Below are 72089 nucleotides of genomic sequence, written 5' to 3' on the forward strand. Positions count from 1 at the left end.
AAAGGATATAGAATTGTTGTGAGAATGATTGGTTTCATCGTGTAAACCTCTTGAAAACAGTACTGATTAATCTTAAATATTTCTGGGCATACGTCTTCCCGTCAATGGTGCTTTTCCTATGTCCTCATAGAGGACTGTCAGATATTCAGCAATTTAAAAGCTTTATCTTATAATTATTTCAGTCAAATGATGCTATCAGAAAAGTCCTGGAAGGTTGGGGTTGTTGGTGTTTGTTTATTGTTTGGCTTGATTTTTTTTTTTTTTTAAAGTCAGATATGCACAGGGTGCCTTGGTTTTAACCCCGTTATTTTACATGAAGTATGATGTTCGTGTTCAGATCGAGTTGTGATACCAAAGGAGCTAGTTACATTTGGACACTTGATCCCCTTCATACAAGACAAGGACATGCCACCTCCTAGACACTAATGATTCCCTAGAAGCAAGCACTTCATGGAAAGAAGGCCTCCAAGAGCTTTCCAGATGGTGAGCTGATCATACCAATCTCCTGAGGTCATAGGTCAGGCCTCTCACCTACACCACTCCAAAAACTTCAGCTCAGACACAAATGAAGTAAATATGGTCTAACTTTAATCAAAAACAAGCAAACAAATATACCTGAAACTAACAAACATTGTAAATCCACTATCCTTCAATAAAAAATTAAATTAAAAAAGAAAACAAACAAGCAAAACAACTAGCAAAATGTGTGAATACCTTAAAACTAAGAGGTTGGAGCAACTTATGGACATGAATCCGTCAAGTCTTACAAAATCGTGTAAAGGTACGTGGCATCACATTTATTTTATCAAAAAGAAGAATAGAAAAAGTAATTGAGAACCAGAAACGGAATGCAGGCCCTGGCTCCTGGATCCCTGGCTGGGGTAACAGCACACCCACCCAAAGTTTCCTATAAGAACCCAATCCCTTGAGGAAATAGTCATTCCCATACCCTACTGCTGAAGAGTGCTATGGCTTGAGACATTGTATTAATAATAATAAATATTTGCACATAGAGAAGTAAGCAGAAATAGTGTGGATTTTGGAGCCTGAAAGACTTAAATGTAAACACCAGCGGTGTGGTCTTTAACAAATCACGTATGCAATCTGAGCAGCAGTTGTGTCCTCTGTAAAGTAAGGTCGAGGGTAGCAACCAGCGGTGTTGTTACAAAAGTGATACACGGTATCAGTAAACTTCCAGCAGATCGCTTGTTTATAAACTGTGCTTAACAAAAGATGGTGATGGAGATGACATGGAGTTGATGATGAGGGTGATAATCTTCCCTGTTCAGAAAACACAGTCTCAAGCTAAACAAACACTTCGCCTTTCCCCGAGCAATGTTAGTACTTAAGAAACCTTGAGGTGCTAAAATTTTACAGCTTATCAGGTCAGCTTTTCAGAGGGACAAATGTACAGAAACTTCATTTGCTGTACTCACTTGACCATACCTTTAAATGGTCCAAACGGAATATTCCCATCTAAAACAGGGCTTTCCTTTCCCACCAGCTTGAGACCACAGACACACACATACACACACACACCCCAGCAATTCATTTCTCATTTTGGTTTGGGACGGAGCCAGTTGGTAAAAGGGTTCGGAGCGTGTTTCTTGCCTCTTCGTTCTCAGGCATTTGCTGGGGCTTCCTGGCAGCTCTTGGGTCTGCAGCAAGGAGCAAAGCCCTCCAGGATTGCAAAACCAAGACAGATCCTGGACTCCGACCATTGCCTGGGGCTGGTGTAGCGCCGCTGAAAGCCTGTCCCCTCCCACCCCAAACTCCTGCCCAGAACTCTGAGCAAACGCAGGGCAGGGGCGGAGCATTTGGCCTCCTAGGGCTTGTTCTTACTGGTGTTGTTTTGTAGACGGCTGTGCTGCCTCTCGCCCCACCCCACACAGGACCTTTCCCCTTGATACTGACTGGGAAAGACTGTGGAGCCTTGGTTGCCTGGTCTCCAACAAGCGGTTCTTTGGGGGAATGCGCTTGTGTGTGTGTGTGTGTGTGTTTGTGTGTGAAGCCCCTCATACTTGGTCTTCAATAATGACACGTCTGATTATAGACACTGCAGATGTCCTGGTTCTGGGAGGCCCATGGGTCTCTTTCCAAATAGATGACCTGAGCACCAGTCCAGCCCCCAGGCCTGATCTACTAAGGAGTTTTACTCTAAGCCTGGAGGTGAAAAAAAATATGTTCAGCGCAGGCTGAGCCACCCTTCCCCAGCCCTGCCCACCCCCTGCCAGCATTGTACCCTTGAACGCATGTGGTGATGGATGTGTTAAAAGGCAATAAATACAACCCAGTGGTCCACAGCTTCACCTTTAGCCTTTAGCCGACAAGGTCCAAATCTGGCTTTGCCATTTTGGGGAGCCCTCATGGGAAACCTCGCTTTGCCCCCGTTTCCTCAAATGTAAAGTAAGGATATGAACGCCTACTTTGCAGTGCTGATATGAAGGTTAAATTAGATGGCAGGTGTAGAACCTGATTGTAGAATGCTGATTCTCTGCTCTCCTTCTGCACACACCCAGTGGCTGGGGTTTGTCTCAGTGAGCTCCCAGCAACTCCCCCAAGAGTTCAGATGTAACAAGAGTGAATTAATATGGGTTTTTCTGTGGGACTTGTGATGCCGCTGGTACATTTCCAGCTTTGAGCATGGTGAGATTGATCCAATAATTAATCAATTAAAAACTGTATCCTAAATGCCAGGCATTGTTGAGGTGTTAGGTCTACAGAAATGAAAGTTGTAGACACAGGACGGGGAGAGAGGGAGATACGTGTCTGGGTGTGGACAGCATTCAGGGTGATTGGAGCTGGAGAGGTAAAGTGGCTGAAGCATCTGAGAAGGGGTGACCTTGGAGAAGGGGCTTGAAGAATGAAGAGGGACTTACCCAGAAGAGCAAATGAGGAAGGGATTCTAGACGGAGTGAATACACAAAGGTGCAAAAAAGAGCCAAGCAGACGCCATGTTTGGAGACGTGTAACTAGTTCTCTGTGTTTGGAACACAATGGGGAGGAATTCTTCTGGAAAGACGGGATGGTGGTTGATCTATTCTGCTGCTGTGGCAGTCTGGCCTCAGCCACTCAGCAAGCTACCAATGAGATGGTCCACTTGGCGTGGCACCCACCCTCAAAGCCTCCCTCACCCCCAGCTCCAGAGGCAAGAAGACAGTCATGGGGCAATGGTCAGGTCTTAACTCGATGTAAATGGTCCTCTCAGCTCCTGTTCTGCTATGTAAACTTCGAGTTCAGTTTCTTTATCTAAAAATGAAATTGAGGTGTGTTGGTGACTACTCTTCCCTTTAAAAGAACTTCATGCAAATCTCAGTTTCTCATCACCCACTGGTGGTGCGAAAAATATTTGTGGGCATTGTTTAGCTAAGCGGCTGTTTAACCTACCCTTCTAGAAGACCATGTAAAGCCATTTGGTAGAAATCAATTCGACTTTTCACACGTGGTAATGAACATCTTGAATGGATTTTTCCCACTTTCCTCGTGGCCCCATGTGATTTTTCCGTGTCACACTCTGCTCCCTCCTGTAGGCTGATGAGCTATCAAATGTGAACGATTGCTTCCGCTTCTGATTCCTCCGAGAAGGGATCTTGCATTACAGCTCAGCCCAGCCCTCGTCCCCCATCCTTCTCTCCCGAACCCCACCAAAAAACAGAAACAAAAAAGAAGAACAGCAGCTGAAATCTATCAGAGCCTTAAGTGAAGAGTTGACGGAGCTATTACATCATCTGACCCATCAACGAGAGTGGCCTGACACAGGTGGCTTCTCTCCATTCTGGTCCTAGAAGGGCATTATCTATATTCGGTGAGCAGTGAAATTCCCTTAGTGCCCAATCTGATCTCTGCACCTTCCGAAATCACATCTCGACTTCCTGAAGTCTTAGTAGCCCAGCAGTGTTTCTTACACAAGCTGGCTGAAAATTGCCCATCAGAAAGTCTTCAGGGCATTGAGGAATCCATGGAATTGAAATGACAATTCCACTCTTCACATAAGGAAACTGAGCCACAGTAAATACGCAGACATGTTTCAGGCCCAAAGACACTCCCCAGCAGAAAAGAAAAAAACATTTAGTGCCCTTATTTATGGCCCAAGATCCTGGAGCTTCTTTCTCCAAGGCAGCCTCAGAAACGCAGCACACGTAGAGTCTGCAAAGAATCCTGGTAAGTGGGTAGGTGGTGGGAAAAGATAAGTTCCAGGAAAGTATTTTGAACGACATATACAAGTATTTTTATCATCAAAGTGCCACTGACACCATGACAGTTTCACACCGAAACCTAGTCCTTCCACCAAGATAACAGTAAGAACATTTTTCACATGAGAACGTGAACGGTGCAAGGAGAAAATGCCTTTTTAAACACTGAGCAGCCGAGAGAGGTTTTTCTGCCTCCGATTCTCCAAACTTTCGCAAAAGTTCTCCTGTATTTGAGTGGTTGCTTCCTGACTCATGACTGCCCTCCCTTTTATTTAAGTAATTTATTAAACACCCACCCTGCTCTGGGAACCCACCATCCCATAAACAATGGCATAGACAGCTCTTTAGAAAACAGACTCAGCCTGTCCTAAAGGGGAAAACGCAATGAAAAGAATTCATTCTGACTAAACTGTTACAGAAACAATGGTGCAACCAGTTCGCTTTCTTCCATGGAATTTTCCTTGGCTTTGATGTCAGTGGACCCGACTCTAAACTCACTTCTGAGTAAAATGCACACACCTGGAGCCTGGGAAGGTTGGTGGAAAGAAAAGAAAGTCTCTGAGATCCACATCTGGGTCAACTGCAGGGAAACGGTGGACAGCGCCCACAGGCAGCGATGTGGTCCTGCCGCTGACACGGAGCTGCAAGCCAGAGGTGACCATGAGAACACACACCTCCTTCTAATACGAAGACATCCTGGAGACAACCTTGGGAGTACCAAGAAACGGAGACTTGAACCAATTCTACCTGGTTCTTAAAAATAAGGAGTAGGAAACTCGATGCTCTGGGTTACACATAAGGCTGAGTCAACGACTGTGTCCCATGTCCCTCCTCCTGGAAATCCAGGGTGGGCCCTGAGGCAGACACTGTGGACGGACCCCCAGGAGCCCTGTCCCCTCCCCTGCCCCCTCGCTGCCTTCCACTGCAGAGGCCACAGCTTACGGTTCCCTCTCCCTTGTAGCTAGGCAGCCAGAGCACGCCGTTCTGGCCCATAGAATGAAGGAGAAGATTCCTGGATGCGGCTTCCAGAATCGGTTTTCCTTTCCTGAGCAGAAGGAACAGTCTTGGCCAGCAGGAGCCCGCCGTTCTGCCTTCTTTCTGCCTTGAACCTGCCTCTTGAAGTGTGGGTGAGGGGAGCAGTCTGGTAAGACAGAGCCCTTGACTTGCGGGGTCTGACGCTCTCTCCAGGTCCATAGTGCCAGGACTGAGTTGAATTGTATGACCCCCAGCTGGTGTCTGAGAACGGCTTGGTATGGGGAAAAAAATCCCACTCTTTGGAACTGGGTAGAGAATTAGATTCTCATTTTCCTCATTTGTGAGAACAAGCCTGGGAAACCTCTGATGTCCCTTCCAGTGTTCAGATCGTTATGAGTCTATAATATGGCCACACTCCTGCCCTCCTGCTAAGCCACACTTATTTCCGAAGCCCTGCTGAACCTATCTGCATCTCCGACCCCATGGAGGTAGCAAGCTGGTGACCCAAAACATCGGCCTCTCCATCCTCCTTTCTGCCGGACAACACCTTCCCGACACACCGGGAGCTTGAGTCCCAGCATCTTAGGGAGGCTTGGGGAGAACTCCCAACCACTAGGGAAACGGCTTGAGGTGGGATTTGTTTCCAAAGACAAGAAGTTTGAGTCCTTCCCCGACGACAAGTCATTTAGCTGCCCCGAGTCCAGGGTTCCTCTGTAAAAACGGGGACAACACTAAAATCTCCCCTATCCTACTTCCGGCCAAGGTGACGGAAATCATTGAGATAGGGTACCAGGAAATCACTTGTAAAATGGTAAACTTCTCATTATCTAGGGCTCAGCAATGCTCAGAGAGGCCTAAGTAAGCAGCTGATTCTATGCCTGGCATGTCAAAAATTCACATGCAACTCATCACATGCAATGCAGAGACTCATTTCAAGGCAGGCCTATGCTACTCCACTATCTAAACTTTCTGGCCCATCCTTGTGCGGGCTCATCCTTTATTCAAACAAGTAAACAAAATCCAAAGTCAACAAAACCACAACCGAGGGGCCAGGGGATGTGCAGGGGAATTTACCTCCTCCAAGTGCAGTTGTTTCAACACCTGCATGTTCCCTACCCACCACCTTCTGGCCAACCTCACAGACTCCGGTGCGATAGCATTTAAAAAAAAAAAAAGAAAGAAAGAAAAATGCTGTGTTCTCATCAATTACCTTTCCAGTGTGGTTTGTGGTTCATCTGTTTCTTTAAATGGAGTGTATATCAATACAGACACTGATGTTTGCATTCCCATCCAAGGATCAAATTGAAATTGCTTAAACTTAGGACTGCCCGCAGAGCCGTGTCCCATTCACTGTCCCATTCTGATCTCCTCTCTCCCTTGTCTGGCTGGGATCTCAGACTAAAAGGTGCTTTAGCTCCTGAGCCCCCCAGGGCACCTACTGTTTGGATGTTGCAGCCTATGTCTGTCGGTTGGAATCGTTCAATGCAACTGAGTAGTCCTTTCAGAAGCCAAAGGAAAGCTGGCCACTTCCTCCTATAAAACACTGCTCTGTCTTCTTTCCATTGGAAAAGCTATGCCCAGGGAGAATATCAAAACGATCTCATGCTGCTGGGTTCCAATACTGAGCTTTTCACCTGGAAAATAGTCTAACAGTTGGAGGCAGGAAACGTGTATCCCACCTCTCCGAGGGCAGGCTCCTCGCGTAGGGAGCCGGGAGCTGTAACCACACTGACGCTGGCTAAGCTTACAGTGGTGGAAGGAAACCCTTCTGTGGGATATAGCTTGACGTGTAGTGTGGGGCGTCACTGCCCCCCACTCCCTCACGTGACCCTGCTCTCCTGTGCCCCCTTCTCAGACAGGACTCAGCCCCTGCCCCACAGAGGAACCCACCGTTCTCCACCCACACGCCTGTGCTTATTCAGGTTGCCCCTTGTTGAATGTCTGTTGCCTAATAGGAAACTTTGGTCCTAGCTGATTATGAACCCATTTCCAGGAGGGGCACATCGTGAGTAGGAGAAAATACACACGGTGGTCAATGCCCAGGCTCTACACCAACTGTCTGGATTCGATCTTAATTCTGCCTCTCACTATCTCTGGAATCTTAGACAAATTTACTTTTCTTGTTCATTGCTTCAGCTCTTAATGCACATGCTGTTAGTACAGACCTCATTGGGCTGTTGTGAGGGTTAGATGAGTTAATTTGTATTAAGCACTTAGAGCTGTGCCAGGCATATAGGAAGCCCTCAGTAAATGTCAGCTATTATTATTTTTTAAATGTGGAGAAAAGAGAAAACTATCATTTTCTGAGCACCTCTCTAGGTCGGGCATAGCGCTAAGCACTTGACATTCGTAATTTAATCCTCATAGCTACTCAAGGAGATACAAATTATTATGTGCATTTTTACTGAGTAAGGAGGTTAAGAAACTCACCCAGGGCACAACTCAAGTGAGTAGTACCCCTGGGATAGGATTTGAACCCAGGTCTGTCTGATGTGAAATCCTATGTGTAGGCCTGTGTGAAGAAGGCAGTATTGTTTCGAGAGGATTGTAGTTGAAGAATTCCTGCGGTGACCAGCAGCAAAGCAAACGGCAGAGGAGGGTACTTACGTGAGGAGCATCGGCTGGGGGTTGTAAGAAGGCAGCTCAGTAACTAATGTAAGACAGGTAGCCCTTTTCTCAAATATACCCGAGGAAAGCATGGCAGACATCATACATTGGCCATCCCAGTTGCCCTTTCAGTCCGCTTCCCCTGTCTCACAGAATCTCAATTTTACTAGAATGACAATGCATCCATCCCTAGGAAATGAATCATGGCCCTCTCATTCTCCTTTGCTAGATACTCACATTCCCGTTCTTCCTTATAGCCAGCTACCCAGTTCAGACCATGGGGATATAAGAAAACTTTTCTTGGGGGCTATAGGAAAAACTTTTCTTTCTAGAGCCTAATAAAGAGAAGGCCTTTTGCCCTCGCTGCTTCCTTTAAGCTTGGGATGCTCATGTGTTATCTGGACTGCGGCAGCCATCTTAAGGCCATGAGGCAGGAGACCAAAAAGCCATAAACACTGAGGATGGCAAAGAAGGATGGAAAAAGCATGGAAGGATAACCAAGTAACTAAACAAAGTCTGAGACCAGCTCTAGACTTCTTAAGTAAATAATAAATGTAATTATGAGTTCATTCACTCATAATATTTAATCGAGTATTCTGTTCCTAAGTGAAACAGACGGTAGCCTTGAAGGAAAGAAGCTAAAGCTTCGTCTGATCAGAATTAAAACGCCTCCATCTGCCCTCTCACGACACGTGGTCTTTACCTCACTCTGCCTGATGTTTTCAAGCCTAGTGGCTTGCATAATCGGCCTCTTCCCCTTTTCATAACCACTCCCACCCCGATATCACCCATGACAAAGCTACCTGAAGGCAAGAAGTTTGAATAATTTTTTTATCCACTGCCTCCTGCCCCCACCCTTACACCACTCTGTCCTGAATTGTCATGTCCATTGCAGGCAGAAAGACCAAAACACACACACACACACACACACACATGCACACACATGTGTACACGCACATACACAGATCCATACACGTTCATTGATCTGAAGCAGGAATCAGTGGGCTACCAGTGCTGAACCCTTATTCAAGGTCTAAACATGCCAGAAAGAAGAGGGAGACATGAAATTAAGTGGAAAGAGACCAAATGAAAGAAACTCAGAAGCAAAAGAAGTGGAAGAGAGAGCAAAGAAACCGACACAGTAGCTCAAGGGCTTGACATCAGTGAGATTTACTACACTAATATGCCAAGCTGCCTGCTGTAATTAGTTTCTGTAAAGCCATAGCTCCTAGCTCAGATTCAATTAAATCATACAGTGTTTATTTGAGAGCTTTCTTATTACGTGATGGGAGGGCTGGCAGGGCCCCAAGCTCAGCTAACCCTCCTGTCCTTTGCCTGGCGCAATTTATGTGCCGGTCAAATGGTTTTCAGGTGGTCAGGCAGTGAGGGGACAAAGGGGTGAGTGTTTGTGCTGACAGAGATACAGAAAGATGCCACAGGAGACAGGTATGGCGCTGAATGATGTCATGCCCTTCATGACTTGAAAGGAAAACACGCACCAGAAATAGTTAACCCAGTGTTTGATCCTAACACTGGTTATTTTTAAATCCTTTTGTGTGGAGGAGGCAAAACCAGAGTGATGGTTTGTTTCTTAAAAATCATTTGTAAGAACAGGCTCTCGGTTTGTTAGAGAAGATGCTAATGGTATTGAAAAGAAAAGCATCCTATTCAGGAAACTCGTCTATTTCCTGGTCACTGTACAGAGGTGCTTTTGATGGAATGCACTTAATATGCCCCTCTCCATAGGCTTCGAATGAATGAACAACCCTTCAAAATGCTCTCAGTGTAAGACACGTGCATGTGGGGAGGCTACTGGGAGGAGCGGAGAGTGTTGGTCAGAATGAGAAAACAGTGACTTCTGCATGACAGCACGCTCAGCTGCAAGGGCAATTTCTTCCTCCCCAAACTGAAATCAATATTAAATTAAATCTGTGTGCTTCATCTCCACGGGTAACTTCCCAACCTCCTTTCTCGGCCAATCACGATCCTTCATCAATCCGCTCGTGTGGCTTTTCTTTTTTCCTGTGTTTTCTGCCAGCAGAGTGCATGTTCCCCTAGGAGAGAAACAGCATCATGCATCAGCTGCTCCCTGTTACTAAAGAATTAGCAAGAAAATCATCTTTGAAAGCTGAGATCTGCGGGGAAGGAGAGTAAATGATAATGTTTTAACTCTTAAACCATCCATCTCCTGCTAGCCAGTTCTGTTGCCTGGGGCAGGACTGTTGAGCGCATCTTGACCTCAGGCAGAATCTGCTCTGAAATATTACTCTGAGCTTGTGAGGATGCTTCTCTCTCCTGTTCTTGTTCTGATGACTATTTGCTATTGTCTTGATCTTCCAATTCCCTAATTTCACTTGCTTGACTCTTTCTAGGAGACAGTGATATTTTGTGGTGCTTGTCTTTGAGACCATGACATAAAATAACAATTTTAAAAGCCCTCCAAGACTTGAAACAATGGAATGAAATTCAGTGCAATTTTCCCCCCAGGATTTTCTTTTTTTTCTTTTTAAATCATTGTTATTTTTCCGCCAATGGGCGATCCTTACATTTCCAAAACTATCCTGAAACCCCAGCTTTGCTTCTTCCTTGGTTTAACTTCTGCTTCTTTACCCAGAAGCACGAATGCATCTCAGTTATAAAAAGGTTCACAGTCAAAGGCAAACAAACAACCCACTGAAGAAATACGACATCACTTACACTCTAGCAGAAGCATTTTGTTAAGTAAAAATGCACAACCTAGAGCACCCGAGGGAAGAACCCTTAACATTATTGAGCCCCAACTAGAAGGCAGACACCTTAAATTAACCCAGACAACAACCTGCAATGCAGCTGTTATACTTTCTAAGTGAAGAAGCTGGGATTTGGGAAGGTGAAGTCATTTGTCCAAAGTGACCCAGTGAGAAGCCAAGACTGAACCCTCGTCAATGTAACTCCCAGATCTGACACATAGACATATTGTGGGCCATCCAACCAGAGCAACAGCTGATGATAAGCCCTGGGAGGGACTGACATGAATCAATGTCGAGATGTAGATTTCAACAGCACAGGACCGCAAGTCTAGGCCGTGGACACCCAGCACAGTGAACATCCTTGATGACTATAGAATGTCACCCAGAAGAAGAAGGGGAGATTACCACCCCTAGGGGATAGACCAGCGCTTACTATTTAACACTAAAACGGCATCTTGCTTCATGTGGTCCTGTCCAATGGCACCGAAAGGTCTCAGGTGGCTTAATAATCCTAGTCTTTTGAGTCTGTGATCCTAGGTCCAGAAACCTTTGGCCTATATCCTCCTAGAAAACAAGAAATTGGGACTATGGCTAGAATAAGTCTGTCTACTTCATTATTTGACTTTGGAAGAAGCAGAAAATTCAAGCCTCTGCCTGGTTCTCGGTTTGAGAAACACCCATATGTCAATTACACTTTGATCTTTCTCCAATTCAGCCTCACGTGTCATTCCAGCGCTGACCAGGGCACAGCCGATGTGTTCCAGCACACTTAGCCCAGGGGAGGGTGACTCTTGCCCATCTCCTGATTATGGTATTCTCTATTCCATCCCAAAGGGTGGTGCCGATTAAGAGCACAGACTCTGGAGCCAGACACCTGGGTTCCATTCCTGACTGTGGTGCCTCTGGCTGTGTGACTTTGCACGATCATGTAATATCTCTGTACTCTGGCTGTGAAATGAAGAAGAGATAAGAATGCCTTATCCTAGGGGCTTCCCTGGGGGCGCAGTGGTTGAGAGTCCGCCTGCCGATGCAGGGGACACGGGTTCGTGCCCCGGTCTGGGAAGATCCCACATGCCGTGGAGCGCCTGGGCCCGTGAGCCATGGCCGCTGAGCCCGTGCGTCCGGAGTCTGTGCTCCGCAACGGGAGAGGCCACAACAGTGAGAGGCCCATGTACCGCAAAAAAAAAAAAAAAAAAAAAAAAAGAATGCCTTATCCTAGGTTGTTGTGAGGGTTCAATTAGGTACTATCTGTGAACTTCTTAGAACAATTAGTCAAGGCCCTATATATGATAGCTATTTCTAATATAATTGTTAACATTGCTCCTGATGAGATTTGGAAAAGGCAGCCTCCAGAAATCCTTCCTTAAACCCACCCAGCCCTTAAAAAGGCAGAAGGGATTGAGGAAGTCAAGACCCTAGGGGCAGTTGCTCTGGAAGTCTAGGCTGTGCAGAAGAAAATGAGGAGCCCTGGACTGGACATCATCACCTGAGAACAATTCCCTCCATCACAGAACCTCCCTAGACCTCTGCTTTCACACCTGCTGTGGGCTAAATTGTGTCCCACTAAAATCCATATGATAAAGCCCTAACCCCCAAAGTGATGGTCTATGGACATAAGACTTTTGGGAGGTAATCAAGGTTAGATGAGGTCATGAGAGTGGGGCCCTCATGATAAGATTAGTGTCCTTGTAACAAGAGGCACTAGAGATCTCTCTGTCTCTCTCCCTTCCATGTGAAAATACAGCCAGAAGATAGCCATCTACAAGCCAGGAAGAGAGTTCTCACTAGAAACCAAACATGCTGGCACCTTGATCTTGGACTTCTAGCCTCCAGAACTGTGAGAAAGTAAATTTCTGTTGTTCAAGACCCCCAGTCTGTGGTATTTTGTTATGGCAGCTGAGCAGACTAAGACAGACACCACCTGAATCTGAAAGCAGCAGATTTACAGCTCAGCTCCTTCCTCACATGCTGGCAGAGAGACAGGTTTCCAGATAAGGTGAGCCCCCTGCATAAGATTCCATTGCAGAAAGGGTTCCAAGGCTGATAATTATTTTCAAGCCACCACAATATATGATTGCAAATATCCCTGCCGCACTAGCCGTGTTTCTGTGAAATCCATATATAAGAACTCTTAATTCCACTGGTCTTATAACAGGAAGTAGTTCTTATCACGTAGAATTACACATAGGAGTTCACATAACTTAATTTTCCACAAAACTGATGTTTTTCCCTTTCTTATTTTATCAATTTGGTAGTAGATCTTCCTGAAACACACTACATACTTCACCTCCTTAAAAAACATATGTGTCGGGCTTCCCTGGTGGCGCAGTGGTTGAGAGTCTGCCTGCCGATGCAGGGGACACGGGTTCGTGCCCCGGTCCGGGAAGATCCCACGTGCCACGGAGCAGCTGGGCCCGTGAGCCATGGCCACTGTGCTCCGCAACGGGAGAGGCCACAGCAGTGAGAGGCCCGCATGCCGCAAAAAAAACAAAACAAAACAAAAAACAAACAAAAAAAACCATATGTGTCTGTATACATATATATTTAGCTTTTCTTGATGATGTACTGGTGTCATTCTGAACACCAATAGAACAAGATCTTTGGTGGCTTCCAAGAGATGCAATATTCTTTGCCTCCAGTATCACTTGGGGATGGTAAATGACCCCAAGCTACGGGTATTTCTCAAACCGAGAACACAGGCACAGACTTGAAGTTTCTGTTTCTTCCAGTTTCCTATTAGATGTTATTCTCTGTGTTGAATGTGATCCGTTGCCCCAGAATCCTGCACATTGCTTTAGTTGACATGGTTTTCAGGGAGAAGCCCTCAGAATGGCTTCATGTCTGTTACACAGAATAAAATGCACAGGCCCTGGGAGACTAGCTGTCTGTCCCCAGTGGCTTTTAAACCTGTCCTTGGCACTAGTCTTGTACCTGGAGGGTTCCCGTCCCTGCCACGATGGGATGCTGGCCGTCTAACTGTAAGCTATGGGCACTACTGCAGATGGACCTGCTCAGAGGGCCCACAGCACTCAGAGATCTCACAACCGATGACACAGTGAGTAAGAAGCAGCTCATCGTCCACACGCTAAACATGAAACACTTGTGATGGACGTGACCGGGGTGAACCCTTGGGAGTGTGATGCCTAAATGTGGGAGCCCAGTGCAAAGGAGGGTCCTGACAATCAGAGCGGTCGGAAACATCTCTGTTGAAGTCACACATCGAGGGCACGTAAAGAGCAATAAACAAATGTATTCTGAGGAGATGGAGAGATGAAGGGATGACCCGAGGAGGCTCTGGGAAGCCTTGTGACAACACGCCGTGGCCGCTACCCAAGCAGTGACGCAGCGCTCCTGACCGGGACCCTTCCCGCACCAAAGAGAATACTGCTGCGAATCCTTTTCGCCCACTTAACAAGGCCCTGTTCAGAAGAACTGGCTAAACGGTGGTCTCCATGACAACGAGCTGACTCGCAGAACGCCAGAGTCAGGAGGCAACAACCACGCCGGAAACAAACCTGTAATTTGTTCCTCATGCACACGAAATGAGGCGCCCCAGGCAGGACAGCAAAGGAGAGGCGGGGGGCAATCCTTCAGCGCAGCTCTGCTCCCCCGCAGCCCTTTGCAGGGAAATCCGTCACCGTATTCCTTCACACACCTCCCGGGGCTGATGGCGTTTCGCAGTTGGCCTTGGAGATGGCTTACACTTAGGGTTCCGACTTGCTGTTTCTTCCCTGCTGTAAACGTCAGAAAAATGGCCCTGCTGTGTCTCCACAGAGTCGAACGCTCATAAAATGTCCGTTGTTTCACCATCTCCTTCTCAGCCTCCAAGAGAACATTATGAATAGGGAAACTACCTTATCTCCTTTTATTTTCATTTTGATTCCTATACTTCTGTTTGGGGGAAAAAAAAAATTTAAGTGACTTTCGGTTCAACAGCGAATTCATTCGGCGAGACTCTGTCTCAATTTCTCTCCTTCTCTCTCTAAAATTATTCACTTTGTTGCCCCGGAGACATAAAATTCACAGCTCTCTCGTGGCAGCGTTTCTTTTTTTCCTCTCTGTGGGCAAAATTGCATGGGGTTTTTAAAACTTTAAACATTGAGAAAATGACCATTTCTTAAATCCAATATTTTGTCATTCATCTTCTGTTTTCTCAGCCTAGAGCCTCAAGGTCAGGTTAAAATTAAAATCACACTAAATTGCTCTGGTTTGTTTTCCCGGTTCCAGGAATATCTTCTTAGTCAGCCCTTCATCAGGATGTGATTTTGAAAATACATTAAAACCAATCATTTATTTATCCGTTCATTTAGTACATCCTATTGAGGGTCTTCCACTTGCAGACAGTGTGCTGGGTGCTACATGCAGAGATGAACAGACACCATCTTTGCCCTTTCGGGGATCAAAATAAGGGGGCTGACCGAGAAAGCGATTATAGTACCTGAAAAATGCTGTGATATTTGCAACAGGTTCTGAGGGAGCAGAGGAGAAGCCCCGAATTCAGGGCTGGGAGGAAAGGGAGAAAGGGATGTAAAAGGGAGAGGGAATAATCCAGGTAGTCCCCCAAGAGATGGAATTGTATGGCAAGCCAAGACGTAAGGGACAAATGGGACTTAGAGCAGTTTGGTACCCGGAGAAGTGCTCGCCTAGTTCAGTGAATGTTATACTGAGTCAAGGACTGTGAGTACAAAGTATTCTAAGAAGGAATAATATACACAGAGGCACAGAGGCATGACAGAGCACAGAACGTTTGAATCCTCGAGCCATAATGATGAGGGAGAACTTAGGCAGAGCTGCCCGCAAGGTCACGGTTAGACCCTCCACCTAAGAGGCCTGGGAGGGGCCGCAGTGCCAGACAAAGGAGCAGGTCATAGCCACAGCCACGGCCGAGAACTGTCCTTGAGGCAGACTCGTCACCCAGACTCCCAAAAAGCTGTCTTTCAGCTGCCGACATTTTGAGAGGGCGCTTGCATCTGATGCCAGTCAAAATCCAAGGAGTGTAAGTTGAGAGACGTCCACTGGAGACACTTCTGTACTTTGCTGGTCTGACAGATGGCGACCCGACCCCCGGGGCTGCTGTTTTTGGACATGGGGCCAAGTTGCCTGAGGGCAGGGGGAAAGGGACGATGTGGTATGACTGCCGAGTGCAGCGCAGAAGCTGTCCGTACACACGGCGGGGGGTGGGGGATGGGGGGCTCCCAGGTAAGGAGCTGCAGTTCAAGTTTGAGCTTCAAGACAGTCACATAAATTAGAACCCAATATAAGGAAGAAGGCGTTTTCTCTATGTTACATGAAAGAGCACCGTCCAGGGCAATGTCAGTAGAAGGTGAGGGCCACTTGAGGGGGGGGGGGGCGGCTCACACTCTTGGTCCACGTGTCCAAGGATGCTTTGAACTATCACCCACTGTATTTTCCCAGTGACTGTTTGTTGCACCCAACTCCACAGCTCATCTGCCATTAAAACTGAACCATGCTGTTCAGACAGACATCCCAGGAAGGGGATACGCCAACTGGAGTAAAGACACCGTTGCTTCTGCTGTGAATTTCAAACTGTATTTCACCCTAAAGGCAACAGAATTTGTAAGACTGTTAAGAAAAAAATGGTTTTATCAGAACTCTCAAAGTTTTTTGTTTTTTTGTGTTTTTTTCTATTGGTTTCTTTTTTTTTTTTTTGCGTTACGCGGGCCTCTCACTGTTGTGGCTTCTCCCGTTGCAGAGCACAGGCTCCGGACGCACAGGCTCAGCGGCCATGGCTCACGGGCCCAGCCGCTCCACGGCATGTGGGATCTTCCCGGACCGGGGCACGAACCCATGTCCCCTGCATCGGCAGGCGGACTCTTAACCACTGCGCCACCAGGGAAGGCCCTCTCTCTTTTTCTTTTTAACATACAAAGAACCAAAAGCTTTGTGAGCTGGCCATACATAGAAAGGCATGAAAGAGGGAAGAGTGTGATGTGAGGGTGATTCCAACCGCACAGGAAGAAGAGGAGTCCAGATGGGACTAAGGCTTCCCTCCCCCAGAACCTCCCATCCTCCCACACGAGACCTGTGGGCTCAGAACCATGTCGGGGGGGTTGGACCGAAACTGCAGACCAGTCAACCTGGCTCAACAGTGGACTCATGCTGCCCACGGAGGGGTCCATGAAGGGGGCCTCCCAGCGCCCTGCATTCCCCTGCAGGGGGCCGCCAAGCCCTCCGAGGAGAGCACAATCATCTGGGGTGCTGAGGGAAGCCCATCCCGGAGAAGGCAGGTAATGGGTAATACTTGAATAGATGAATAAATGGACAGATGGATGGATGGATGAATAAATGGATAGATGGATAGATGGATGGACAGATGGACAGATGGCTTTGCATCAGAGTCAGAAACACAAGTCCAAAGAGAAAGCTGGGTCAGAAATAAAAGGTAATTGTGAGGTACTAAGGAGGAAAAGGTTGTCAGATGACTTTCATTCAATGCTTGGTTCATTGCTGAGACCTAGAGTTATTGAAGCAGAAGACGGCCCTATGGTAGCTCCCCTTGGAGAGGCAGGGGAGTGGGGAAAGGGTGGTCTAAAGGCATCTAACAAAGAAAGCTTCTAGTCACTTGACCGTTATTCTCTCCTAGTGAGGATAAAATTAATAGAGTATAAATGTATCTTTTTTTTTTTTCTTTTTTTTTTGTGGTACGCGGGCCTCTCACTGTTGTGACCTCTCCCGTTGCGGAGCACAGGCTCCGGACGCGCAGGCTCAGCGGCCATGGCTCACGGGCTCAGCCGCTCCGCGGCATGTGGGATCTTCCCGGACCGGGGCACGAACCCGCGTCCCCTGCATCGGCAGGCGGACTCTCAACCACTGCACCATCAGGGAAGCCCAAATGTATCTATTTTTATGTGACCCTCTGCCATAATAACCATGGGTTGAGAAGACCATGAGAGGTATCATCTTCAGACCCAGAAGGCAGTGTTACATGGAAAGGACCCAAACACGAAGTTGTTTTTAAAAACGCTATTGTTGCTGTATCCTCCAAACCCTTACCTGTTATGACCTTTTGGGTGTTTACCTAAAAACAAATACTAAGCTCTATTTACATCCACCCAGGAATTCCCAATTGTAAAGGTTGTAGTAATGCTCTCCAAATCCCTAGTCAGATTTCATTTAAATGGAATGATCCGAATGACACCATCCTCTCTGTGTTTACCCCACACACTCTGCCAACTTTCAGTATTCTCGCCAGGAGGCTAATAGACTGTTTTTGCGATTTCATCCTGAGGTTCTCATGGCATGCCTCATATTCCAGTGTTTCCAAAGGACAGCCCCACACACCAAACCAGGTTTGCTTAAAGAGTAGCACAGGAAAAAATTGGCCTCGTCCACTTCAAGATGGCCTCAGTTACCCAAAGTCATTTACTGAAGTAAAATCCAGAGTCACCAAAATTGTGCTCAGAAGAGAACTGTTTAGTACGGCTGAAATGAGATAAACAAGGCTTGCCCAGACATCCCTTTTTTCTCAGTACGCGTAAAATTTTGTCCTAAAAAAATAAAAATACAAAAATTAAAATAGCTTATCTCTTAATAGCCACCAAGAATATGCACATTTTTTAAAAATACTCCTCCCTTTTCTTTCTTTTTTTTTTCTTTTAAGATGTTGGGGGTAGGAATTTATTTATTTATTTATTTTTGCTGTGTTGGGTCTTCGTTTCTGTGCGAGGGCTTTCTCTACTTGTGGCAAGTGGGGGCCGCTCTTCATCGCGGTGCGCGGGCCTCTCACTATCGCGGCCTCTCCCGTTGCGGAGCACAGGCTCCAGACGCGCAGGCTCAGTAGTTGTGGCTCACGGGCCCAGCTGCTCTGCGGCATGTGGGATCCTCCCAGACCAGGGCTCGAACCTGTGTCCCCTGCACTGGCAGGCGGACTCTCAACCACTGCGCCACCAGGGAAGCTCCAAGAATATACACATTTGACCTTCCCTTGATGATTCAGAGTCTTGCTGGACAAGCACGTTGAGCACCCATGAGCACTGTCCAGTAACAACATCCCATCTGGTCAGTTACGAGTCAAGGTCTACTGACAGAAGAGTGTGGTTGCCAAGAGCATACATTCTGAAGCCAGATAGCTTGGTTCACTCCTGGATTTCCCCCTCACTAGCTATGTGATCATGAGCATCTCTCTACCTCAGTTTTTTTATCTGTAAAATGGAAGATGAAGAGCAGTGCCCACCTCCCAAAGCTGTTACGAGGATTAAATGAGTTGATGTCTGCAACACGCTTAGCACAGTACCTGGTTACCTGGTTTGCCATTGTCACGACCTCTAGGGGTTTCAGGGATTCCCTGTGAGAGGGAGATAAGGGACACTTCCACCCTTGGCGCAGGTGAATCCCAGTCTTCTCCACATCCCTTCACCCTGAGCTCTGAAGCTTGGCTGTCAGCTTTCCTCTTGCTCCACCCCCAGCTCTCCAAGCCCCTACAGTCCTGAAGATGTAGATGCTGGAACCTGGACTGGATATCACTTGACCTCATAGCAAGCCCTGAAAATTGCATTTCTAAAATAAATCCTGCCAACCAAGTAGCCAAGTGTAGGTTTGCAAACATATTCCGCTACCCGAGAAATATCACGTGTATTTATTTGCCTTCAACCCAATTCTAAGCAATAATTCCAAAATTTAATCTCAGTAGCTATCAGGGCTTCCGAATCTACCACCATCATACAAAGAGTGAACATGGTCTCTTGAAGTCCTAGGGACTGGTATTTCCTCGCCTGTGCTGGGGCTGAGCGAGCCAATCGCTGCTGGGGCCAGGAGCCCCATTTCCTCGGCTTTAGCCCCCTGGGAACTCTACACAACCATTTCTGTCCAAGGTGTCAATGATGATCTGGGGTGTGGGCAGAGAAGGGGTGATGTGGCAGACCCAGCAATCTCCACCAGCTCCCCAGTCTCGGGATAGCTCCCCTTTCCTCTCACATTCACACACCCCACAGATCTTCACCTCTCTCTTCTGCCCTGGGAACTCACAATCAAGTGACCCTAAAAGACCTGTCTCTCTTCTCAGAGTGACAAAGGTGGGATAAAATGAATAAAACACAGCAGTGTCCCATTTAACTGCATTCTTCCATCCCAGCACAAACAAAGCACAAATTAATATCTTCACACCTTACCCTGACACACAGCCTTTGTGTGTTGCTTGCCGATCTTTCTCATGAATACTAAATGCAGCGACGTAATTCCGGTGAATTGAGGGTCCTGGTTAGCAAGGTTCTACTAACCGTGATTTCCAGTGCTTTGTGCACAGGTAAGAACACCAACTGCTTATATGCTTTGGCCGGTGGAGAAAGCTGATCTTCTTCATTAAAGGACGATAAACATCATCGATGTCCAGTTTGGGGGCAGATATACCAGAAATGTACGCGTTTGTTTGTACACCTGGATGCAGCTCCCCGAGATGTGCAATTTAATCAGAGCAGCTTTCGCTGACCTCTCCCCTCCTGTCCTAGTAGCAGACTGCGAAGAATCCAGCCCCCATGGGTCATTGCTTAGCAAGGACAGGGGCCACTCTGCTGGCATTCAGAGTCAGAGGGGCTCTTGCCCCCTGCCCTGACACTACACACACACACACACACACGCACACACACACACACACACACACACACACACACACACACACGTACATACGTCCTGAGTCGATGGTGGGGAGACCAGGGCAGAGAGGAGGAGAACAGTGAACGTGAGCAGAGAGAGATCTGGATGTGCTCATCCCACCTTAGCTAATAATATTGGGGCTCCAGTTCACAGACCTTAATAACCATCCAAAACATTCATGTGTATTTTGATCTACCTAATGACCCTGGGAAAGAGAACTGAGTTTCCTGACAGGCGAGGAATACACAAAAGGCCAAGTGATTTCCTTCCCCCAGATCACTCAGATAGAAAGTGAGAGCACCGCCCGGGAACATGGCTGTCTCAGCTCCCAGGTCCAGATGACTGTTTCCACTAATGATGGTGCTTCTCCTGCATAGAACTCATCCCAGTTGAGAAAACACATTCTTATCTGTTACATCATTTAAACTTCTCCCCAAAACCTAGAAGAAAGCAGTATTATCACTTCCTGGGTATCAAAATGCCAAACTGGTGATTTGCCCAAGGCAATAGAAACAGTAAACAAAAGAAACATCTTTGGTTTTCAAACCCTTTGCTCCTTGCTCTTTTCATGAGGCTTTGGCTCTATTCTTTTGTCATTTGGCAGCCAAAAGCATCATCCCCCAGAATCAGCATGACCACTTAGCATCAAATGTCGGTTTACTATGTGCCAGGCCCTGTGCGCACATTGAGAATACAAATGTCAACCAGAGATGGTCCACGCTGGGGTTCTAGAACCAGCGGGGGAAACGGACTCACGAACCAATAATACACTACAAGCAATGGGTGCTGTAATAGAGGCGTGCACGGGTGCCCTGGGTATTCAAGGTGGAAGAGATTCATTCTACCTGCCCAGGAAGAGGGCGGAGGTGATACTGAAGCTCTCCACGGTATTATGCAAACACGTGAAGCAACGTACACACAGCGTAAAAGCTGAAAGGACAAAACCAGTTTGAGCTCCAGCAGTTCATTGAGAGTAATGAACATTGTAAGGGTAGAAAAGAAAAAAGAGAGACAGATAAGCTAGACTGCTGATTTTTTTTCTATTCTTGACACTTTAATTGAAATTGTCCTGAGTCACGCTTATAACCCTTGACATTTCTTGGTCCCGTGACAGGTAAAAATCCTCCACCGCCACGTTGTTTATCTAAATACATCCCGGAATTTGTGCCTTGGTTGCCACTGTATCCTGTGCAAAGAAAATGAAAAGGCCAAATTTAGTAGCAGATGACAAGCATGAGGTCCAGGAGTTTCCGAGAAGCTTATGAAATCCTCTCTCTTGTTTATTCTAACTCTAAATCTCCCTTCCCAAAGCCCGTCTTTCTCACGAGGCTGAGATGTGTGCTCGTCCTGGGGCTGCTACTTCCTGCAGCTTTGAAAGGAGGAAATCAGACGTGCCTGCCTCGGGGTGCCCACTGGGAGGCTGCACAGCCCAGGGCGGCTTGAAAGGCTGGCAGCATCACTTCCCCGAACTGAGTTCCCAAAACAACACAGTGATGAGAAAAGAAAACCAAAAACGGCATAGGCATTACATGTTTACACAGCACCCTGGTCTTCCCCGGTAGGTGGCCTTCTGCATAAAGACCAGAGACAGATGCCTACAAGGTCACAGAACAGCCCCTTTCTAAAGGCCAGGTGCATTTTCCAAACAGGACACCACATGCCTAGAGACGGTAACCTCAGGAGAATGGCTGAATGCTTCCCAGCCCAGGAAGAAAGACTAGCGAAAATAAATTACAAAATTAAAAAAAAAAAAAGATTAGAAAGCAGCCTCCAGATCGTTACTTCCTAAACGTGTCCAGATATTAATGTTTTTAAGCATAAGGCCAGTAATCTTTTTGATAGTCATCTATTAATAAAATATTTTTCCTATGACACTTGAAAATCCTTTGCATTTTGAATTTTTTTTAAAGATATGGATTTTTTGGGTAATATTCTTTTGTAGCATTTGCTGAGCTGGGACCCAGGCAGCAACATTTTCTCCCCCACTCTCTAGAAGTGGTCACTCCCTTTTTCTCACCCTTTTACTGGCCTCCACAGGGTTATACCCACACAGACCAGCAATCCAATATCCATCTTGTCAACCCCCAGGAGCTATTTTGGGTTTGGCCTTCTTTTAATCCACTTTTCCTGCCAATGCAGGCTCAGGCCCTCGACTCCCCTGGGACTCTTCTCTAAGGAAACTTTTGAAAAATACAGGCTTCCCATAGGGCAGGAGTGAGTGCCCATCTCAGCTCAGGGGGCTCCCAGGAGGTGCTAAGTGCCATCCTAGTGTCTCTGGGGAGAGACAGGAAAGGCAGAGCTGGCTTCCTCATCCTAACCTCTCCCTGCTCTCCACTCCCTCCCCGTCTCTTCCCCCAGCCTTTGGCCCAATCCTGCAATATCTTGAGTGCATGAAGCTGTATCTTATCTTTTGCTGGAACTCATCTGCATTTGTCTGATTCCTGCAGGTCCTTCCAGCCTCTTCCTCATTCCCCAAGATGGCTCAGGTTCTCCTCTTTGATGCTGGAGAGACTCCACCCCAGCAGGCCCATTCCCCAGCAAGCAGGGCTGGCCTCTCTACTTGTCTGTCCTCCACCCCCTCGGGCCAGACTATGAACCCCCTGAGGGTAACCACTGTGCTCTGTCAACCGCTTCAGCCTAAGTGGCAGGCACATGGTTGATGTGCCTTTGCTGAACTGAATTTCATTGAGCTAGAAAACAAACATGCTGGCAGAGCAAGAGAAGGGACCTGGGAGAAGGATTAGAGGAAAAGAAAAAGAAGCACTGGTTGGAAAGTGAGAAGGCACCTCCGGACATCACCTCAATGATCGTGCTTGACTTTGGATATGGACAAACGCCAAGCTGGTAATGAATCAGATGGGAACGATGATGGTACCTCTCACCTCTGCTGCCCAGACATGGGGTTCCCAAGTCCAGTGCCTCCAGGGACCAAGTGAGGTAGCAGCAAAGTGAGGAAGTGGGCCAGGTATTAAACAGCAGGCAGTGATGGAGCCGTGGGAGCACTGTGACGAGAGCCTCACAGGACCAAACCCTCAAATCCAAATACCATAAGCCAGACAGAGAAAGACAAATATCACATGATATCGCATATATATGGAATCTTTAAAAAATGAAACAAAGGAACTTATATATAAAGCATAAATAGACCCACAGGCATAGAAAACAAACTTATGGTTACTGAAGGGGAGGGATAAATTAGGAGTTTGCAATTAACATATACACACTATATATAAAATAGATAAACAACAAGGACCTACTGCATAGCACAGAGATTTTATAATAGCCTATAAGGGAAAAACCTACTGTATAGCACAGAGATTTTATAATAGCCTATAAGGGAAAAGAATCTAAAACAGTTATATATATATAATATATATATGAATATATATATTCACATATATTCATATATATTGTATATATGAATATATATTCACATATATATGAATATATATATATTCACATATATATATGAATATATATATTCACATATATATTCATATATATATTAAACATATATATATGAATATATGTTATATATATATGAATCACTTTGCTGTATACCTGAAACTAACACAACATCGTCAATCAATTATACTTCGATTTAAAATAAAATTGGTAAAAAAAAAAAAAGACTCCAAGTACATGGGCCAAGCAGAGTCAACCTACAGGTCTGATCTGGGCTCAGATGGCCAGAGCAAGACACCCAGTGCTCTGCATTGCAAAGGACCCCTAACCAAGAAACAGGACCTATCCCCCCCCTTTTCTCGGTATTTTACTTGTTTAAATTAAAATCCACTTGAAGTTGTTATTTCTAACACTATCCTAACTACATAGAACTACCAGTTAACATGTTGCCTCTGTAGAAATTGTATTTCAAGTTCTAACTCTGAATGTCAGGAATGTCCTAGCATCCTATCTTTCGTGATGACAGCGTGCATGGTATCAACATCGGAGGTATGGAACTCCATCGGGGAGGCAAGGAGCGAACTGCTGGGCGCAGGAAGCTTGTGTTCTCTGCATATCTCCGTATTTATCTATTTCCCCTCACACTCGACACGCCACATATGCCAAAATCTCTACAGGAGCCCCGTTATCCCCATCTCTTTGCCCACTGTGTGTCATTCTCTGCTCTTTGCCTCACCTTCACCTGGCTACCTCCTTTTCATCTTTGGGGCCTCCACTTTCCTGGACCCCTCCCCAGCTAGGTTAACTGAGAACATACATCAATGAAAGAACTGATTCATGAAACCAAGTGGATAAAGCAACTTTCCAGCTAAATCTCTGGTCAGGTATTCTTAAAGGAATCACATACCACATTGTCCTATTAAGGGACAGAGACAAATCTTGACTCTGAAATTCCCAAACCAGTAATCTTCCATGCATATTTCTTCTTCACAATAACCTCCATAGTTATTGACGTGATCATATTTCTTTTACAAAAAAAGGAAATAGAAGATCAGAGATATTGAACAGCTTGTCCAATATCACAGAGCCAGTAAGTGGCTGAGCCCCAAACTCCATCCCATGTCCATGGAGTATAACACCTGTGCTTTCCCAGCACATCAGGCCCCCCAGAGGGTTGGAGCTCACTGATACCTGAGGATAAGTGTGGGGCTGCCACCACGCCTGGCTTTGGGGCTCCAGGCTCACATGGCTGAGCTCTTAGAAAACATCAACTCCCAGATCAGATTTGGGGTCACAGCTGTTCTGATGAGCCGAGTTGGTCTTTAACCTCAGGTGGAAGCTTCGCATCACTAGGCTGGGATCCCTGGGAGCACTAAGCGTTCCCTCCCCCAGCTGCTCCACACCTGCCTCTCGCATTCCCCGTTCTCATTGAGCACTTGTAAAACCATTCAAGGACAACAGCAAGCCTCATGCGCAAATCGTCCCAGTGAAAATATTAGAGGAATATTTGGAATCATATTTTGTTAAATATAAGTATGAATGAGAGAGAGACAGAAAGAAACAGAAAGCAGAGTTATACACAGCAGGCTCTTAAGACATGCTACTTGGAATAATAATGACGCACATCGCCAAAGAAGAGAACAAGTTGGATGGAACTCTCTGGCGTCTGTGTACCTTATAAAAATACTATTGATTAAAACAATCCTTAAAGTTGCGTAGCATTAAGTGACAAGTAGTTTACAATACTGTGAGTCAACTACCGCATATTCTGTTCTATTTTAACATTGAAAACTAAGATGATTCAGGCTGACCATGTCATTTTCCAAACGGATTTAAAATCAGATCTTCACGTAGGAAAAGAGAGAGAATCACTAGACTGCAACTCAAAATGGCAACCAGACTTTACGAGATTCCGTCTCAGGGTCTATAAAACCCCGAGGCAGCTGCGTGGAAAGGACCCAGGACTGCTCTCACTGACTGATGTGGTCTTTGACAATGTTCCAGCAAGAGAGAGAAACCAGACCTTTTATAGAACTCAGCAGTTCTGCACAGCGACATACGAAATGAACGAGGGCTGTCCTGTTGAATTTGCAAATGTGACCTTTACCGCACTTGTGAGAACAGTTCCGGGTACAGCGTATGCCACTTCCCAGTTCATCAAGTTTGTTCTGGAGAAGAAGCAATTTTGTGTTGACCCGATATCAAGCAGAAGGCTCACAGTGAAGCAAGTAGCATAAATGCCAAATTCGGTGGTGTTTTCATGGAAGCAATGGCATCACAGCAGTGGGAAAGACAGGGATTGTCTCTACCAACCTGTCCACAAAGACATAAACTTTAAACCGTGGGTTTCCAGATACAGTACCATGGCTCAAAACAAGAAGTCTTTTGTAAGAGAAATATTTACACCTGCGAAGCCACGGTCCCAGAAAGAAATGTCATAAATGAAACTTTATGCCTTTTTAGTCTTGCCGTTTCAGAGTCCCCAAATACTCCATCACTGTTTCCTTTATTTTTCTCTCTCTCCCATGAACTCACCAACCCTTTGCAAGTTTAGGGGAAATTGAATTGCTGCCCATTCTGCAGCTGCTAAGGAAAATACCCCACGCTGAGTGAAAGAAGCCAACCACAACAGGCCACATGTGGTATGATTCCATCTATATGAAATGTCCAGGATAGGCAGATCCGTTGAGACAGAGAGTAGATTATTGATTAATTAGAGCTGAGGTGGAGGGGATGAGGGTAGGAGGGTGACAGCTAAAGGGTCTGGGTTTTCTTTTTGGAGTGATGAAAATGCGCTAAAATAAATTGTGGTGATGGTTACTCAGCTCTGTGAACATACTAAAAACCACTGAGTTTTATGCTTTTAATAGGTGAATTGTATGGTATGTGAATTATAAAGCTGTTGAAAGGAAGGGAGGGAGGGAGGGAGGGAGAGGGAGGGGAAAAAAACAGCAGCCCCAGGCGGGAGTGGTATACACTGTGGAATGCAGTAAGGCATGGTACCCCGTTGCCTCTGCTTGGCCTGGAGTATAAGCCTCTTCCAAATCTATAGCCTGCACCCTCATTCTCCTACGACACATGTATACACACACCAAAACATACACTCCAGCCATCCCAAGCAACTTACATTTCCACCCAAACTCCATGAAGCTTTGAGCTTTCTCACAACCTCTTCTCTACCTTGAATGCTCACTCACCCCCGTGGAACTTTCCCACCAAAGGAAGTCCCATTCATCCTTCAAGAGGGGTTTCAGTGTCATGCCCTCTGATGTCGCCCCTGACCTCCACTGGTGGTCAGGGGGCTTCTCCTCTTCTCCTCTGGAGGGCTAGTACAAAGTATGGCATTTGTATTATATGGTAGGGCATTTGTCACAATGCACTGCAACCTATGTGTTTATTTATTTTTTAACATCTTTATTGGAGTGTAATTGCTTTACAATGGTGTGTTAGTTTCTGCTGCATAACAAAGTGAATCAACTATACATAAACATATATCCCCATATCTCCTCCCTCTTGCGTCTCCCTCCCACCCTCCCTATCCCACCCCTCTAGGCGGTCACAAAGCACAGAGCTGATCTCCCTGTGCTGTGCGGCTGCTTCCCACTAGCTATTTTACATTTGTTAGTATATATAAGTCCATGCCACTCTCTCACTTCGTCCCAGTTTACCCTTCCCCCTCCCTGTGTCTTCAAGTCCACTCTCTATGTCTGTGTCTTTATTCCTGTCCTGCCCCTAGGTTCTTCAGAACCATTTTTCTTTTTTTTAGATTACATATATATGTGTTAGCATATGGTATTTATTTTTCTCTTTCTGGCTTGCTTCACTCTGTATGACATTCTCTAGGTCTATCCACCTCACTACAAATAACTCAATTTCGTTTCTTTTTATGGCTGAGTAATATTCCATTGTATATATGTGCCACATCTTCTTTTATCCATTCATCTGTCAATGGACACTTAGGTTGCTTCCATGTCCTGGCTATTGTAAATAGAGCTGCAATGAACATTGTGGTACATGTGTCTTTTTGAATTATGGTTTTCGCAGGATATATGCCCAGTAGTGGGATTGCTGGGTCATATGGTAGTTCTATTTGTAGTTTTTTAAGGAACTTCCATACTGTTCTCCATAGTGGCTGTATCAATTTACATTCCCACCAACAGTGCAAGAGGGTTCCCTTTTCTCCACACCCTCTCCAGCATTTATTGTTTGTAGATTTTTTGATGATGGCCATTCTGACTGGTGTGAGGTGATACCTCATTGTAGTTTTGATTTGCATTTCTCTAATGATTAGTGGTGTTGAGCATTCTTTCATGTGTTTGTTGGCAATCTGTATATCTTCTTTGGAGAAATGTCTATTTAGGTCTTCTGCCCATTTTTGGATTGGGTTGTTTGTTTTTTTTATACTGAGCTGCATGAGCTGCTTGTAAATTTTGGAGATTAATCCTTTGTCAGTTGTCTCATTTGCAAATATTTTCTCCCATTCTGAAGGTTGTCTTTTCATCTTGTTTATGGTTTCCTTTGCTGTGCAAAAGCTTTGAAGTTTCATTAGGTCCCATTTGTTTATTTTAGTTTTTATTTCCATTTCTCTAGGAGGTGGGTCAAAAAGGAGCTTGCTGTGATTTATGTCATAGAATGTTCTGCCTGTGTTTTCCTCTAAGAGTCTTATAGTGTCTGGCCTTACATTTTGAGGTCTTTATCCATTTTGAGTTTATTTTTGTGTATGGTGTTAGGAACTGTTCTAATTTCATTCTTTTACATGTAGCTGTCCACTTTTCCCAGCACCACTTATTGAAGAGGCTGTCTTTTCTCCATTGTATATCCTTGCCTCCTTTATCAAAGATAAAGTGACCATATGTGTGTGGGTTTATCTCTGGGCTTTCTATCCTGTTCCATGGATCTATATTTCTGGTTTTGTGCTGCAACTTATTTAGATGCACATGGCATCCCGAGTGAGACCACCAGCTCATGAAGGACAAATACTATTTATTCATCTTGGCATGGACAAAACCTGGAGCAGTGACTGTCATATAGAAGGAATCTGGTAAATATTTGTCAAGTGAATGAATAACATGGAGACCTCCGTGATGCAGGTCATGGAAAGTTAACCAGAAGTAGCTCCTAACTCCTGTTGACAGCAGAAACATTCATGGTTTCTCAAAGAAAGCATCTGGGTGCCCAAGTCCTCTCCTAAGTGGGAATCCATTTTCAACTTGGCTTTGGCTCAGGAAGTGACTCCCTGTCCAGAGAACCCCTCCTACTGTCGGACAGGGTCTGCATCTCAAGGGAGAGAGCAAAGGTGGGGCCGAGTGTGTCTGGATAGAGAGAGACGGGGAGAGCTGTGAAAGCAAGAAGAACGCAAAGCACGTCTTGGGGGAATCGGCACAGTAAGAAAGCAGCAGTTTGCAGTCCTAGGGAAGCCAAACTGCTTGATGAGAACGGTGCTTAAGGTGAAATCTGAGCCTGCACTAACGTTAAGTCTCGAAGTTTCTGTACATAAAACAAGCATCTTGAATAAAAGGAGCAGCTAAACCTAGCTTCCAATGAGAAAGGACAAGAAGGGTGTGGAACAGAGAAGACAGTCAACTAAGCCTGAGAGAAGAGGCTAGGCAATCAGAGCCCCCGGGTTCTTTGTGAACAGAAACTGGAAGCTACCAATTATATTCTAGAGTTGTGTGTATTGATGTTGGAGATAATGGGTAGAACTCCTAAACACAAGTTAGTCCATCCTCAATAAGTCACTGTATTGACCTCATAAAGTCCTGAGTTAGACCTCCCTCTAGGTCTGATCAAACACAAGTAGGGCCAGTTGACCTTCCATGTAACGGGCTTCTCACGCCAGGAGCTGTAGGAGCTTCCACAGAGAAGAAAGCATCTTGGACCCTAAGGGTTAACTTAACCTTCTTATAAATTAACCTTTTTATACAGCTATTTAGAAATATACAAACATTAGCATAGATATAAACACTTTATGGTTAGAGCTCAAATATAACTGAAAAGCAACAGAAGTTTACAAATTAAATGGAAACAAAACCTCAGAGGTCGACAAAATGAAAATGAACCACATTACATTCATGGCACCAGTAATGTTTTGCTGAAACTGATTCACAGCACAAATACGAGGGTGGTGTTGTCATGATATTGGCATTTTTGAGTGTGGCAGGCCCGTGCTGTGGGATGACTCAATTCTCCCACCCCTTTCCTCAGTTTAATTTGGTGCTATACCTCCATGCGTGCCAAGCTTCAAGATGTCACTTGCCCTTCCCTGGAGTGATGACAAAATCCTAAATGTGGGTCCTGGAATTACGCCAGCAAACTAGTGAGAAGTTGAGCGTCCTGATGCTCCAACTATTCAATTAAATGTATAATTTTAAATTATTTTTATATCATAAAAGTTAGACTACGATAAATTCTAAAATTTGCAGAGAGAACCTATGGATTCTGGTTTGAGAAACATTCTGTTAGATCAACCACCAACCCAGGCGACATTTCCCTATCTGTCCAACCAGTCTGATCACACTTTGTGTCCAAGGAAAGATAAACCCACCCCAGTCTCCAGGAATCTTGATGAGATAGCAGTTCCCTGCCCAGGACATTGTCACTCTTTAGAGTAAAACATAGAGATTGGAGGCGGGTACCTTCACACTGAGTTCTCCTCCGGAAGTTATGGATGGAGGGAAGAACTCCCAGGAAGGCAAAGGGCAGAGAACATTCGTTTCAACTCTCTCCTCAAAAAATCCTCCCCCGGGGCAGCTTCCCTCCCAGCTGAGATCGTCACCTCTTTTGACCCCATTCCCTGGCTAGCCACACGTGGCTGCGTCTCCAGGAAGTTCAAGCAACCAGCTAACCAAGCTCCGTTGTTATACAATGGGCTTATCTTGCCTTATTTTTGTTCGTTTCTTCTGTTGTTGTTTTATTTGTGGTAAAATACACATAACAAAATCGAGCATCTTAACCATTTTTCGGTCTACCGTTCAGATGTGTTAAGTACCTTCACATCGTTGTGCAACGTCTCCAGAATGTCATCTTGCAGAACTGAAACTCTGCTCCCATTAAACAACTTTGCATCTCCCCCTCCTCCCAGCCTCTGGCGACCACTGTTCTACTTTCTGTCTCTATGAGTCTGACTACACTCGGTACCTCACATAAGTGGGCTCATATGCATCTGTCCTTTTGTGATTGGCTTATTTCACTTAGCATAACGTCTTCAAGGTTCATCCACATTGTTGTATATGTCATAATGTCCTTCCTTTTCATAGTTGAATAATATATATACACACTACATTTTGTTTATCTATTCATTCATGTCCACGGGTGGGCATTTGAGTGGCTTCCACCTTTTGGCTAGTGTGCGAGTGTGAATTTGTGAATAGTACTGCCCCGAACATGGCTGTGCCTTGTTTTGTTTTTTTTACTGCATTGGCTGGGCCTTTTGGGTCTACCATACTGACCTCTAAATTGTTTAGATTTCCCAATCTCCTCTGGAGCCTGAAGAGAATGCACCTCTGAGATTTGGTGCTGTTTTTCCTCCAGTGTACAATTTCATATGCTTTCTGCTTCCAGGCATGGACACAAAGCTTCATGGATGACAGATTGTAATGGGCGGGACGCCGGAACATCCTCTGCAAGAACGTGTAAACATGTGCGCAGACAATGCTGTTTGATTCAGCTCCCGGAGGAGAATGAGGTGGGGTGGGCCCTAACGTGTCATTCTCAGCAGCCAGCCACAGGACTTCACTTTACTGTGGAAATATCCTGGTGTGACCTCAGAAGGACCCCGCCGTGGAGCTGCGGCTCTTTCCTCACCAGCCTCCCAGGTCAGGGATTTCACAGAGACTTCAGTGGAAGCTACCTCCCTTGTAAGTGACCAAGTCACCCCAAAGTTAGCTGAAATTGCAGGAGGATATGTCTTCCCATCACGACATCTTTCCTGTGCGTGACACAGGAAATGTGCTATCACTTATGGACGATCACTTAGAGCGCTACCCCCCAATAGCTGCCTGAGTGGGGACACACACACACATACACATATAAACACACACACACACACACACACACAAGCACACACCCCACAGAAATCTGGCAGGTAGTGTCTACAGCCTGCTGACCTTCTGAAATCCATCACCCCAGACTCAGAGGCCAGGCAGAAGCTCACCTTAATAGAGATCTACATTCTATTGGCCACATTTGTGGGGCATATTCATTCCCCCCAAGCGGTCTCATGAGAAGATCGGGTGTGTCTCTCCCACATCACATGAGGACTTATGTTTCACAAGAGGGGAAAACCTCAGAGGCGGCTTCTTCCCTCGGGGTCAACAGCTGCCCAAGGAGGTCTGGGCTTTTCCCTGGTGCCGAGCGAGGTCACGTCTCCATGCAGACCTGGTACCAAGTGGAAGAAAGAACTCATAGGAGGCTGAAGGGTGAAAGCTAGAGGAGTCGGCTCCCTTAGCAAACATCTTAGATGGTACCTACCTGCTGAGAGGAGAAAGCAAAGGGCAGAGGATTGAGCCCTGGGCTGAGAGCCCTAACAGAAGCCCCAGATTCCAGGACGGGCTGCTTCCTCCTTTGACCTATATTGTGAAACTGATGTGAGGGCCACACACGATTTGTGAAAATATTTTGTAATTGGTAAAATGCTTTACAAGGAGAAGGCATCATCGCTTTATTAAAAAAAATAAATTCAACAGAAAATAATTTGCTGCTTTGAAGCATTTTGTTCACCATTTTAATGGCCGCAAGGTAGGATTTGATTTTAGGAATTAACACATGATTACCCAAACCACCAGCTACATCCCCCCTGGCCTGAATGATGTCTGGGACCAAAGGGCTGCTTTAAGACCAAAAGGCTCTGCAATCCAGAAGCCAAGCCTGGCTCTGCCTCCCCTGGTGATCCCGGAGAGGCCCAGCTCCACGAAACAGCGAGTATTCCCTCCTCATTGTTCCCCAGCGAGCCTGGTCTCCATTTTTATTTCCTTCCAAATCCGGGAAGCAACCAATGCACACAGCACTCCCGGTAAAATGTCAGGAGGAAGGAGGGCAGACAGATGACCTGGTGGGCACAGAAGGGCATGCTGTTTGCCTCCTACATGTCTCTCAAAATGGTGAATGGAAATCTCAGGAACAGGAAATCTCTCTTCTAGAAGGAAATACAAGTGCGCCTTTCCTGTTTTGTCCTGAACCTCTAATGACAAAAATTCTCCTAAAAATAAGTTCGCTTAGGATCTCTGACTGTAATACATTTCCAGCCCTTCCTCCACCACAGCGGTCCCTTCTTCTCTCGGGAAAATGAAAATCTTAGTACTTTCTTCCAATTATTCATTCGTTTCCCATCTGCTAAGTCGTACCTTCTCCTCCTTTGCAGATTATAAACCACTAACATTCGCTTGACAATTGAATTCTACCCCACTACTGAATCAGGAAGCGTAGCAACAATCCAGAAACCTCCACTCTGAAGAACACCAGTCCCAAGTTTCTGGAACCCCAGAGGAGGCTTGTACCTTTTACAGATGCATCCACTTCAAGGGTGCTTCTGCTCTCTGGTAAGCACCCCGACTCCCCTTCTAAGCCTCTTTCCAGGCTTTTGAAGTCCCTGACAGCTGCTCCAAGCCACCATCCCCCGGTCTGCTCTGTGCCACGGACCCTGGTCACATCCAGACTGCAGAGCTCTGGCACCGGCCGCCATACCAAGGCTGTTTTGTTCGCAGGATGCTGGAGGCAGGCTGAGATGTACCTGACCAGGAAGAGCTCCCTTGCCCAGGCCAGGTGACCCTGACTCGGGAGCTCAAAAACCAGTCTGACCCAAATGCCTAACCGGAACCTAACCACGAGGAAACAATCAGGAAAATCCACGTTGAGGATCTGTAAAGCACCAGGCCTGGACCCTTCAAAAATCTCCACGTGATGGAAAACCATAAAAGGTTTGGGAAACTGTTCGAGACTAAATGGGACCAAAGAGACATGACAACCAAAGCCAATGGATGGTCCTGCATTAGGTCCTAGGATTTAAAAAAGGATGAAAAAGCCATAAAAGACCTTAGCGGGAACATTGAGGAAATTTGACTGTGAGCTACATATTATATAGTAGTGTTGTATGAACTTTAAATTTCTGAATGTGAAGGTTGTATTGTACTTACAAAGAACGATAAGTATTTGGAGACGAAAGTTCATGATGCCTACAACTAACTCTCAAGTGGTTTAGCAAAAAATAAAACACCTGTGTATGCTACACAGAGAGAGAGAGAGAGAGAGAGAGAGAGAGAGAGAGAGGGAGGGAGAGAGAGAGAGGAAGTGTTACACTAATATTAGTGAATCTAAGTGAAGGGCAGGTATATGGCGCACCATTCTTGAAACTTTTTGGCGATTTCAAATTGCTCATAATAACAAATTGAGGTTTAGAATACCAAGCAGAGGAGACAGACATTGTTGCATTTCTCTACCATTCATATATCTCTCATCGCTCTCTAAGAAGTGCACACACTAAACTTCCTCCATTACCTTTCAGAGGGAAAAAAAACCTCACACAAAACAATTCAGGAAACAGATATGGGGGGTGGGGTGTTGGCTGGTCAATAAGCCATTTATTCTGCAGATAAACAAACTCTGAATTCCAAGTTGAACATAACTAAGACCCTACCACACTGGTAAAGAATGGAATTCATTCATTGTCTCCATTTAGGTGTGTCTTCATTGATTGACACAGGGTGAAAAAGGATGATGCTGTACAAATTACCAGAACCTGGGAGTCCAAAAGAGAACCCAGGGCCCAAACACATCTTCTCTAAAGACTGTGGCCAGTCCATGCTTGCTGCAGGACGCAATTTATTCTTCCACTGGGGCCAACCCTTTTCTTGGTGGCTCTGGGGTGACACAATATTCAAAGAAAACAACTTTTAGTATAGGTAGAGCTGAGATTTCCCAAGTCCACTCTCAGGGATTAACTCAAATTCCTCTTTCTGCATAAATTTCTTCTTACTCTGCACTTTATTATTTTTCAATTGAACTATAGTTGCTGTACAATATTACGTAAGTTACAGGTGTACCATATACTGTTTCACCATTTTTAAAGGTTTTGCTCCATTTATAGTTATTATAAAATATTGGCTACATTCCCCGTGTTGTACAATATATCCTTGCAGCTTATTTTATACGTAATAGCTTGTACATTTTACTCCCCTACCCCTATATTTCCCCTCCCCCCTTCCCTGTCCTCACTGGTAACCGCTAGTTTGTTCTCTGTATCTGGGAGTCTGCTTCTTTTTTGCTGTATTCACTAGTTTGTTGTATTTTTTAGATTCCACATATAAGTGATATCATACAGTGTTTGTCATTCTCTGTCTGACTTAGCATAATGCCCTCCAAGTCCTTCCACGTTACTGCAAGTGGCAGCATTTTGTTCTTCTTTATGGCTGCTTAATCTGCTCTTTAAAAGCACTTCTGGGCTTCCCTGGTGGCGCAGTGGTTGAGAGTCCGCCTGCCAATGCGGGGGACGCGGGTTCGTGCCCCGGTCCGGGAAGATCCCACGTGTCACGGAGCGGCTGGGCCCGTGAGCCGTGGCCGCTGAGCCTGCGCGTCCGGAGCCTGTGCTCCGCAATAGGAGAGGCCACAACAGTGAGAGGCCCACATACCGCAAAAAAAAAAAAAAAAAAAAAAGCACTTCTGTTTGTACCTCTATTATTACAACTAAGGCAACTGGACTTCTGACACAACTCTCCTTCAAAATCTGTGTCTGTGGTCAGACCTCGATGAGACCACATGGTCCCACATTTGACCTGGAAAATGCAGTCGCTGTAATGGCAGGAATTATTACATGGTTCCTTGTATTCTAGTTATTTGTGTACAAGTCTTATCTCCCCCAGTAGAATGTAGAGTCCCTCCGGGGAAAGGGAAATGTGCTGGTCTTCTTTCTAGTTCCGGTTTTTCTCTTCACGGGTGATTCCAGTCACCGTCACAGCGGCCTTTCTCACCCATATGGTGATGATGCTCACGGGTCACTCCACCTCTCTTAGGGGTTTCAGATTATATGGCCAACTCCCTTTTTCAGGCCCTCGAAGCCCTCCATATTCAAGCCATCACAGCTGAACTCACAGCCTTCCCGCACTTCCTCGAAATATTCTCTTCTTCCTCTTGTATTCCCAGTCCCAGCCCCTCAAAGCCTCAGGCACCCATTCAGCCCAGCCTCAACCTAATTCACCAGGCCTCCTCCTTTATCTCTCCCACTTTAGCCAATCCATCACTGAACCCAATTGCTTCTTTTGTTTCCTAAATGGCCCTTAGACTTGTCCCCTCCTCCCACCTCATCTACCACCCTTTTCCTAGCTCGGGAGCTTAGCATCTCTTGCCTGGACTATTGAACAAGACTCCTAACTGACTCCCTGCTCCCAGTCCTGAAACCTCTTGCCTGGATCCATCTTCTATTCTGCAGTTCAACATCCAACCACGTCGCTTGCAACATGAAACCACCCTATGGCTTCCCAACGTGACAGGATAAAGTTCTTTGCTTGGCCTACTGGGTCCCGTATGAACCAGCCTCTACCCTCCTATTTCCTCTTCTGCTTCCCCCTGTCTCACACTTTATGCTCTAATTGTGCTAAAGCATTTGTATCTCCTAATATGCGTTCTGTTGTTTCAAGTTTCTGTGCTGTTGCTCTTTCCTCAGCCTGGAATTTTTGGTCCATCATTGTTTTTGGCATAACTACCCTTTACTCACTTTTCAACACTCATCTTAGCCTCAACCACTTCTTGAAGCCTTCCCAGAAGCTCCAGATTGGGCAAAGGGCTCCCTTGGCCATGACTATAGTATGTGAAAATCCATGTTTAAGTCTGACTCCCCAACAAAAATTGCAAGCTCTTCATGGAAGGGACTGTGCCCTATTTTTTTTTGCCTTCGAAGCAGCTAGCGCGGTGCTTGGAAAACAGTAAATGTTTTTCAAAAAGCACTAGCTACTCCCCTCCCCATGGTGACTAGCGTGAAAGCAGGTTGCAACAGATACCCAGGGGATGTTTTTAGGACTTGATTCCTGGGATGGAAGGCGAGGGGGAGCACAGTAGACTTTTCATCAGAGTCCTAGCTGGTAAGAGAGGTATGAAGCCTGGTTGCATCTTCTAAACACTTTTTTCAAATGTGACTCCATTCCAAGAATCATGACATGGTAGTGGATAAGTCTGTGGCAAACAGACATTAAGGAGACAGTGCCAAACACCTGATGGGAATATCAGGGACCAGGCTGTGAGGTGTGAAACAAAGTTAGCTCAAGCAAGAACCCGCTAAAGAAAAAAGCAAGGACCCTTTTTCCTTTGCTGTCTGCCAAACTGTCCCCTTCACCACTAGCCTGGCCTTTCTCCTTCTCAGTCCTCTGAAGTGAGAACCTGCCACGCGTATGTATTTTGAGACCTCACCATTTTGTTTGCCCATCCTCTCTTTTGCCATAGGGCCTGCGATTCCCTGTTCCTCACTCTCCAGATTCAGATTCCCTACAATTAACAGCATTGTATTTCTACCCTTTTTGAAGTATCTATGAAACTTTTTCTCATCACGTGTTTGTTAGAATGCCCATACCCTCTTCGTGTTTCACCATCCTAGGACCCCAAATCATTGCACATTTAATACACACTTTGTTCACCTGTCTGTGTCTCCTACTGAGACTATAAACTCCTTGAGGCCAAGATCTATGGTTCACGTGTGCCTTTGTGTCACCAGGCCTAGCCCAGTGTCTGGTGCTATACATGGTTTATACAGCTGACTGATGGAATGTTCTCATATAAAGAAAGCAGGGTCCTGAGAGAGAAGGGATGATACACTGATGGTGGAGGAGAGGAATTAACTGGGAGCCAAGTGGATGGATGGAGCCTTCTGTGGCTAGCAGCAGTATCAGGGCACTGGGGTCAGCTGGAGGTGGGTAGGAAGAGAGAATGGGATTAATAATTTTCACTAGACTCTGAAAAATACTTTTCAGTGGTGGTTCCTATGCCCTAGGTCCTGCACCTGCCAGCTCAGGAATCTTTCTGGGAGTTCCAGAAAATTCTAAAATCTAGAAGAATCACATATGCAAATGTTATGTTTGTGTTTGGACCTCTCAGTTTGGTCTCCCCCATTATACTGGAAACCCCACACCAGCTAAGATCACAGTTTTCATTTGCCTTTAATTTTGGCAGCCCCTCCAGAATGCTGCCTTACCTACAGCAGGTGGCCAGAGAATATTTGGTGGTTTGCAGACCTTGTTCTTTGGCATTGAAATAGTTTTTAACCTTGGGAGTGGCTTCAATTGAGTTTTGACTAAGTCTTACGCAAACAGTCCGGGTCAGATTTTATTCATTGAATTTTTAATTCACATTCTGCCACCCCCAGGAATGTCACGACCTCTTACTGGACGGGCTTCTAAAAGTCAGGAGCACATGCATGTGAGAAAGAGCCCTGAGTGAGCCGTGGTGAGTACCAGGCTGTCAAAAGTGTCCCAGTGGCGCTTCCCAACAGGGGGCTTGTTTTTCATCCTAATTCGTTGCACAATGTAAATCCAACTCTTTTCACACTCACAACTATCACTTCCTCATTCTTAAATCAGTTGGGGATCAAGCTAATTAATACAACAGAACTGCAGTCTTCTCATCTAAAACAAACACCCTAAATGAACCAAGAAAGCTGAAGTAAGAGAGTCCAGACTTGCCCAGAGGAGCTCATATGCTCAACGGTAAAAAGCAAAGGAACCTGTAAGAGATATACAGATGCGAAGATATATTTCTAACACATATAACATGATAGCCAACATTTGTTGAATATCTGTTAGGTGCCAGGCCCTTTTTAGACATTATCTCATTCAATCATATATAACCCTACAAGATAAACATGATTAACCCCATTTCACAAATAAGAAAATTGGACTCTCAAAGAAGCCAAGTATTTTGGCCAAGATGTCTCAGCTGGAAAGTAAAGGAGCCAGGATGTGAAACTAAGTCTTTCTGGTTTCAATTCAGTCCTGGGTCGGCTGTACCAACCCTTTCCTACACATACAGCAAACCGTGAAACCCACAAAGAGTGCTGTATCCCGCAGGTACAGTCAGAAAACAGAAACTTCACCAGTGATTTTAACAGAGGGAATTTAATATGGAGAATTGGTGAAACAGGTATTGAGGAACTAGAAAGGCAAACAGGGAACGCTAAGTAACAAAAGCTTGTAAATGTAGGTAGTAGCTAAGGAAACATCTAGGGCTAAAGGAACAGAGAGGAGGCTGGAGTCCTCAGACCCTAGAAGCTTGCAGAAGGGGCCCTGGGAGCTATGACTCAGGCTTCTGAGGAGGGAGACTGCCCCACTGGTGCTGGTACCTCAGAGCGATGGGGTTGCTTCCAGAAGTACTGAAAGAGGCTGGAAACAGCAACCAATTGGAACCAAAGCTGCTTCCGGTTGAAAGGTCACTGCTGGGGCAATACTGACAGAAAAAGGGAGCAAACACAAAGAGCAAGTCCTTCTCCCCTCCTTGCAACACCAGATCTCCCTGTAGTGTCACTAATTGGCAGAGGAGATGTGTGGTTAGCAGAGGCCCAGACCCAGCCCAACATAGCAGAGGACAGGAGTGTGTGTTTGGAGCTGAGAGAGAATGGCATCCTAACCAGCCTAAGTGGGTTATGTGTCAGCACCAGTGCAAGAGGTTGGGAGTAAGGAAGATATTCGTCACTATAATAATGTCAGTTGCCATTACTGAGCATCTACTATATGACATCCCCTGTGTTCCATCCTTTCCACACATTGATTCCCTTTCTCCCCACAACCTATCAGGTAGATACTATTGCCTTACCAATTTCACAGGTGCTAAAGCTATATTTAGAGAAGGGCCTTTCAAAAGGTCAGGAAGAGGAGGGACCACAATTGAAAACCAGGTCTGCCTCGATGCTAAGACCCTGCCATAACCACCCGTGTTTGTTTGCTGGCGCTGCCGTAACAGATGGCCACAAACTCGGCGGCTTACAACAGAAAACTTCATTCCCTTGTAGCTCTGGAGGCCAGAAGACCAAAATCAAGAGCACGCTCCCTCTGAAATCTTGCAGAGAAAATCCTTCGTTGCCTCTTCCAGCTTCTGACGGCTCCAGGCGTTCATCAGCTTGTGGCCGCATCACTCCGATCTCTGCTTCCATCTTCACGAGGACTTCTTCCCGCTGTGTGTCTGCGTCTTCTCTTCTGTCTCTTATGAGGACAATTGTCCCTGGATTTAGGGCCCACACAGGTAATCTAGGATCAACTCACTGAAAGATCTTTAACTTAATTAAACATCTGCAAAGATGCTTTTTCCAAATCAGTTCACATCCACAGGTTCCGGGTACTAGGATGTGGACATATCTTTTTTGGAGGGGCCACAATTCAACCACTCTACCGTGTAAAATTACTTTTGAAAATCATGTCAGCAAATCCATTTAAAATGAAATCTGTATTCTTGTAGTATTTTCAGACTTATTTATTTATTTATTTATCTATTTATTTTTTTGGCTGCACAACACGACATATGGGATCTTAGTTCCCTGACCAGGGGTCGAACCTGCACCGCCTGCAGTGGAAGCATGGAATCTTAACCACTGGACTGCTAGGGAAGTCCTCAGATTTTAAAACAATGTTCTGTGTTGCATGTAGTACTTTTAATACTTGGTGTTCCTGCCCCTCTAAGCTTTCTCTCTTCCTAAAGACAAACATGCGGTGACATCTTCTGCAGCTCCTGTCATCTGGAACAGCCATCCTGACTGTCTTCGCCACATCAACTCATGATCTCATTTCAAGTCTCATCTGGAAATATCCTCTCTCCTCTCGTTTCTCCTTGACCGCTGTCTTTGACTTGACTCCCATTAGCACACACCCTGTGCAATCCCAGAATTCAGCACATCTCAGATGAGGGGGTTTCATCAATCACAGAGTGGAAGACTCCCAAAGCTCCCATCACTTGTCCCAACAGAAGCCCACCCTCCTTCCCCATCCAGGTCTGCCTCAATGCTAAGATCCAGCCTTGGGAATGGAACTTTCCAATGACAATTTCTCTTCTGGGTTGGAAGGACTGACTGATCGATTTTGCAATTCACCTGGTTGAAAACATAGTCTGGAAATTTATGTACCTTGGGGATGTGCTTCTTAGGTGTGCATGAAGGGTAAAAAGATTTCTCAAAGCAAACAGACGTTAGGAGAGAAAGGTGTATTGTGCCTTTTTGCTAAATAAAATATGTGAGCTGAGGGCCCCCTAATGCATCATGTTTAATGAAATGCATTTCACGTGCCCGACTTGAAAGAATAGAAAAGACGTGATGTTTTTCCCATGGAAATATGTCAGACCAATCTATGTTAGGGTCTGACATATTTGCCAGGGAATATTTAAAGCACACCAAGTACTATATCCTTTGAATTTAATTCTGAAGTTCATCAATTTTTCCTTCCTAGAAGAAAAGATGAATATTAGAAAACAAAATTTTGAAACTCATTAGAGTTTTCTGTGTTCAAGTGTCTCAATATCAACCTCATCACTATCTGTTCGAAATTTAATTTTTCAAAAAATATTTCCTGTCTCCACAGACGTGGATAATGACATTACTGCATTGCTCCTTCCTCTTTCCTCACAAAATTCTTGGGAATATTTCTTCTTCAGGTGGAGTGTGTTTTGGGCATTCATCAGGATAATGCCTCAGCATTTCATTTGTTTTCCTCAAGCTCTTCCTTATCTGTAGGTTAATATTTTGCTTTTTGTAAAGGCAGTAGATGGAAAAAATGAATTATTTCAGACATACCACCTCTCTCCTTCCTTTTAACCAAGAAAGGACCAAACTCTGTCCCATCCCTCATTCTTCTTCTTGGTATATTGATGGAAAATCATTATGCCTTCAGTTCCTCTTCTCAAGTCATTTGGGATAATAAGAATGCATAATACTTACCAGGTATATCTGCCTGGTGGTGTTACTCTATAACTGCGTCTATTTTGGGTTGGGGTAGGGAGGGAAGATGAAGGTTTATATACAAGAAAGTCACAAAGAGGAGGGCCTTCATGAGGAATCCTAGCCCAACAGGTGACCACGGCTCCAAATAGTTCCCTGCTTCATCACGCAAAGCTAGAACACATCCCAAGCTCCGTCAATATATTCACCTGAGATGTTAATTCATAAAGTAAGCCATGAGCTCTACAGTCTGTTAAAAGTAGGGGAAGGATATTCTTCTAGTTCCGTCTTTTAGAGATCATAGACCACGGGGGCATCTGGTCCTCTTACAAGGACCTCAGATCCTGTATGAGGTAGTAGTTGGCCAGATAAGAACTTCTGCTCTCAACTTATCCCCAAACGAAGCAAAGTCTAGAGCAGAACTAAAGTTCCCAATCGAAGTTACATTCAGTCTTACTTTTTTCAAGGACAGAAACTATCCAAGATTTCATAGTCCTCATATAGTTCATTCAAGAGGCAATTTCCCAGACTGAAGGTAGAAATGCTAGGTCTTCTTTGTTAACTGTCCCTGTTTCCTGCTCACAGCCTAACCGCCTCTTCCACAGGAAGTGTCTTGTCTACAGCTCCAGCCGAACCAACCGGGCACTTCTGGAGCTGAGGACAAGTTGTACGATGTACAGTTTGTGAATTCTGTGGCTTGGTGGTACAAGGAAAGTGAAAAATATGAAAGAAAAGAGAGAGGGAAAATACTCTGTCTTCCTCACCTGGATCAAACTTCTATTCCTTATGGTTTTGCCGCCTAAAATGCCTCTCTGTCTTCTCCACCTGGGAAAATCTTACCACCTCTTCAAGGCTGTCCAACAAACTCCTGTTGACAGAATTAATGATGGTAAGATGTGTAAGCCCCAAGTTTTTAGAAAACATCGAAGGTTTGTGAGAAAAGGCAGGAGGGTGTGGGTGTATAGTTGTTGGCAGGAAAGTAGGACAGGGTGGTACAAAAATACATTTTATTTAGGCTTTTGCTGTGTATGAAGGATTCCAATGTTTCATACAGGCATCTTTGATCAGACACACAGAGATAAAAAGGTCTTGTGAAGGTGTAGACAGAGATCGAAGTGATGCAGCTACAAGTCAAGGAACACCAAGGATTGCCAGGAGCCACCAGAAGTCAGGAGAGCGGCACAGAAGAGATTCTCCCTCAGACCCTCCAGGAGGAACCAACCTTGCCCTAATTTCAGACTTCTAGCCTCCAGAACTGTGAGAGAGTAAGTTTCTGTTATTTTAAGCCATGAAGTGTGTGGTTATTTATTATGGAAGCCCTAGGAATCTAATACAGATTTTTGCCTAGAGGGTAAAGTGTGTCTGGTATAATGAGTTTCAAGGAAGGTGAATTTATCATGATCTCTAATGGATTTAATAAAAATTTTTGGCAGAAATTTATAGAACACTAATTGTGTGCAGGTCCCTGTTCTCTTGCAGTTTTTAGGCCCGTGGAAGCCATAAACCAATGCTAATGAATGCCTAGTTACAAAATAGATGAGTTCTCTGAAAGAAAGAGCAGGTTCTATGAGAATATAGAAGGAGACCATCCTCTAGAGAGGAGTCAGCAAGAATTCTTTGAGGACGCGACTCAATGAGAAGGACTCAGGGAGGATAGTCCTATGGCCCTTTGCTTCCTGCTAAACATTGCATATGGCGCTGGGGGGTTTTCCAGTCAACGTGAATGCACCTCTCCAAGTTTTAATAATGTTTTGTGAGCTTCCTGATACCTTGAAGATTTACTAAATGGAGTTTGGGATTTACTAATTTGAGCAACAGACAATGAAAGAGGGCGCATACATTCTTTTGGGCAGTAGATTCGTCTTCTCCTGTATCTTCATCTTCCTTCAATGCTAAGTGCTTTCCTGGGATATTAAGAGATTTGTTGGGCACAGGGGGTGGAGAGATGGGGTTCCCCACTCCAGTAAATTTTAGAAGAACCGTATTAAATGAAAAGAAATGAATTTCTTTTCTGAAAGGCTTTTTGTAAGCTTTAATATGCCAATTTGAATTGTGAAGCTCCACGTGGGTGATATAATATGCCACATCCCTGAAATCTTTGAATCAGAATCCTTTTATCACAGAGCAGCTCATGGAACTAGTGTTTGTGTAACCCATTTTGAAGAACGCTGCCTCAGGGCAACTATCACTTGCTCTGATTGATTTCCATTTTCCTTCTCTTCTCTTTCTTCCAGGGTGCCTTCCAACAACTCCCAGAACAGAACTGGGCACCCCACACCTAGAAGACCCTGTCCAGGACCACTAGACCCCCAGGTCTGTCCTCACTGCAACATGAGGGAATGTGGCTATATCCACAAATGAAAGACATCACCTAAGTGGTAAATGTAAAAGGAAAAGTCCAGGAAGGACCTTGGTTGAAAGACTCCCCCTGCCTCTTTCTGACTGCTCACTCCTCCACACACCCTGAACCATGTAGAGACTCTTGTAAGTAGAACATCCACAAAGGTATTAGTAGAAACATGGGTAACAAATAGGGTCTGATGACCGGACACTCCCTTTGCGTAAGACAAACCAACCTCCAAGCAGAATGGCCTGTGATTGACACTTGTGTTCTATGTGGTCCACAGTTTTCTGGCGTTATTTTGTTGCATTCTGGAATACACAATTAAAAGCACTGAGGCGGAAGAAGCAAAAAGCATTAAATAATTCCATAACTTAGCAATAGATACACACAATGACGTGTCACACATCCATTTCAGTTCCCTGAACAGTCTCCTGAATGTCCTCATTTCCATATACACTCCATCAGCGACTTGCTCTCTTAGGCTCTCGAACAAGTCATATAACTTCCTGGTGCTGCAGGTTCTCCATTTTCAACTGAGAGAAATAACTTCACTGCTGTTGTATGTTCAAGGCACAGATGGTAAAGTACTGTGAAATACTCGTGTAAATGAAACGTCTACCAACCGGGCCAAACCAAAGAGAGCATTAGTCAGAAGTCCACCTGAAGAGTAGACATTGTTGTGACTTCTCGCATTAAAGCTCAGACAACGCAGGCCTCCTCAGAGAGAACACGTTACCTGTTTAAGAGTAATTTGACTTTGCAGGAAAGAAGTGGACTTTAGGTTTGAATCTCGGATGCTCGCACAAAGCCAGGTGACTCTGGGCAACTCACTCTTCTTTAAAATGGGAATAAAGACATGTACCTTGCAGAGTATTTGCAAGGAGTAGAGATAAACATGCAGAACCCTTGGAACATAGTAGACGGCCAATAAATAGAGGCTGTTATACTTCCCCTGTATTTACTGCATCCTATTTGAAAGTGAATCCCACCCTCCACTGCCCCCCCTCCTCCATTAACTCAAGGCTTTATACCTATGGGAAAGCCATCACAGAAGCCAGCCAGGGTCACCAGAAGCTGACTGTCGGCCTTTACCTTCTGTGTGCTTTGTACATTCATTCATTCCGCAAGTATTTCTTGAGCACCTACTACATGCCAAGCACTAGATCTTGTCCCCTGTTGCTTTCCAGCATCACCCATGTCCACTGTTAACCAGACCTGCTTGACCCCTCAGATTCTCCTTTGTTCGTTCCCAGGTGCATGCTCAAGCCTGAACCTCCCTCAGGCCACCCGGGACAGTCGTGCAGACTGTGCTCTACACAAGTCTTGTGGCAGCATCCTAGGCCTGGTTCTTCCTTCCTGCTTATCCTCCCTGCCTACATGCACCTAGGGGATCTTTCTGAGCTTATGATAATAAGCAAAACTAATACAGTGAGATCCTAGAACCAGACTGGAGACCACAGTGAGGGGAGAAAATGTTCCTCCTCAGCTCAGCTCTGCCCCTCGAGCAGGACAACATTCTGCCTGGGGGGCAACATTATTAATCACTATAGTGCCGATATGTTTGTCTTTTCCTTTAATGCTCAAGGGAATCTTGTGGAAAACGTTATCATTTCCATTTTATCAATAAAGAAAGAGAGACAGAGGAATTAAATAATTTGCCCAAGGTCACAGAGCCAATGAATGGCTGCGTTAGGACCAAAACTCAGTTCTCCTGACTCCCATGCCTGTTTCCCCATGAGGCAGGTGGTCCAACAGCACTGTCTAATAGAACCTTCTATGATGATGGAAATGTTCCATACCTGCAGTGTCTAATATGGTAGCTTCCAGCTAAAGTGGCTATTGAGCACGTGAAATGTGGCTAGTGCAACTGAGGACCTAGATTCGATTTGATTTTAATTAATTTAAATTTAAATAGCTATGTGTGACTAGTGGCTACCATATTGCACAATGCAGGTAGGGCCTTAGTGCTAAACCCGAGCTGCACAGAGAGGAGTTCCGAGTCGCCCTTGTCTTTCCATAGGTACCATGCCCTAGAGCCATCCTTCTCCGTTCCAAGCCCCAGACCCAAGTGAACCTACTCATAAAGAATCATGGAGTGTCCCCAGAACCCTTGAAGAGGGCGCTGACCCTAGACATGGTCAGAGCCCACAGACTTCGCAAATGGTCTGATGAGAGCTGGGACAAAAAGGGCCCGCCCACCTACTCATCACTTGCACCTCCCATGAAGCCTCAATTTTCCCCATCAGTTTCAGTACCTCCAGATCATGCCTTTGAAGACAAAAGGAAATTGATTGCTATTAAGCCATTATCACCCTTGGAAATTAATTAGTTGAGCAGTAACCTCCCAGGATCGAGAGACAGGCTTAGAGAGAGGAAGAAAAAGGAGTGTGGCATCACCTAGGACAGAAGCGCAGACGAGAGGCTCCCAGTGGAATCCAGTCTATTTTGGCCAATGTAAACTGTAACACAAAAGGTTAAATTAACTGGATTTCCAATATTTAAACATAATAAAATTTCAGATGAAAACTGGTTTTCCCATACTCCTGGAACCTTGGGCCATCTTGCGATGCCCTGTTTCATTAGTATGACTGGCTTCAGTCACCTGAAGCAGTAGCTGCCCTGTTGAGATGGACAAGAAGCTGTCCAGTTCTCTGCAGCCCCTACCACTGGCTCCCCACGACATCTTTCTTTACTCACTAGGTTGACCTGGCTGATATCTGTAGGCATCTGTGGTTCGATCCCAAAGTAGGTGTGCAGGCCTGGGCAAGGTGCCTCTGCAAAGGGCTGGGATAACACAGCAGTGCTCGCTTGGTGTCTGGAGGCCCAGGGGGTGCATGTTGGGAGAGGACATAGAAAAGGGGCCCCCAGAAGGAGGGAGGGAGGGAGCTGGAGCACACGTAAATGAAACACCACCACCTCTGCACTCCGCCTCCTACCTCACCTGCATTGCTTTGTGCCAGACGTTTCCTGGAACGTCTTGATCTCCAGCCCCCAGAGCTTTTCACTTCTACTTTCTTCCAGTACCTAGAACAATGCCAACCACGCAGAAAGAACTCAAGAAATGTGAGTCATTCACAATAAAATGCACTCAATTCAGATGCCTCTGTCAGACTCCCCCATTATTGCTGCAACCTGTCATTCCCCCCACTGAGTGCTTCTGTATACTCTCTCCTTCTTAAACTCACGCTGAATATCTGTAGTTAATCCCCACTGAGGTGGGTTTCTTCATTCCAGACCTCCACCCACGTGACTGGCCCAACCAAGTAATGGCACAACAGAAGATGCAATTCCCTCGTGTCTCTTGACATGGTCCTGGAAGCTGGGTCAAAAATGAGTACCTGAGCTGTGACCCATCATATGACTTGAACACTTTTTCTCTTTCTCCTTTTGTCGTTCAGTCTGTTAGCTCGAGATTTTCTCCAGATAGAGAGGAAGGAATCTGGAAATGTCACTAACCCACAAGCTCTGTGGAAACAGGAACTATGCGTTTTCATTGTACTCCTAACGCTAGAGGCGTCTACGGCACAGAACAGGGGTTCTCCAGATAAAGTTCTGAGTTAGCACAAGTGTGAACAGAAAAATAAGGAAACCCAAGACTAGGGAGGGATCAAGGACACAGGCTCAAAATACTGGTGTACCTTTTTCCACCTATGTTAGCTAATTCACATAATCTATCTGAGCTTCTCTTTCCTGATCTATGAAAAATAACTAGTAATATATAACCTGTTGTTGACTGGTATAATCCTTAGTCAGTCAGAATGTCACTTAGCAGCAAAAAGCATAAAGATTTTTAAGAATATTGACTCAGTGATTCTGATCCTAGGAGCTCATTTTAAGGAATGAATTCAGCAGAAACAACACTTACGTTTATTAGGAATTATAGTCAGTAATGAAATATTTAATGTTACCTAACTATTCACACTAAGGAAATGATTACCCACGTATAGTATTAAAACATGACAGACGATTTTTCATCAATAAAAATTAATGTTTGTGAAGACTATTTAAACATACAGAATCTATTATCCTTAATGCCATTAGAGTATTCCTTTAAACATAAAATCTCTTCATATTGCTACCCTGCTTAAAATGATTCAATGGTTAAAAACTCAGGGGTGGGACTGCTTAGTTAATGTTCATGTATATAAGAAACGGCCAGACCATTTTCCAAAGTGGATGGACCATTTTATTTTCACGTCAGCAGTGTCTGAGAGGTCCAGTTCCTCCACATCTTCGTCAGCACTTGTTATGGTCAGTCTTTTAATTTTAGGCAAGCTAACAGGTATTTACTAGTATCCTGTTGTGGTTTTAATTTACATTTCTTTATGATTAATGACGCTAAACATCTTTTCATGTGCTTATCATATATTTGTATGGTTATTTACCCAAGAGAACTAGAAACTCATGTCTACAAAAAGATTTGTACATGAATGATTATAGCAACCTTACAATAGTTCAAAACCGGAAACCCAAATACCTGTCAACAGATGAATGGATAAACAAACTGTGATATACTCATACAATGGAATACTACCTAGCAATAAAAAGGAAGGAACTTTTGATACACCCAAGAACATGGATGAATTTCAAAGACATACTGAGATAAAAGAGAGCATACTGTATGATTCTATCAATATGAAATTTTAGCATAGGCAGAATTAATCTATTATGACTGAAAACAGATAAGTGGCTACCTCGAGCTGGGAATGGAGGAGGGCACTGCAGAGGAGCACAGGAAGCTTTTGGGGTGGATGGAAAAATGTACTATTATCTTTATTGGGGCAGTAGTTACACAGGTATATATGTCTGTCAAAACTCACCAAACTACACACTTAAAATGGGTGTATTTTAGAAAGGGAAAAACCTGCAACCAAGGATGCTCTACTCAGCAAGGCTTTCATTCAGATCTGATGGAGCGACCAAAAGTTTTACAGACAAGCAAAAGATAAAAGAGTTCAGCACCACCACTTTACAAGAAATGTTAAAGGGACTTCTCTAAGCGAAAAGAAAAGGCCACAAATAGAAACATGAAAATTACAAAAGGAAAAAGCTCAATGGTAAAGGCAAATATACAGTTAAGTAGTGAATCAACCATGTTTAAAGCTAGTAGGAAGGTTAAAAGACAAAAGTAGTGAAATCATCTACATCCACAGTAAGTAGTTAAGGGATACACAAAACAAAAAGATGGAAAATATGTCAGAAACCGTAAATGTGGAGTGGGAGCAGGGGTATAAAAATGCAGGATTATCAAAAGATATTTGAACTTAAGAGATCAGCAACTTAAAATAATCATATATATGGCTATACATAAACCTTACAGTAACCACAAAGCAAAAATCTGTAGTAGATATACACACAGAATAAAGAAAGGAATCCAAACATAACACTAAAGGTAGTCTTCAAATCACAAGGGAAGAGAACAAAAGAAGAAAATCATCCCCAAAACAATTAACAAAATGGCAATAAGTGCATACCTATCAATAATTCCTTTAAATGTAAATGGCCTATATGCTCCAATCAAAAGACACAGAGTGGCTGAATGGATACAAAAGCGAGACCCATATACATGCTGCCAACGAGACACTCACTTCAGATCTAAAGACACACAGCCTGAAAGTAAGAGGATGGAAAAAGGTATTCCATGCAAATAGAAATTAAAAGAAAACCAGGTTAGCAATACTTATGTCAGACAAAATAGACTTTAAAACAAAGACTGTAAAGAGAGACAAAGACATTACATAATGATTAAAGGATCAATCCAGAAAGAAGGTATAACAATTGTAAACATACAAGCACCCAACATAGGATCACCTAAATACATAAAACAAATATGAACAGACATAAAGGGAGAAACTGACAGTAATACGATAATAGTAGGGGTCTTTAACACCCCACTTACATCAATGGATAGGTCATCCAGACAGAAAAGCAACAAAGAAACACAGGACTTAAATGACACATTAAAACAAAATGGCTTAATATTAATAGAACGTTCTATCCTAAAGTAACAGAATACACATTCTTTTCAAATATACATGGAACATTCTCCAGGATAGATCACACACTAGGCCAAATGCCCATCAATAGATGAATGGATAAAGATATATAATGAAATATTATATAAAAAGAATGAAACCTTGCCATTTGTGACATGAATGAACCTAGAAGGTATTATGCTAGGTAAAATAAGTCAGACAGAGAAAGACAAATACTGTATGGTTTCACTTATCTGTGGAATCTAAAAAACAAATAAACAAGCATAACAAAACAAAAACAGAGTTATAGATACAGAATACAAACAGATGGTTGCCCGAAGGGAGGGGGTTGGGGGAAGAAAGAAATAGGTGAGGGAGATTAAGAGGTAGAAACTTCCAGGTGCACAACAAATGAGTCACGCGTATGAAATGTACAGTGTGGGGAATATGGTCAATAACCATGTAATATCTTTGTATGGTGACATACTGTAACTAGACTTATTGTGCTGATCATTTTGAAATGTGTAGAAATGCCAAATCACTGTGCTGCGTAAAAGGAAGTAACATAGTGTTATAGGTCAATTATGCTTCAGAAACAAACAAACAAACAAACTCATTGAAAAAGACATCAGGGAGTTCCCTGGTGGCCTAGTGGTTAGGATTCTGGGCTTTCACTGCCATGGCCCAGGGTTCAATCTCTAGTCAGAAAACTGAGATCCCGTAAGCCAGGCGGCCAAAAATAAATAAATTAATTAATTAAATTAAATTAAAAATAAAAAAGAGAGTTCAGATTTGTGGTTACCAGAGGTGGGGATGGTGGGAGGGGGGATTGGATGAAGGCAGTCAAAAGGTACAAACTTCCAGTTCTAAGATAAATAAGTACTAGGGATGTAATGTACAACATGATAAATATAATGAACACTGTTGTATGTTATATATGAACACTGTGAAGACGGTAAATCCTAAGGGTTCTCGTAACAGGGAAAACTTTTTTATTTCTGTTTCTTTAGTAACTATATGAGATGATGGATGTTCACTAAATTTATTGTGATAATCATTTTCTGATGTATGTAAGTCAAATCATTATGCTATACACCTCAAATTTTTACAGTGCTGCATGTCAATTGTATCTCAATAAAACGGAAGAAAAAAATAAAATGGGTGTGTCTTATTGTATTTTAAATGTACCTTAATAAAGTTCATTTAAAAAGAAAAACGTATTCAATTGCTCCTCGTTACTTCGGAATAAAGTAAAAAAAAATTAGTATTATACACAAGGTCTTTGATGATATGACCCCTTTCTATTTCTCCAACTTTATTTCCTACTAGAATCCCACCAATTTTATTCCTGTCATACTGAAATACCTGTTGCTTCCCTGTCACTGTATTTTTTTCATGCCTCTATATCTTTTTTTTTTTTTTTTTTTTTTTGCGGTACGCGGGCCTCTCACTGCTGTGGCCTCTCCCATTGCGGAGCACAGGCTCCGGACGTGCAGGCTCAGCGGCCATGGCTCACGGGCCCAGCCACTCCGCGGCATGTGGGATCTTCCCGGACCGGGTCATGAACCCGTGTCCCCTGCATCGGCAGGCGGACTCTCAACCACTGCGCCACCAGGGAAGCCCATGCCTCTATATCTTTATAAATGTTATTCCCACTTCCTGGAATCCAAACCCCACCCCCTGCCACCTTGTAATTTGACTCACTCCTATTCATCCTTCAAGATCAACTCAAGCCTGCCTGAATTTCTCTCCAAGGCTGAATCCAGTACCTGTCTGATGTGTTCTCATAGCATCCTACGTATACCTCTAGACCCATATTTTCACACTGTGGTATCATGGCTAATATTCTTACTATGCTCTGAGCATCTTAAAGCCTGGGTCTGTCTTATTACATTCTTAATCCCTAACACAGAGCTGGACACATGTTGCTTAGTAAATGTTGAATGAATGAATGAATAACGCCCTGCCTACCCTCAAAAGGACCCAGTGAGGATCAAGTGAGATAAGGGGTGTGACGTTCTGTACTCCATTATATGGGTGTTTGATTGGCCCCATAATACAGTTGTGCCTTCTGAGAACTTCCACCTCCATCCCAGGGTAGAGCCAGTAAAGAGAACTTGCCCGTTCCTGTCTTGTGATCAGGGTGAGAAACCTCCCAAGATGGCATGAGTTTCCGAGCTCCTCAAGAAGCAGTCTAAAGAAGTTTGATTCCACTGACTGACTGAGTTGACAGGCGGTAGGTAGCTGCTACCCCCGTCTGTGGGGTAGCATACCCCAAACCACAGCTGTTCATTCCTACATTTTTCTCTGTTCTATATAATAATCGTTAATTGATTTATGTAACTAAATTGGATGTGCACTTCTAAGAACAGCTGTTTTAGCTTAACGTACACTCTTTAATTCCTGAAGGGTCTGACAAGTGGTGTCACCAATACCTGCCCAGGCAGACACGAGGACCTCATTCTCCGAGACTCCCTTGGCTATCCACCTGATGACATGGAGTTGGAGCAGCTCCTTTCCATGACTGTGATTTATTTTCTTCACCTTTGCCAGAGCCAGAACTCTGCCAAACCCCTCCCCCTTTCACCACCTTGCTGTTTCCCCAACATCTCGCCAGCACCCAGACCATTCCGTCAACATGACCTCCAGCACACACACCTGGCTGATGAAGAGTGACAGCCAACCTAGATGTCATTTTCTCCAATGAAGGGAATGAAGATATTTTTATACCATCATTCCTTGACCTTTTCCTCCTACTTTTGTTTCAAAAGCCTTCCGGCTAGAATTCATCAGAAAGTCATTCAGCCTCTGGTCCTGGACAATGGTCACTGGTGGTCTTTTTTACTGTCTGACACTGAAGGTCAATCTGGCAAAGTAAATACTGGTGAGTGACTTCACCAAGTCAGTGCTCAAAAGCAAGGGGGTGAACCTCTAGAGGGGAGAGTAGGGAGAAGGTTGATGAGAGGGGAAAATACCACTAAATATAGAGTTGGGTTTTCAAATTATGAGGAAGGATTCCTTTGTTCATTCCTTCATTCATGCATTCATTTGTTCTTTCAATCTGGCTAGATCTCCCAGAAAAAGGCCAAGTGTGGCCTTATCTCTAATGTGGGCCCAGGGCTCTGGTTCCGTCGGGGGCTCCAAAGTCCCCCAACCTCACTTCCAGGCTCACCCTGGAGAGTGATGTTTTGTGGACATTCAAATCCACAGAGCACTTAAACATGGTTCTTTTGGGAGCGGGCCGGGAGATGGAATGGCCATTATCAGCAATCTCTTCTCTGAAAAATCTCAGCCACACGAACAGACAACCTAAGCCTCACATAGCGTCGGGCAGGGAATTCGGGGACTGGAATGTTTGCTTGTATTTTCCTAAAAGATCCAGTGAACCATGAACCTAAACTCCACACCTGAGGCAAACTGGGAATTGCTATTTTAACAAAGCACAGTTTAGAAAACAAGCTGCACACGATCTGCAATTTGGGCCGGCCCCAGAGAGACTTCCGGCAGCATTTCACGGGTGACTAACACTCAAGTTAAAAATCAACACGGGTTTTCCAAGCACAGCCTCTCTGAGGGTAAAAGGTAGACTTTTCCCGTGTCTGCTAGAGCTTGCTTCAATGTGCTTTGCCACATGGGTTCTGGAAGGAAGCTTTTCCTGGACATACAACAGAGCTTTTGAGATGTTTGTGAGTACTGCTGTCTAATCTAGGTAGGCTCTCTCCTCTCGGTCTCTTGGCGTATCTCTGACAAAGAAGGACAAGAGAGAGCACGTGTAACGTGAGACAGGAAATGTGCTAATTTCACAAACAGGTGTAGAGCTCCTCCCTCCCATGGGGCCATGGGGGAATACCACGATGACTAAGCTGCCTTCGAATGAAGGCAGATAGGAAAACAAAACAATGCAGCCAAGTGCTGAATAAGGTTTGTACCAAGGGCCGTGGAACACAGAGAAGGAATAATTAATTTTGTCAGAGGCAGTTAAGGAAGGTTGTGTAGCTGGTACCTTGACAAGTGAGTTGGAATGTCCAGGTGAGCCAGGAGAAGAAAGGCTTTCCAGGGGAGGGAACAGCAGACACAAAGCATGGAGGTAGGGGCGGGGTCAAGATGGCAAGCTAGGAGGACATGGAATTTGCGTCTCCTCACAACTAGGGCACCTACCAGGTACCGGTGGGGGACCATGGACATCAAAGGGGACGGGAGGAACCCCCAGCGACCAGGTAGGACGGTAGGGTGTGGGGGAAGTGAAGGGGGAGGACAAGTGGAGGTGGAACGGGACTGGCGCCCCTGAGGGGTGGCTGGGGGATGGGAGAAGTTCCTACAGCCAGCAGGACCCACCCACGGTTAGGGGTCCAGCGGCGACGGGGGAGACCCTGGGGGAGATGGGGGGAGGGGAGCAAAGGAATGGAAGGGAACAGGGCCAGCGCTTTCCCTGTCCACTTAGGCACCGGAGAGCCTGTTGGGCTCATAGGCCTAATCCTCTGCCCTCGGAGCCTCCCTCCTGCCGTGCAGAGCCCAAGCCCCGCCCCTAACGCCCCCTTAGGGCCCCACCTCTACACTCAGAGACCCCCTCTGAAACCCCCTCCAAGGCGCTGGGCCTAAGCCCCACCCACACACCCTCAGGCAGGGCCTTACCCCCAGACTCCCGAACTCCACACTGGAGAGGCGCTCCTTTCCACGTGCTGCCTCTCCCCTTCCCCCCTCCGGTCCTAAGCAGAGGCCCGCACCACGCTTGAACGTCACCCCACCTAGGCCCCGCCCCACACTCAAACATCACGCCCCCACCAGCCTAGGTCCCGCCCCACCCAAAACCCCACCCCTAAGTTCCACCCCCCTAAACTCCACCCCCATAGCCAAGATTTTTTTCCTCTTTTCTTTTTTCCTCTTTTACACTTTTTTTTTTTTTTTTCTGCGGTGCGCGGTCCTCTCACTGCCGTGGCCTCTCCCGTTGCGGAGCACAGGCTCCGGACGCACAGGCTCAGCGGCCATGGCTCACGGACCCAGCCGCTCAGCGGCATGTGGGATCCTCCCAGACCGGGGCACGAACCCGTGTCCCCTGCATCAGCAGGCAGACTCTCAACCACTGCGCCACCAGGGAAGCCCTTTATTCCTCTTTTAGATTGGGGTTCTGTTTTACCTTGTAGATTCATTATTGTTGATTTTTTAATATTTTTATTTTTCCTAATAAATCTTTTATTTTTCTAATTTTATTTTATTCTTTATACTTTCTTATTGTTCTATCCTTTTGGGTTGTTCCCCCCCCACACTTTTTTTTTTCTTTTTTTCTGTGGTGGTTTTATTTTACGTTGTTGCAGTTGTTTCAATTATAGTTTTATTTTTCCTAATATATTTTTTATCTTTCTAATTTTATTTTGTTTTTTATTCTTTGATATTGTACTGCTCTTTTTTTTCTTTCTTTCTTCCTTTTTTGTTTTTTCCTTTACCGTGCCAGAAAGCTTGCAGGATCTTGGTTCCCAGGCTGGAGGTTGGGCATAAGCTCTGTGGTGGGAGCTCTGAGTCCAAACGTCCGGACTAACAAAGAACCTCAGGCCCCAGGGAATAACTGGAGTGAGGCCTCCCGGAGGTCCTCTTCTCAGCACCAAGACCCAGCTCTATCCAACTGCCTGCAAACTCCACTCCTGCAAACGTCTCACACCAAACAACCAATAAGACAGGAATACAGCACCACCCATCAAAAAAAAAAAAAAAAAAAATGAAACGACAAAAAAATACGTTACAGACAAAGGAGCAAAGTAAAAACCTACAAGACCAAATAAATGAAGATTAAATAGGCAAACTACCTGAAAAAGAATTCAGAATGATGATAGCAAAGGTGATCCAAAATCTTGGAAACAGAAAGGAGAAAATACAAGACACTTTAACAAGGATATAGAAGAACTAAAGAGCAAACAAACAGTGATGAACAACACAATTACTGAAATTAAATTTACTCCAGAAGGAATCAATAACAGAATAACTGAGACAAAAGAACGGATAAGTGAGCTGGAAGATAAAATGGTGTAAATAACTACCAAGGAGCAGAATAAAGAAAAAAGAATGAAAAGAATTGAGGACAGTCTCAGAGACCTCTGGGACAACATTAAATGCACCAACATTCGAATTATAAGGGTCCCAGAAGAAAAAGAGAAAAAGAAAGCATCTGAGAAAATATTTGAAGAGATTAGAGTCAAAAACTTTCCTAACATGGGAAAGGAAATAGTCAGTCAAGTCCAGGAAGCACAGAGTGTCCCATACAGGACAAACCCAAAGAGAAACATGCTGAGACATATTAATCAAACTATCAAAAATTAAATACAAAGAAAAAATATTAAAAGCAACAAGGGAAAAGCAACAAATAACATACAACGGAATCCCCATAAGGTTAACAGCTGATGGTTCAGCAGACACTGCAAGCCAGAAGGGAGTGGCAGGACCTATTTAAAATGATGAAAGGGAAAAACCTACAACCAAGATTACTCTATCCAACAAGGATCTCATTCAGATTCGATGGACAAATTAAAACCTTTACAGATAGGCGAAAGTTAAGAGAATTCAGAACCACCAAACCAGCTTTACAACAAATGCTAAAGGAACTTCTCTAGGCAGGAAACACAGAGAAGGAAAAGACCTACAACAACAAACCCAAAACAATTAAGAAAATGGTAATAGGAACATATATATCGATAATTACCTTAAATATAAATGGATTAAATGCTCCAGACAAAAGACATAGACTGGCTGAGTGGATACAAAAACAAGAGCTGTACATATGCTGTCTACAAGACACCCACTTCAGACCTAGGGACACATACAGACTGAAGTGAGGGGTTGGAAAAAGATATTCCATGCAAATGGAAATCAAAGGAAACCTGGAGTAGCAATTCTCATATCAGACAAAATAGACGTTAAAATAAAGACTATTACAAGAGACAAAGAAGGACACTACATAATGATCAAGGGATCGATCCAAGAAGAAGATATAACAATTGTAAATATTTATGAACCCAACAAAGGAGCACCTCAATACATAAGGCAAATGCTAACAGCCATAAAAGGGGAAATCCACAGGAACAAAATAATAGTAGGGGACTTTAACACCCCACTTTAACCAATGGACAGATCATCCAAAATGAAAATAAATAAGGAAACACAGGCTTTAAATGACACATTAAACAAGATGGACTTAATTGATATTTATAGGACATTCCATCCAAAAACAGCAGATTACACTTTCTTCTCAAGTGTTCATGGAACATGCTCCAGGATACACCATATATTGGGTCACAAATCAAGCCTTGGTAAATTTAAGAAAATTGAAATCATATCAAGTATCTTTTCCGACCACAACACTGTGAGACTAAATTTCAATTACAGGAAAAAAACTTAAAAAAATACAAACACATGGAGGCTAAACAATACGCTACTAAATAACCAAGAGATCACTGAAGAAATCAAAGAGGAAATCAAAAAATACCTAGAAACAAATGACAATGAAAACACGATGACCCAAAACCTATGGGATGAAGCAAAAGCAGTTCTAAGAGGGAAGTTTATAGCAATACAATCCTACCTCAAGAAACAAGAAACATCTCAAATAAACAACCAAACCTTACACCTAAAGCAATTAGAGAAAGAAGAACAAAAAAACCCCCCAAACTTAGTAGAAGGAAAGGAATCATAAAGATCAGATCAGAAATAAATGAAAAAGAAATGAAGGAGACAGTAGCAAAGATCAATAAAACTAAAAGCTGGTTCTTTGAGAAGATAAGCAAAATTGATAAACCATTAGCCAGACTCATCAAGAAAAAAAGGGAGAAGACTCAAATCAATAGAATTAGAAATGAAAAAGGAGAAGTAACAATTGACACTGAAGAAACAGAAAGGATCATGAGAGATTACTACAAGCAACTATATGCCAATAAAATGGACAACCTGGAAGAAATGGACAAATTCTTAGAAAAGCACAACCTTCCAAGACTGAATCAGGAAGAAATAGAAAATATAAACAGACCAATCACAAGCACTGAAATTGAGACTGTGATTAAAAATCTTCTAACAAACAAAAGGCCAGGACCAGATGGCATCACAGGCGAATTCTATCAAACATTTAGAGAAGAGCTAACACCTATCCTTCTCAAACTCTGCCAAAATATAGCAGAGGGAGGAACACTCCCAAACTCATTCTATGAGGCCACCATCACCCTGGTACCAAAACCAGACAAAGATGTCACAAGGAAAGAAAACTACAGGCCAATATCACTGAGGAACATATATACAAAAATCCTCCACAAAATACTAGCAAACAGAATCCAGCAGCACATTAAAGGATTATACACCATGATCAAGTGGAATTTATCCCAAGAATGCAAGGATTCTTCAATATACACAAATCAATCAATGTGATAAACCATATTAACAAATCAAAGGAGAAAAACCATATGATCATCTCAATAGATGCAGAAAAAGCTTTCAACAAAATTCAACACCCGTATATGATAAAAACCCTCCAGAAAGTAGGCATAGAGGGAACTTACCTCAACATGATAAAGGCCATATATAACAAACCCACTGTCAACATTGTTCTCAATGGTGAAAAACCGAAAGCATTTCCTCTAAGATCAGGAACAAGACAAGGTTGTTCACTCTCACCAACATAGCTTTGAAAGTTTTAGCCACAGCAATCAGAGAAGAAAAAGAAATAAAAGAAATCCAAATGGGAAAAGAAGTAAAGCTGTCACTGTTTGCAGATGACATGATACTAAACATAGAGAATCCTAAAGATGCTACCAGAAAACTACTAGAGCTATCAATGAATTTGGTAGAGTAGCAGGATACAAAATTAATGCACAGAAATCTCTTGCATTCCTATACACTAATGATGAAAAATCTGAAAGAGAAATTAAGGAAACACTCCCATTTACCACTGCAACAAAAAGAATAAAATACCTAGGAATAAACCTACCTAAGGAGACAAAAAACCTATATGCAGAAAACTATAAGACACTGATGAAAGAAATTAAATATGATACAAACAGATGGAAAGATATACCATGTTCTTGGATTGGAAGAATCAAAATTGTGAAAATGACTACAGTACCCAAAGCAATCTACAGATTCAGTGCAATCCCCATCAAACTGCCAGTGGTAGTTTTCACAGAATCAGAACAAAAAAACGCACAATGTGTATGGAAACACAAAAGACCCCAAATAGCCAAAGTAATCTTGAGAAAGAAAAACGGAGCTGGAGTAACCAGGCGCCTGGACTTCAGGCTATACTACAAAGCTACAGTAATCAAGACAGTATGGTACTGGCACAAAAACAGAAATATACATCAATGGAACAGGATAGAAAGCCCAGAGATAAACCCACGCACATATGGTCACCTTATCTTTGATAAAGGAGGCAAGAGTATACAATGGAGAAAAGACAGACTCTTCAATAAGTGGTGCTGGGAAAACCAGACAGCTACATGTAAAACAATGAAATTAGAACAATTCCTAACAACATACACAAAAATAAACTCAAAATGGATTAAAGACCTAAATGTAAGGCCAGACACTATCAAACTCTTAGAGGAAAACACAGGCAGAACACTCTATGACATAAATCACAGCAAGAACCTTTTTAACCCACCTCCTAGAGAAATGGACATAAAAACAAAAATAAACAAATGGGACCTAATGAAACTTCAAAGCTTTTGCACAGGAAAGGAAATCATAAACAAGGTGAAAAGACAACCCTCAGAATGGGAGAAAATATTTGCAAACAAAGCAACTGACAAAGGATTAATCTCTAAAATATACAAGCAGCTTATGCAGCTCAATATCAAAAAAACAAACAACGCAATCCAAAAATGGGCAGAAGACCTAAATAGACATTTCTCCAAAGAAGATGTACAGATTGCCAACAAACACATGAAAAGATGCTCAACGCCACTAATCATTAGAGAAATGCAAATCAAAACTACAATGAGGTATCACCTCACACCAGTCAGAATGGCCATCATCAAAAAATCTACAAACAATAAATGCTGGAGAGGGTGTGGAGAAAAGGGAACCCTCTTGCACTGTTGGTGGGAATGTAAATTGATACAGACACTATGGAGAACAGTATGGAGGTTCCTTAAAAAACTAAAAATAGAACTACCATATGACCCAGAAATCCCACTACTGGGCATATATCCAGAGAAAACCATAATTCAAAAAGACACATGCACCCCAATGTTCATTGCAGCACTATTTACAATAGCCAGGTCACGGAGGTAACCTAAATGCCCATCAACAGACGAATGGATAAAGAAGATGTGATACATATATACAATGGAACATTACTGAGCCATAAAACGGAACGAAATTGGGTCATTTGTAGAGACGTGGGTGGATCTAGAGACTGTCCTACAGAGTGAAGTAAGTCAGAAGGAGAAAAATATCATATATTAGTGCATATATGTGGAACCTAGAAAAATGGTACAGATGAACAGGTTTGCAGGGCAGAAATAGAGACACAGATGTAGAGAACAAATGTATGGACACCAAGGGGGGAAAGTGGCGGTGGGGTGGTGGTGGTGGGATAAACTGGGAGATTGGGATTGACATGTATACACTAATATGTATAAAATAGATAACTAATAAGGCTGCAGAATTGTAGTTCTTGCTTCTGCTGTCTGCCCCCTTGTGGATGAGGCTACCTAACCTTACGGTTTTTAACTTGGATAAAGTCAGAAAGGGATGCTAATGTGGAAACGAAGAATTTATTTTCAGAGCCCTTTACCCTTCAGGTTTGATTTCCAGGTGGAAACACCCAACAGATGCTCGGCAAAGTGAGCCAGAGCCTCCAGGGGCATTAGAGTCAAGACCATACCAAACCCAGCACCTCAGTATGCCAGCACAGCGGTGTGGCAGGGCCAGCTCATCCCAGCGTGGGAGAGGCAGTGCGTAAATTTCCTGAAATTTTGCAAACTGGCAGTGAATACAGCCATCATTAAAAATTGAGTCACAAAAACTTACACGTAAATAATTTTAAAAACAAGCATAGGGCTTCCCTGGTGGCGCAGTGGTCGAGAGTCCACCTGCCGATGCAGGGGACACGGGTTCGTGCCCTGGTCCGGGAAGATTCCACATGCCGAGGAGCGGCTGCGCCCGTGAGCCATGGCGGCTGAGCCTGCGCATCCGGAGCCTGTGCTCCGCAACGGGAGAGGCCACAGCAGTGAGAGGCCCGCGTCCCGCAAAAAAAAAAACAAAAACAAAAAACAAAACAAAAAACAAAAAAAAACCAAGCATAATAAATTCTCAAAGCTCTCCACTTCCTAATTACTTTACTATAGTTTACTATTATCTGTGCTTTTGAGGTGATTTATATCTATTTTATAAGCCTGGTGGAAAAATCATATAAAGGTGTCCTAGGTGCGTCTCTGCCCAACTCCTGTTGACATCAGCCGTATTGTTGGCTTGAAATCAGCCATGGGGAGGAGTGTTTACATCGTGAAAACTGATATCGCAAAAACTATAAATTCAGACTACCCCCATCCCCAGAGAGCCAGCACACCACTACCTGAAACTGTATCATGTTCCGTACAGAAAAGTCTTTGTGTGAGTATGGGTCCGGAGTCTCATTAAGGTAAAGCAAAGAGAATAAGGCAGAAACTAAGACTCCACAAATGAGGGGAAGAAATTAATTGTAAAAACAGTTTCTAATAGTGACGGATAGTTCCCCAAACACAAGCTTTTTTGCACTACTCAGGTCCTCTGGGGTAGCTGCTCTTTGAAATTAAACCTGTTTCATTCAGCTCCATGAATAAGAAACTTCTAGCCAGAGAAGACATATTTTATATGCACACATAAAAATGTTCTGTATGTATATAGCACTTTCCTTTTAAGGAGCTCACAGCAATTACACATGTGCTGATTAGTGTGTGTGTGTGTCAGAAACAAAGGCGAAGAAGAGAAACAGAGACAGAGAAAGGAGAGAGGCAATGATTTACTGAAGCTGTGAGAATTCCTGAACACAAGAATTATTTTCTTTGGAGGGGTTTTGTTTTTGAGTCAGAATTTTATTGTTTGTTTGTAACTGGTGGGAGGGCAGATTTATAAGATAAATCTTCCTGACGGGGAGCCCTGGGCTCCACCCAAGCCAGACCACGTGTCGCGGTGTCCTCTTAACAGCTGCCTCTGGAGGCAGCCCTGAGTGGGGCTGTGGGGAGACCTTTGGCTGGAGAACACTGTCTCTGAGAGCATTTGTCCCTGGCCAGATATATCTGGATCTTCAGATGGTCGGGACCCGGTCAAGTGTGAAAGAGACTCCCTCAGATTCCCAACCAGGGCTTCCTACTGGCCCCAAGGACGGCAGCGGGTCTCCCGCTGGCGCCCTACTGGGCTCCTCTTCTCACCAAGGCGTGGGCTTCTGAAGAGCTTCCTGAGGCAGGAGGGCCCTCAGACCCAGCTTGAGTGGCCAACCAGGCACACAGCAGAAACAAGCCAGTTAAGCAGCTCTAGCGTGAGGGGCCGGAGACAGGTTTTCATCTTCCCGGTTCCATCACAGCTTCTGTGGAGCGAGTCTGCTCCTCTGAGATGTCAGGGTGTGAGCAGTTGCAGTCCTCGATTCAACAGTCATTTCCTGAGACCCTGCTGGATGTCAGGGACAGCCTTGGGTTATAGAAACACAAAGCGAAACAGCCCGCATGGACCCGGGCATCAACAGGCTTATAAGATACACCCTCCAAGGGCCTTTCCCATCCAACAGTCTCTAAATATTTTCTTAGTGGCCAGAGGGCTTCCTTCTATCTCCCAAGCTAAAGAATTCAGCCCCTACTAAGTAAAAGGAATCATGCTTTGCTTGTCTAGTTGTTTACATTTGCGTTCCCAGACTTAACCACTTGGCACTCACAGTGTCCGAGCTGGTCATGGAACCTCGCCAGAGCCCCTGGGGAGAGGTGAGTGTGGCAACGTCTGCCACACCCAGAAACACTCATTAGGCTCCGGTGTGCTTGGGGCATCTTGTGCTCTAAGTCAAAGGGGCACAGCCCAGCTGTCCAGACGCTTCTAGAAACCCTGGAGCTTGCCCATAGAAAGGACAAACAACAGAGCAAATTCTGATATGGTGCTGTCAGACCAACGACGGGAATGCAAATGCAGAACTGGTGAAAGTGGAGGGAGAGAGGGGCTTATAGAACATGCAACAGGGTGGGGAAGTCTCTAGCTGTGTTTTTGTTAGTCCAGGGTTGCCAGGTTTCCCCCCCCACCTCCCCTGGCACACAGCATCTTAGTTTCCCAGCCAGGGATCAGACCCATGACCCCTGCATCGGGAGCACAGAGTCTTAACCACTGGACCACCAGGGAAGTCCCAGGATTGCCAGGTCCTTTGGAATGGTGGAGAAAAGAAGGGTAGCGAGAACCGAGATGGGGACCCAGGACCCAGGACAAGGGCCCTCTATGACTGCCCCCCAAAGGCTTGAGACATCAGTGCAAAGTCAGAACACTGAGATAAAACCCCTCCAGCTCTTCCCTCCAACATGACCGCCTCCTTCCACGCTCCCTCCAGGGCCCTCCTTACCCCTTCTAACATCTTACATAAGAGCCTCCTATTGTGTTAATATCAGGGGGAAAAGTGACTAAGGGTGAGTGTGTGACTAAAGGGAAAGAAAACTAGGAAAGGAGTCTCAAATGCTTGCCCCCATCGCCAGGTTATCTTGGCTCGTACCCTGATTCCGTCAGTTCACAGGCTCTGACATAAAAGGCAGGAAGTTACACACACTAAACAAAGCTCCTTAGATGTCAGGAAATTAACCTGGGAAATCGGAGCCAGGAACGATTAAAGGCATTGCACTCTGAGTTCAAAAACCACGATGGCGCTAGATCAAAAGCTGTTTGCTGGGCACCCCAGGCTTGTCTCTGCCGAACTGCACATCCCCATCCCGGGAAACCCCGGCCACAGGGCCTGCATGCCTCTGTGCTGTGCATTTTTTTCCTGCCATGCGACTTAATCCTCACTCAGATCTATAGCTTTTGAGTCTTCTTGCCGTCGGAGTTTGAATGCCCACCCTTGGCCAGTCTGCCCCCAGAAGAGCAGCTGGTCTGCGCAGGCTTCCTGCTTAGGGAAGATCACACACCTGACCTCAGAGGGGGTCCAACAAGTGGCCCTGGAGGAAACAAAGAACGCCCTTAAAAGGGGAAGGAGGGAAGGCAGCCTGGGGATCCTAACCTTCCCAGCTATGAAAACAAATGCCTCGTGGAGGGTGGAAAAGTTGGACCAGAACAAGCCCAGAATTATGAGGATGATTATTTATGTTCACAGCAATAATAACATCTCTTTGAGCCTCGGTTTCATACTCTTTACAATTAAGGGGTTGGACTAAGTGTTCTTTATGATACCTTCTAGCTAGGATATCCTGGAATTCTTAAACGTTGTACATCATAATGAAATTGTCAAGGGGGTTTGCACCACAGCACCTCATTGTATCTCCGGCGGTGGGTATTAACCCCATTTTACAGAGGAGTAAACTGAGGCCCCATGAGGAGAAGTAGCTTGCCTAATGCCACAGGGCTGGTAGATAGCAGAGCCTGTAACAAACCCTCATCCAGCACCTCCTGGTCCAGTGCTCTGGAAGGGCAATGGTGGACAATAGCCTTGTCTCCAGAATGACAAAAGTACATTTACAATCACAAGCTCAAAGTGTTGCTATGCCTTTTTTTTTTTTTGTATTGGGAAGCAATACAAAAGGGGTAAGGGGGAACCATTTAACATGTCAGCCTTCTGAGAAGTGGAACACTCAGAGATGTCAACCCCAAGATGACCTCATAATAGTGTAAACCCCTCTTCTTGAGTCTACAGAGGTGAGGTTAGTTGCATTCGCCGGAGAGGAAAACAGTGAGAGAAACGTTATTCATTCAAGAATAACAGCACCTTCAAGCACCTGCTGTGTCCCTACTCTGAATGCCCGGGGTCTATGACCCACACCCCCCTCCTCCAGAGCTGATTGGACCAGCGAGAGTCACCACTGAGAGTAAGTCAGAGGTGCTCTCCCACAGGACTGGATTTGACACATAGAAAGGACAATTAGGGGCTTCCCTGGTGGCGCAGTGGTTGAGAGTCCGCCTGCCGATGTAGGGGACGCGGGTTCGTGCCCTGGTCCGGGAAGATCCCACATGCCGCGGAGCGGCTAGGCCCGTGAGCCATGGCCGCTGGGCCTGTGCGTCCGGAGCCTGTGCTCGGCAACGGGAGAGGCCACAACAGTGAGAGGCCCATGTACAGCAAAAAAAAAAGAAAGGACAATTAAAGCATCTGTGAGCTTGCAGCTGTACAATCACTGCATTGGTCAGGGTGCTCCGAGAAAACAGAACCAATGGGACTCATACAGATATAGAAAGACATTTATTATAGGGAATTGGCTCCCGCAGTTATGGAGGCCAGCAAGCCCCAAGATCGACAAAGTGATTAGGCAAGTCTGGCAGGCTTGACACCCAGGAAGAGCCAATGTCTCAATCTGAGGGCTGTCAGGCAGGAGGAATTCTCTCTTACTCAGGGGAGGGTCAAGGTTTTTTGTTCCATTCAGGCCTTCAACTGATTGGATGAGGCCCACCCACACTGGGGAAGGGGAGCTGCTTCACTCAATCTACCAATTTAAATATTAATCTCCTCCAAAATCACCTTCACAGAAATGCCCAGAATAACGTTTGACCAAATATCTGGGGTCCAGTCAAGTTGGGAAATGGGGTGCCCAGATGTTTGATCAAACATTATTCATAAAATTATACCAGATTTCTTAGAGTCATAAAATTAACCATTACATAGAGAGGGGCCAGAACCCAGGCAAGACTGAATGAGGAAACCCAAGGCTGTAAGAGAGGAAACTGGGCATTTTCAGCAAGGAATCAAGATGATGAGTGGAGAAGGTACCGCCTGGAGGACTTGCGGAGCCCATGAGACGCCCCTGAATCCCTCCAATCCCCCTCCTCCGCTCAGCTGGCTTGAGCGGGTTTCTCTTTCTGGGAACCCAACCTCCTCTGATTATAACAAACACATTGTGGCTTTCACTAAGTTGCCCCATTCTCTAAGCCATTTACCAAGTGATAAACATATTGGGTATCAAGTACTGCCATGTAACATACCATGTATACTCGGTTCTTGAATGATTTACTTTTAAAATTTTGACTACATACAAGTAACCACAGGCAACTAAAATAAAATATTTCCATGAGATTCGGTACTTTGATCTATAGCGCTTCGATGCAGAAGAAATGAGTGACTCAACGAGTGAGGTATCTCACACAGCTGCCCAGCACCATCATGGTGCACTATTGCTGTTCTCAACTCACTGTTCTGCAAGCATTTTCTGAGGAAAATCATCTGTTAAGAGGTTTTCTTACACTACCAAATGTAAGATAGATAGCTAGTGGGAAGCAGCCGCATAGCACAGGGAGATCAGCTCGGTGCTTTGTGACCACCTAGAGGAGTGGGATAGGGAGGGTGGGAGGGAGATGCAAGAGGGAGGTGATATGGGGATATATGTATACGTATAGCTGATTCACTTTGTGATACAGCAGAAACTAACACAGCATTGTAAAGCAATTATACTCCAATAAAGATGTTAAATAAAAAATTTTTTAAAGTATAAAAAAAGAGGTTTTCTTGAATTGGGGGATTTGTGACCGCCCAGGCTGAATCCCTTACAAACGCTGTAGGTCTACTACACATTGTTACTAACTTTTTTTAGAAACCTCTGTCTCTTCTACTATGAGCTCTTTGGAGGATGAGCTCCCCGCCTTACGCACCTTTGTCACTCTTCTACCCAGAACACAGTACCTGGTACCCGGTAAGCACACGTACATTTCTGAGTTAATTCTCTCATTGGATTCTCACAAGAAGCCTGACTGATATATCATATTATTCTCAATTGTATTAATCAGCTTAAGCTAAGTTACGCTGCAATAACATACAACCTGGCGATCTCAGTGTTTACTGTGGCACAGATTTGATTCTCACCAATGTCACCGTCACACATGCGCTCTGGGTCAGCTACGGCCCATCTTCATGTCTTCTTCATTCCAGGCCCCAATGACAGAGAGAAAGAGAGGTGGCAGACCACACAATGGCCCTTAAGGTATCTCTACAGTAGTGACACAATTATTCATACTCGCTTTTGCCAGCCAAGGCAAATCCCATAGTCAAGCCTGATGTCAACAGGGCAGGGATGCCTACTCTTCGACACGATGGATGGGTGCCAAGAATCACATGGCCACGCCTGGCACCGTGGGACCAGGATACAAAAATCCTCCACCAGAGAGAGACAGCAAAATTACAAACACTAATACTATGTATCACACGGTCACACAAAGAAACTAAGGTGAAGCAACCGCCTGACCCAGTATCTTGTTACTCAGTATTTGAAGGAAGTCTTCAGACCCCAGGTGGAGGATGCGGTCCCCTGCAGCACAGCTGTTTCCGCGTCTTCCTCTGGGAGACATGCATCTCCAGGACCTGATCTGTACCTCATGCCACTCTCCAGTAGCGTTCACATCAAGTTTGTAATGTTCACATCAGTAACGTTCACTACAACATTTGGCCCTTAAATGCTTTATTCGTCAGGATCATATGTCTACGAGACTCCAAGTGAGCCAAAGCAGACGAAATTAACAAGTGCCAATCAAGAAATATAGACGGGGCTTCCCTGGTGGCGCAGTGGTTGAGAATCTGCCTGCCAATGCATGGGACACGGGTTCGAGCCCTGGTCTGGGAGGATCCCACATGCCGCGGAGCAACTGGGCCCGTGCACCACAACTACTGAGCCTGCGCGTCTGGAGCCTGTGCTCCGCAACAAGAGAGGCCGCAACAGTGAGAGTCTCGTGCACCGCGATGAAGAGTGGCCCCCGCTCGCCGCAACTAGAGAAAGCCCTTGCACAGAAACGAAGACCCAACACAGCCAAAAATAAATAAATAAAAATTAAAAAAAAAAAGAAATATAGACAGAGCCAACACTTTAAATCTAATAAGTGGAGTCATTTTAAAATTTTCTGGGCTTAACCAGACTGAAGATAGAAAGGAGTGGTGGCCCCTGAGAAGGACAAGAAGTTGTCACCCTCTAGGGTGCCGTCCGTTTTCATTACTTCTGGATGGCGTCAGCTGGGTCCCTCTGGCCATTGGTTGATTGCATCCTGCAGTAGCTGGACTGAGGGCTCTGGGAAGCACAGGGACTGATGCCTGGGAAGAGCCTGGCATCAATAATTTACAAAAGGCCTTAACTGTGACCTGGTCAGCATCTCCAGAGTTAATTATTCCCAGGACCACAAACAGCGCCTATCCCAAATGGGCATCCTGGTCGCCTGTGGTTAATGATCTCTCTGGCCAGTGAGTAATTTTGCTCAAGGAAAGAACCTGACTGAATGCAGGTCTCCAAGTATAGAAAACAAGTCAGAATTCACTGGGGGTTTTTTTCTGGATTATTTCATTTCCTTTGTTACATAGGTAACATGTTTGGTGTTCGGAGGGTGCAGGTTATGAAAAGTTCAGCACTCCCACACTTAGCAACAGAAGCTCTATGGAATACCTGTTCCCCAGCTCTGCCAATAACATTTTTAAGGAGATTGGGCTTGATTAAAAAACACATGGTAAGCCATGAATCCAACCTGTCCAGGACGTATCATGTTGCACGGTGTTATGAAACACACACCATCCTGGACGTTCTTCCAAAAGAATGTGTACAGAAAAGGCTGCCCTTCTGCTAGAATAAAAGCTCCTCCCCAGCCCCCGTGGCTCTCCACCTTCAGTCCAAACACCCAACAAGCTGGAGCGTGCAGGCAACCTTGACTGAGCCCTGTACTGCCTTGAGATGCCATCTCTCCTGTGTTCTCCTGCATGTGTGAGAGCAGTGCCAACACGAGGGGGCTTTGAAGGACAAAAGTAAGAAGGCTCCATGCAACAACTTCCACAGCATCTCACTGCTCCGTTCTGCTGGTAAGCGATCAGCAGAACTTCCTATAGAAAATTCTAGAAAATTGGAAGGCAGGCTCAGAATTGCAGCCTGGCTGCAGACCACAGTGTAACGGATATTATGTATTGATGGGCATGTCAAAAACAGCATGTGTATGCTCAATTCATAGGACCAACGTGGGTCTGTGAAATTGAACACTGAAAGCATGTGTGAAAGCATCCTCCAAAAAACACCCAAGGTTGCAATTCCAAAGTTACTGTAATTTCACTACTTTGCTGTTCATGCTAATAGCACACAGGCAAAAGGATATTAAAAAGATGATATTAACGTTCAGGGGGGTGGGATTATGAAGGACTTTGCAGAGCTATGGTCTGACGATAGACCAAGAGCATTTAGCAGCCAACCCAGAGAAAATGGATTTACAGCTGAAGTTCTTTCCCAATTTGGGCAGCAACAGCGTTCTCTGAACACTCGTTTTACACGCATTTGTTGTGAACCCCATGTGCCAGCCACCATGCTGGGGTCAACGTAATACAGAGCTGGATGAGCCATGATTCCTGGCACGGGGAGGCTGACAGGCTAGTAGGTGAGATAGGACCACACACCAGCGAGTGAAACGACACCCATTAAGTGCAAAGTGCTACAAAAGAGGTGCAGATGAAGTGTTTTAGGAAGTGCGAAGAGAGAGATTACTCCTACGGTGGAGAGACCACGGCTTTATGGAGGACAGGCATTCAGCTAAGTCTTTCAAAGGGGTAAGGATACAGGCATGCGGTGTTGGGGAGGACGAGAATTCATCAGCTGCTTCCACGGATGTAACGGAGGTGCTGAGGTCTCGCTCGGATCCCCTCAGCGGGTAGGGCAGCTGGGGCTTCTGTTGCTCATGGCTCCAAGCTGTTCCCCAGCTCTGAGGTTTGCCGTTGGCTGACCACAGCACCCCAGCGGAGAGAGAGCCACTCCTGCCTCTCAGGATGGCTGACAGCCAGGGACAGACTGATACAGGGGCACAAAAGGCCAGCCCCTCGCTGCCTCAGCATGGGGACAATTCTGCACCCCATGCCCCAGAGGATCAGCCTAAGGCTACTCTCTGCTAGGTTCGTTCCCCTTTCCTAACCTGCTTCCTTGCTCTCTGGGGTGTTTTTCCTGAGAACACCTCTTCAGCAAGTCAGAGGCGTCCAAATCTCTATCTCACGCTTTGCTTCCAGGGAACCCAGCATAAGCCTCTGACTTTTCTTCTTGCAGCTCCACAGATGCACGAAGGAATCCCTGGGGTAGCCTTCCAGTTCCCAGCACGCCACCTGCTCCACCCCCATTCCTTAGCTTCCTCTGTTCCAGCCAGAACTGCGCCCCCTCTATTTCCACACCGCATGTCTTATTGTTCTTTCTCCTGCTAAGACAGCTTCCTCTCTACTTATTCCTTTCTTTCGAGACCTAACTCAAGTTTTACTTACTCCAAGGTTTGCCAACCAGACTCTGCCCATACCCCTCATGTGTGTATTTTTTAGCACTTAAGTGATACGTCAAAACCTGTACCTACTTTTATTTTTTAGACAATTACATCAGAACTTAATCATCGAATAGATGTGGTCACTTTTCAAAGTACTCATCTTGGGCGATTAATCACTTCCTCCAGTAAGGCCACTCCCCATCCTAACTTGGGGACTCTTCTTTTGGGTTTGACTTTAGAGTACGTATCATACACCACTGAACACAGTAAACAGCCTACAGCAATTCTCTTTCCTTTGAGGTTTTAGGGAATCGTTCAGGTGATTGATTGATTGATAAAACCCTTTCTCCCACAAGGACTGCCCTAAAGCCAACCAATCCCAGTGACGGCAAATATTTGTCCTGTGAAAGTGATTTCCTTTCCTCTTTGAGACATTTGAATCCACACCTGATGAGTAATGTAGGTATTGATTCATTCTTTCAACAAATATTTGTTGAGTGCTTTCCACACGCCAAGGATTGTGCTACAAGCGAAGCTGCAAAATCAAATAAAACGTAGCTTTCACTCACATGGGGCTTAGAGCCTATTAGAGAAAAGTTACAAGTAAATTGGCTTTATAGAATAGTGCCGTAAATGCTGTGATGGGGACAGGCATGGGGGTCTCTGGGAGGAAGAGGAGTACAGTTAGATTGGAGGGTCAGAGAAACTTCTAGAAGATGTTTTGAAGGATGATTAGGAGTTTGCTAGATGAAGAAGGTTGATGAGGGCATGATGGGAGGAGCTGCTTGAAGGAAAGCATAGGTAGAATTCTGAAACAACAAAGACACATTCAAGACACTCCCTGTGAAGAGTGAATTGGGAGAACGAACACAGAGATGAGAGAGGCACTCAGGCTGCTGGGAAGTCTCGGAGGGCTTATCCTGAGAGAATTGGAAAGCCACTGATGGCTCAGGCTGAGATAGAAACCAACAAAACCAACAAACCAAAACCATATTGTGTGACTAAAAACTCATGAAATGATTTTAATGTGTGTGCTCAGTACTTCTTCACATGTGCTAGCCTGGTTCATCCTCTAACAACTCTGTGAGAGACACATTGTTATGCTCACTTTACAGGTGAGGACACAGAGACCAGAGAGGTTAAGTAACTTGCCCAGGGTCACACAGCTAGTAAGTGGCAGAACTGGAATTCAAACTCTCTACCTGTCTCAACTCCAAAGCCCAAAAGGACCCCCTAAAAGAAACCCAGCAAAGGATATGAACAGATACATCACTTCAAAGGAAACTTTGAATTCTAAGTATATTTAGAATGTTCAACCTGGGCACAAGTCAAAGCATCAATAAGTAAAACAATAACATTGAACCATTTTATACCCATTTAACTAGCAAAACATTACTAACCATGCACGATGCCATCTGTTTTGTATCACTCAATGGACATCAGTACATTTGTAACAGAGAAGAACCAACATGACTCCATATTGGATCTATCCCTTTAGCTTTAACCTTTGTGCTCTGTTGCCTGTGCTTAGTCATGCTGGCTCTGCACCTCTTATAAAAGACTGTTGCCTATAGCCTGAAATATACAGGATAGCCCATTCTCAAAGCACTGACCTTTAAATGTATAGCACTTTTCCATTTGTATAGAGATAAAAAGTTGCAGAATAGAGAATGCCATTTGTCTTGTTGGAGGCTTATAGGAACATTGTGACCAGACCTAGTGGAGAGCTGCAAGAACAAAGGAGTTAGCAACAAGCAGCCACACCCCCTCCCCTTTTAGTACAGAAGAAGCCTGAATTCTAACTCAGGTAAGACGGTTCTTCGGGACACGAGTCCACCATCTTCTAGGTCTGCTGGCTTTCCAAATGAAGTCTCTGTTCCTTGCCTCCACGACTCATCTCTCGACTATTGGCCTGTTGTGTGGTGAGCAGTATGAGCTTGGACTCGGTAACACTTTGATGGTCATATTGTAAATTTACATAAATTTTTTGGAAAA

At 44.8% G+C, this 72089-nt stretch overlaps 1 long non-coding RNA gene across 2 annotated transcripts; it reads right to left on the minus strand.

Moving 5' to 3' along the window:
- Positions 1–42398: 42398 nt before the first annotated feature.
- Positions 42399–54460, minus strand: LOC117203095 (uncharacterized). Of its 2 annotated transcripts, none has more exons than XR_007473162.1 (3): positions 54360–54460; positions 43985–44060; positions 42399–42663 (listed from the first exon to the last, which is right to left on the minus strand). It is a non-coding gene; the product is annotated as an uncharacterized LOC117203095 (long non-coding RNA). The 2 variants fall into 2 exon arrangements; XR_004485704.2 differs by lacking the exon at positions 54360–54460 and adding an exon at positions 46150–51351.
- Positions 54461–72089: the final 17629 nt, after the last annotated feature.

The sequence above is a fragment of the Orcinus orca genome, chromosome 18 (genome assembly GCF_937001465.1).
Source record: "Orcinus orca chromosome 18, mOrcOrc1.1, whole genome shotgun sequence".
NCBI classification, from domain to species: domain Eukaryota; kingdom Metazoa; phylum Chordata; class Mammalia; order Artiodactyla; family Delphinidae; genus Orcinus; species Orcinus orca.